This window comes from Cricetulus griseus (genome assembly GCF_003668045.3).
Source record: "Cricetulus griseus strain 17A/GY chromosome 1 unlocalized genomic scaffold, alternate assembly CriGri-PICRH-1.0 chr1_0, whole genome shotgun sequence".
NCBI lineage: Eukaryota > Metazoa > Chordata > Mammalia > Rodentia > Cricetidae > Cricetulus > Cricetulus griseus.
In genome coordinates, this window is record NW_023276806.1 from 113,383,970 (window position 1) to 113,438,911 (window position 54,942).

Genomic DNA, 54,942 nt, shown 5'->3' on the forward strand with positions numbered 1-54,942 from the left:
TTTTATCCTGGTTTTTCTTCTAAGTACTTTATGTATTTTGGATGGTTTGGATTTTTTTCAATCCACTTTGAGTTAATTTCTCATATGATGATCTATATGATTTCATTTTATTTTATATGGGTGTATCCAGCTATCCCAAGATCATGTGATAAAAATGCTGCCCCTCCTCTGTTAAATGGTCTTGACATCCCTGACAAAATTCACTTTAATATATATATATAAAATAGAGCCTATATACATATATACATATATGTGTTTAATTATTTCCATTCCATTTGTCTCTATCTGTATTTGTGACTATGTTTTGATTGTAATAATTTTGTAATAAATTTAAAAATAAGAAAATGTCAAATATCCAACTTTGTTGTTATCCATGGGATTATTTTTGGCTTCAAGAGCCTTTGGAATTGTATGCTAATTTTTATTTGTGCTTACATGTTCATATTGGTGCAGGTGTGCATGTGCACACCTTTTTCCCATTTATAAACCAAATATTATTAGTGTCAGCTATAGGAACAAGGGGCCAGATTTATGATACATCAGGATTTTCTATATTTTACTGGCCTAACTAAATCTTTTTCACAATAAGAAAGGGAAATGTGATGCCAGTAGAGTCACTTGAAATCCTGCCCCTCTGCTACTGCCAAATTCAAATGTGACTTTTATATTCCAATGTTGTGTAGCAATTTCTCCTGAATTGAAATATTGTCTCCTGGAGGAAGAACAGAGGCACATGAGACTCAGGAAGTAAACAAAGTAGCAAGTGATGGTGGGGAGCTAAAACTTAGAAGATTCACAGGCCCCTCTCTCCCCAAAGATATATAAGCAGTAAGAACCACCGAGGGAGAGATCTCCATCCTGACCCATCCTGCTGACCGAAAGGGGTGCAGGGAGAAGTGTGGCTTTTCAGTGATTCAGCTGCACGCCCAGAAGCTGTCGGCACCTGTAAAAGAACCCCCCACTCAGACTCCTGTAAGGGACCGGGATAAACTCACCGGTTCACCAAATTAGACTTTGGTGGCATCTTTTCTTTGGTCTGTCACTGGTTTCCGATGTGGAGGGAAAAATGGTTTGTTCTCGGCCCCTCGGGAAAAGGACCACAAATCCCGGTACTATACAACACCTTGGAGGCATGTTTAATTTGAAAATAAGTTATTAAGGTAGTCTCTTAGGCTACAGGCTTCCTTTTTTGAAGTAACATCATCTGAATATTCTATTTTTAATATGAATCCTTTTAAGGGATTAATTTTTTATTATTTTTGGAAAGTTAGTGAGCTTAAAATTCTTATTCAAGTATTTAAACCTACAGAAAGGCCTTTTTGTTCTAGCATTTGGGCAATTTTGATAAAAAATACTGTGAATATTGTTGTTGGAGATTGGTTGTTTTCCTATAATTTGTATAAAAAGAGTCCTCTGTAGAATCAAACTTAATCCAAGGAGGCAGAAGTCTGACTGCTTTGTAGGAATTTCCTGAGTCTTTTCAGCCTGATGGTAGTACCTCACTCTCATAGGATCCTCCCCCGTCTTTCCATGTTCTTAATTTGCTCAGGGGATGGTGACCCTTTCGCCTTCTCCAGGGACAAAGTTTGTCTCTTTTAGGGTCTTCCTTGTTTACTAGTTTCTCTGGCAGTATGGATTGTAGGATGGTATCCCCCTTACTCTATGTCTAAAATCCACATATGAGTGAGTACATATCATGTTTGTCTTTTTGTGATTGGGTTAACTCACTCAGAATGGTTTCTTGGAATTCCATCCATTTTCCTGCAAATTTCAAGATTCCATTGTTTTTTTCTGCTGAGTAATACTCCATTGTGTAAATGTACCACATTTTCTCCATCCATTCTTTGGTTGAGGGGGATCTAGGCTGCTTCCAGTTTCTGGCTATTACAGATAGTGCTGCTATGAACATCGTTGAACAGATGTCTTTGTTGTATGAATGTACTTCTTTTGGGTATATGCCTAGGAGTGGAATTGCTGGATCTTGTGGTAGACTCATTCCCATTTTTTTGAGGAGTCGAAATACTGATTTCCACAGTGGCTGTACAAGTTGGCACTCCCACCAGCAGTGGAGGAGTGTTCCTCTTTCTCCACATCCTCTCCAGCATAAACTGTCATTGGTGTTTTTGATTTTAGCCATTCTGACAGGAGTAAGATGGTATCTCAGAGTTGTTTTGATTTGCATTTCCCTGATGGCTAAGGATGTTGAACATCTTGAGTTCTTTGTATATTTTGGAGGTCAGCCCTCTGTCAGATGTGGGGTTGGTGAATATCTTTTCCTAGTCTGTGGGCTGTCATTTTGTCTTGTTGACTGTGTCCTTTGCCTTACAGAAGCTTCTCAGTTTCAGGAGGTCCCATTTATTTATTGTCCATCTCAGTGTCTGTGCTACTGGTGTTATGCTCAGGAATCGGTCTCCTGTACCGATTAATTCAAGGGTATTTCCCATTTTATCTTCTAGTAGGTTCAGTGTGGCTGGGTTTATGTTGAGGTCTTTGATCCGTTTTGACTTAAGTTTTGTGCAGGGCGAAAGGCTTGGGTCTATTTGTAGTCATCTACATGTTTGCATCCAGTTATGCCAGCACCATTTGTTGAAGATGCTCTCTTTGTTCCAGTGTATATATTTGGATTGTTTGTCAAAAATCAGGTGTTCGTAGGTGTGTGGGTTAATTTCAGGGTTTTCAACTCTATTCCATTGGTCTACCTGTCTATTTTTGTGCCAATACCAACCTGTTTTCAGGACTATAGCTCTGTAATAGAGCCTAAAGTTAGGGATGGTGATGCCTCCAGAAGTTCCTCTATTGTACAGGGTTGTTTTGGCTATCCTGGGTCTTTTGTTTCTCCATATAAAGTTGAGAATTGTTCTTTCAAGGTCTGGGAAGAATTGTGTTGGGATTTTGATGGGGATTGCATTGAATCTGTAGATTGCTTTTGACAAGATTGCCATTTTTACTATGTTGATCCTACCTGTCCAAGAGCATGGGAGATCTTTCCATTTTCTGGTATCTTCTTTAATTTCTTTCTTTAGAGACTCAAAATTCTGATGGTACAGGTCTTTCACATTTTTGGTTAGTGTTACCCCAAGGTATTTTATGTTATTTGTGGCAATTGTAAAGGGTGATGCTTCTCTGATTTCATTCTCCACCAATGTGTCATCTGTATATAGTAGGGCTACAGATTTTTTTGAGTTAATTTTGTATCCTGCTACTTTGCTGAAGGTGTTTATCAAGTGTAGGAGTTCCCTAGTAGAGTTTTTTGGGTCACTTATGTAGACTATCATATCATCTGTAAAAAGTGAGAGTTTGACTTCTTCCTTTCTGATTTGTATCCCCTTGATCTCTTTTTCTTGTCCTATTGATCTAGCTAGAACTTCAAGTACAATATTGAAGAGATATGGAGAGAGTGGACAGCCTTGTCTTGTTCCTGATTTTAGAGGAATCACTTTGAGTTTTCTCCATTTAGCTTGAAGTTGGCTGTTGGTTTGGTGTATATTGCTTTTAACATGTTTAGATATGTTCCTGTTATTCCTGTTCTCTCCAAGATCTTTATCATGAAGGGATGTTGGATTTTTTCAAAGGCTTTTTCAGCATCTAGTGAGATGATCATGTGGTTTTTATTTTTCAGTTTGTTTATATGGTGGATTACATTGATGGATTTTCATATGCTGAACCATCCTTGCATCCCTGGGATGAAGCCTACTTGGTCATGGTGGATGATTTTTCTGATGTGTTCTTGGATTCAATTTGCCAACATTTTGTTGAGTATTTTTGCACCGATGTTCATGAGGGATATTGGTCTGTAGTTCTCTTTTTTAGTTGTATCTTTGTGTGGCTTGGGTATCAATGTGATTGTAGCCTCGTAAAAAGAGTTTGGTAATGTCCCTTCTGCTTCTATTGTGTGGGACAATTTGAGGAGTGCTGGTATTAGCTCTTGTTTGAATTTCTGGTAGAAATCTGCAGTGAAGGCATCTGGGCCTGGGCTTTTTTTGGTTGGAAGGCTTTTGATGACTGCCTCTATTTCATTAGGGGCTATAGGTCGAGTTAAACTGCTTATCTGTTCTTGGTTTAATTTTGGTAAGTGATATCTATCCAGAAAATTGTCCGTTTCCTTTGGATATTCGAATTTTGTGGAGACAGGTTTTCAAAGTATGACCTGATGATTCTCTGGATGTCCTCAGTGTCTGTTGTTATATCCCGCTTTTCATTTCTGATTTTGTTAATTAGTGTGCTCTCTCTCTTGCTTTTGGATAGTTTGGATAGAGGTTTGTCTATCTTGCTGATCTTCTCAAAGAACTAAATCTTTTTTTCATTGATTCTTTGTAATGTTTTCCTAGCTTCTACTTTATTGATTTCAGCCTTCAATTTGAGTATTTCCTAGCATCTACTCCTCTGTGATTAGTTTGCTTCTTTTTGCTCTAAAGCTTTCAGTTGTTCTGTCAATTCTCTAATGTGACTATTATCCAGTTTCTTCATGTGGGCAGTTAATGCTATGAATGTTCCTCTTAGCACTGCTTTCAGAGTGTCCCCTAAGTTTGGGTATGTTGTGTCTACATTCTCATTAAATTCTAGGAAGTCTTTAATTTCTTTGTTTGTTTCTTCCTCAACCCAGGAATGGTGCAATTGGGTGTTATTCAATTTCCACAAATATGTAGGTTTTCTGCAATTTGTATTGCTGTTGAATTCTAACTTTAAAGCATGGTGATCTGATAAGATACAGGGGGTTATTTCATTTTTTTTGTATCTGTGGAGGTTTGCTATGTTGCCAAGTGTGTGGGTCAATTTTAGAGAAGGTTCCATGTGGCGCTGAGAAGAAGGTATATTCTTTCCTGTTTGGATGGAATTTTCTGTAGATATCTGTTAAACCATGTTGGGTCATAACTTCTGTTAGATCCTTTGTTTCTTTATTAAGTTTCTGTCTGGTGGTCCTGTATAGTGGTGAAAGCGGGGTGTTGAAGTCTCCTACTATAAGTGTATAGGGTTTTACGTGTGGTTTGAGCTTTAGTAATGTTTCTTTTACAAATATGGGTGCCTTCTTATTTGGGGCATAGATGTTCAAGATTGAGACTTCATCTTGATGGACTTTTCCTGTGATGAGTATGAAATGTCCTTCTTCATCTCTTTTGATTGATTTTAGTTTGAAGTCTAATTTTCTAGATATTATGATTGCTATGCCAGCTTGTTTCTTGGGTCCATTTGATTGGAAAATCTTTTCCCGACCCTTTACTCTGAGATAACACCTGTCTTTGAAGTTGAGGTATGTTTCTTGTATATAGCAGAATGATGGATTCTATCTTTGCATCCATTCTATTAGCCTGTATCTTTTTATAGACCATTGACATTGAGGGATATTAATGTCCATTGATTGTTGGTTCTTGTTTGTTTTGGATTTATTGTTGCTAGTGTCATTGTGTGTGGATTTTGCCCTCCTGTTTCTTTTCGTGTTTGGTAAAGTTGGTTTGTCTAATGCCTATGCTTTTGTGAGTGTAGTCATCTTTGTTGGGTTTGAGTATTCCTTCCAGAACTTTCTGTAGTGCTGGATTTGTGGATATATATTGTTTAAGTCTGGTTTTGTCATGGAATATCTTGTTTTCTCCATCTATGGTGATTGAAAGCTTTGATGGGTACAGTAATCTGGGTTGGCATCCATGCTCCCTCAGTGTTTGTAGGATATCTATCCAGGACCTTCTGGCTCTCAAAGTTTCCATTGAGAAGTTGGGTGTGATTCTGATAGATCTGCCTTTATATGTTACTTGGCCTTTTTCCTTTGTTGCTCTTAATATTTTCTCTTTATTCAGTAGGTTTGGTGTTTTGATTATTATGTGTCAAGGGGACTTCTTTTTTTATAAAGGAAAACATTTATAAAATATTATAAACAGTTATAAGACATTATAAACATCCTATAAAGGAAAACATTTAATTGTGGTGGCTTGCTTACAGTGCAGAGACTTAGTGCATTTTTGTCATGGCAGCAGGCAAGGCAGCATGCAGGCAGCCATAATGCTGTAGCTGAGAGACATTTTGATCCAAAGGTAAAAGGAAGCAGACATGGATTGAGCATTGTATGAAAGGTCAAAGCCTGCCTCTACAATGACACACTTCTTCCAACAATACCACACCTACTCCAACAAAGCCGTACGTGCTAAAAGTGCTGCTCCCTTTGGGGGGCATTTTCTTTCAAACCACCACACTAAGCCTTCAAATATATGAGGGTATCAGGGCCCTTTGTATTCAAACTACCACTATGCTATGATGTGAGCTCAGGTTCTCAGTGCTTGGGTATCAAATGTTCCTACTTATTTTTTTTATCATTTTTTATTGGAATTACAAACAAGATTGAATTACATGACAATCCCAGTTCCCTTGAGGGGACTTCTTTTTGTGGACCAGTCTGTTTGGTGTTCTGTAACCTTCTTGTACTTTCAAAGGCATATCCTTCTGTAGGTTGGGGAAGTTTTCTTCTGTAATTTTGTTGAATATGTTTTCTGTACCTTTGAGCTGTATTTCTTCACCTTCTTCTATACCTATTATTCTTAGGTTCAGCCTTTTCACGGTGTCCCATATTTCCTAGTTATTTTATGTTAGGGATTTGTTGGACTTGAGATTTTTTTTGGTAGATGACTGTATATCCTCTAGTGAGTCTTCAACAAGTGAGAGTCTCTCTTCCATCTCTTGTATACTATTGGTTATACTCACATCTTTAGTTCTTTATCATTTAACCAGACTTTCTATTTCCAGCATCCCCTCATTCTGTGTTTTCTTTATTGTTTCTATTTCAGCTTTCATGCCTTGAACTGTTTCCAGTGCTTCCTTCACTTGTTTGGTTGTTTTTTTCTTGGCTTTCTTTAGATTCTTTAAGAGATTTGTTTATTTCTTGAATAATTGGTTTGTCTTTTCCTCCATTTCATATAATTTTTGCCTGTTTTTTCTTCTATTTCTTTAAGGGATTTTCTTGTTTCCTCTTTAAAGATCTCTATCATCTTCCTAAGGTAATTTTTAAGGTCCATCTCTTCTTCATCCTCTGTGTTGGGCTTTTCAGATCTTGCTGGTGTGGAGTCCCTAGATTCTGGTGGTGTCATATTGGTCTTTCTGTTGTTGGGTGTGTTCTTATTCTGTATTCTTTCCATCTCTTCTTCCAGTGGGTGCTGGTGGGATATCTCTATCTCCTCTTGTCATCTGGTGGTGTGTGAGGGCCAAGACTTCAATGTCTGCAGCTCTGGATGGTCTTGCCTCTTCTGGTAGTCTCCTCACTCAGTAGAGGTCGGGCCAGCAGAGGGGGAAGGAAGAGTGAGGTATTTCCAGACTCAGGAGCTCCTCCCTGTCTAGGTGGGTCCACTCTATGCAGGTGCAGGCCCAGTGTGATGGGGGGGGGTGATGGGGACGTTGGGCAGGAGTAGGGCAGAAGCAGAGGTTACGCTCACCTCGGTAGTGTAAAATAATGTGTGTGAGTGTTTGTCTGCATGTGTGTATGTGCTTTGGGTGCATGCAGTGCTCTCAGAGGCCAGGCCAGGACACAAAACCCCCCAGAGTCACAAACAGGCATGAACTGCCACGTCCATGCCAGGAACTGAACCCAGTCCTCTCCAAGAGCAGCCCATGTTCTCAACCTCTGAGCCATCTCTCCAGCCTGTACAATTAGCACAGTTATCTAGTTGGCTGCACCCAGGTAATATATTTTTAGTGGAAGTTATATTGGTTTTGGGCTCTAGGAATTTAGATCTAAGACAAAGAAAGGTACTCCACGAGTGGAGTTCCTTATGAAGATTTAAAACAACACTCTGCCAGTCCAAATTCTGGAAATTTTTTTCTCTAAAATATACTGAATAATAAGATACCTTTTAATTTAATAAGATACTTTAATGAGAGCCGTAAAAAGGGGGAATCGTTCTAATCCTGATGCCCCGGTTTCAGGAAAGTAGAAGGTCTGCATGAATAGTCATAACTAAAGCATAATTGATGTCATTGGCTCAGTCATTAGGAGCTCTGGCTGTTCTTGCAGAAGACCTGACTTTGGATCCCAGCACCCACATGGTGGCTCACAGCAATTCATAGCTCCAGGTCCACGGGATCTGATGCCCTTTTACTGACCTCCTCAGGAACTGCACACACAACATGCACATACAAACATGAGACAAGACATTCATACCTGCTAAAGGAAGGAAGGAAGGAAGGAAGGAAAGAAGGAAGGAAGGAAGGAAAGAAGGAGTAAAATAAAAATGAAAGATTTAAAGCATGATTAGTGAGAGGTCACAATGTTACCCCCAATGCAGTTTGGATTGGTAGGAACTAGTATTCTCTTAGGAATGTGCTTTAAAGGTTTCATTTCATGGTCACAGTATGATAAACCAGACAATGGTGGGCAATGAGGTCCAGAAATATCTCAAGATACTTACCTGTGGGTCAGGAACATTCCAACTCTCTACAATCATAAATCTAGTCACTCATTCAGTCTTATATAATTTTTAATATCAGTGTCCTGGCTAGTTTTATGTTAATTTCACATAAGCTAGAGTCATTTGATAGGCGGGAACCTCAGTTGAGAAAATGCCTCCATAAGATCCCCATGTAGGGCATTTTTTTAGTGATCAATGTGGGAGAACCCGGCCCATGGTGGGTGATGCCATCTCTAGGCTGATGGTCCTGAGTTCTTTAAGAAAGCAGGCTGAGCAAGCCTTGGGAAGCAAGCCAGTAAGCAGCTCCCCTCCGTGGCCTCTGTATCAGCGTTTGCCTCTAGGATCCTGCCTCATTTCAGTTCCTGTCCTGACTTCCTTCGATGATGAGCAGAGATGTGGAAGTATAAGCCAAATAAAAACTTTTCTCCCAAACTTGCTTTTTTGTCACAGCGTTTCATTGCAGCCAATAAAAACCCTAAGTAAGACAACCAGGATTGTTTTTGTTATTCCTTGAAAATTTTAGCTGACATTTTTCTGGATCACTTAGGTAGGTATAGGATTGGGTTTTCAGCTATACTACTGTTCTTCCTTGATCCCAATACAAGGACCAAAGAAAGAGAAGCACGTCCTTCTACCTCCATGCTTCCTCTGTCATTTGACAGCTGGTCTTTCAGACCCAAACCTTCCATTCCAAGCAAAGAACTGAGGTCACAGATGTGAGTCATCACTCATGTAAGGGAGCAAGGTTGGGCTGTGACCATGAGGGCTTCAGCTTCCTTCAGAATTTTTTAAATAATAAAAAGATAATTCCCACATGAGACATTTGCTTTATAATAGCATATGAGTAGCTGTAGGGGCCAGATATAAATCCATTTCTATACAGTATGAGGGTGTCAGAAATAGATTTCAGAATATTAAATTTCCATGCATAAATAATATTACATTTATAGTTTCCAACTGGTATATTGTCTTGAAAGTAAATAAAATCAAGATATATGGGTCTATAGGATCCCTATTAACCAAAGAAGGGATTGGAGCAAAGTTATATGTTATTATATGTAGATATGTTAGTGTGCTTGGACAGCCATAACAAAATGCTGTTCTGGATGGGTTAGACAATAGACACTTACTTTCTCATCTGCATCTCAAGAAGGATGCCCGATTAAAGTCAGAGAGACTTATCAGGAAAGGGATTATCAAGAAGGAACATCAGTAAAAAGAAAGACCAGGAAAAAGAGCAACACATGAGTAAACACACTAGATTTTGCTTCTGCCATTCCTGGATTATCTTTAACAGTTTAAGATAAAGTTAAAACAATAATCATTATTATTCTAAGTGCAGAGGCAGTATTTAAGATAATAAATTTAGACAAGATTAAGGGGACATAAAAATAAGATGTCTATACTTGACTCAACTTGGTAAATATTGGCACCAGTGGATGGTGGTAAGTTATATACAGATATGTAACTGTATATGCCTAGAGACCTCAGTCCAAAGGGTATGTAAATAAACACACAATGTAAATAAGCTACTAAAGATAAACCAAAATGTGTTGTTACAATGTTTATATAGCTCTAAGGAAAATGGGGGAAAGAAAATATATAAATTAATACCAGAACAAAGGGAAAACAAATAATATAATGAAATCTTAACTTATCAGTAGTTACATTAAATGTAAATATATTATTAAAAGACAGAGATTCACAGGCTGGAATAAAAATAAATAAAACAATCATTACCCAAAGGTATGCTATGTATCAGAAACTCAATTTATTTATCTATCTATTTTTTGTTTTTACATCAGGACCAAAATTTCTCCTCCCTCCTCTTCTCTTTCCTCCTAGTCCCTCCCCACTTTCCCTCCTCCCCCCAAAACAAACAAACAAACAAACAATCAAACAAAAACTACCACCAATGCACTTAAAATGTATTTCTCTTATATCCACATTTGATTTTCTGAGTGTGTATACACTTTTTATTTAATAAATGCAAGCTTCATTTAAAAAAAAAAAAAGAGCCAGGCATTGGTGGCACATGCCTTTAATCCCAGCACTTGGGAGGCAGGGACAGGCATATCTCTGTGAGTTCGAGACCAGCCTGGTCTACAAAAGCTAGTTCCAGGACAGGCTCCAAAGCCACAGAGAAACCCTGTCTTGAAAAAAAAAAGAAAGAAACAAAGAAACGCACTTAAAGCTATAGCAATAATTTATGTTAGAAGTAACAGGTGGAAAGGACATGCCAGGAAAGCACTAATCAAAATAAGTCAGAACACCTTTATCATTATTTGGAGAGTGACCCTTAAATCACTCATTGACACAGAGAGGCAACACACAATGATGATTACTTTAATATGTGTCTTCATAAGGCAAAAACTATAGGGTATATGGAATAAATGCCAACTGAATTGAAAGTAGATCTCCAAGTATAGGTGAATACCCCAATATTAGTAGCAGTTTGATGGATGAATGAAAATAAAAAGACAGGTCCTCTAACTTACAGATCTAGGGACTGAAGTTGCTTCCATAGCTCACTTGGGAGACACCCTCATGGAAGGTGTTGGGGAGCATTGAGGAGGACTGTCATTTTAGGTAAGAGTGTTAAGTGAGCTCAAAGTCTTTACTGGAACAACAAGACAAGAAAAAGAAACAAAAGGGATGCAAATGAGAAGTTAGAAGTCCAAGTAGCTCTTTCTGTAGATGGCAGGATCCTTAAAAGAGTCTAACAACTTCACTAGAAAGGCCCTAATCTGATACACACCTTCAGTAAAGTAGCAGGATACAGAACAGACCTACATAAATCAGCAGCCTTTCGTGTACTAAAAAGGAACTCACAAAGAAAGAAATTAAGTGGAGAAAAACAAAACAAAAACCTCCAGGAATTGGAACCAACCTAAAGGATCATCAATAGATGGTGAATGGATAAGGAAAAATGTATTCTCTGCTGGAGAAAATACAAATACACAAATGGAGTTTTTCGGACTGTAAAGAGAAAAGAAAATGAAATTTTTAGGAAAATGATCAGAACAGGAGACCTTGCTAAACAAAATAAACCAGACTTAGAAATACTGAATGGTTCCCTCAATTCACAGGAGTGTGTGTGTTTGTGTGTGTGTGTGTGTGTGTGTGTGTGTGTGTGTGTCATTAAAGTAGAAAGCCAAGAAACAAGAGAGGCCTTCAGAGTGGGGGCGGGGAAAGAAGCTAAGGAATGCGTGTGACAGGTAGGCAGAAGAGGATCTCTTTGTGGACACGAAGAAATATGTAAGAGGGAGTGACAGATGTGAGAAGGCAATGATGGAGGGGAGTGAATTAGAAAAAAATATAAAGACATATGTTTATGAAAATGCCACAATGAAACCTATTACTTGATATGCCAAATTTAAAGTTAATCAACAAGAAAACAAAAAACAAAATAAAGAACTAGGTATAGACTGCAAAAGTCAAAGCAAAATCAATGCAATCAAAATTTAAAGTTTTATTCTGGGTGATACTGGTAAAAAACAATTAAGCAGCAAACTATAAGAAAATATTTGCAAACCACCTTCTTGGAAAGAACTTGAGTCTAGAATGTAAATGAGCCCCTGAACATATATAAAGTAAATAGCTCAGTTAGAATATGGGCAAATCTTGTGGAAACATTCACTGGAGGAGACACTAGGCTTAGGGGAGCAATACAAGAGAACTCAGTGTCACTGGGTCCTTAGAAAGTGCAAATGAGCCCACTGACATCACTACACATCTACTGGCACAGCTAGAATTTTAGCTAGACACATTGATGGGCCTGAGGAGGCAGCTGCGTGGATAAGAAAGCTTGCTCTGCCATCATGAGGGCCAGAGTCTAAAATCATAGCATCTACATAAGAAGCTGGGCACCCCACACCCATGCCGTAGTTGCAGGCATATAAGCCCTCCTTGGAATCCCAAGAGCTTTGTCAGCCTGCCTACCCAACAGAGACACCTTAGAGGACAGTGAGAGACCCTATTTCAAGTCATTAAGTCAAAGAGTGGTAGGGAAACCGGTAACTTTTGCTTTGGCCTCCTTGTACAAGCACAGTCACATGCAGGAACCACACACACACAAGCACACAGTGGGGGGGGGGGTGTTCCTGGGTCTGTATTGTAGCATATTAAGACACAATGGAGTCAAGTGAAGTGAAGGATACAAGGGACCACTCCACTATCATTGCAGCTTCCTCTTGCATAATTTTGTTTTCAATTGAGTTGGGTAGATGTGGCTAAACATATTTCTCATGAGGAGACTGGATGAGAAGTGGAGAACTCAAGTCTCCAATTTCAATCTAACATGACCAAGGGCTAAGAGGATCTGAGAGCAGGTGGATGGCAGGCTCCGCCCATCCTCACCAGCCCTAAGCGGCTCTCCAGACCTGAGGATGCAATACTGACTACCTGCTACCCGGTGTCAAGACACCGCAGAGTCAGGGGCACCGGGCTTAGACATTACCACCGGTCGGTCGCAGAACTTTTGTGAACTTCAAAACCCTCCTTGGATGAGATCTCCTGGCCCCGCCTCCTGCTCCCGCTGGCATGTTATGTCTGGGCGCCGCCTCACTCCTCCTGAGCTCTGTCCTGGCGACTGAGATTTAGCCTTGGATCAGCCAGAGCAGAAGGCCAGCAGCTCAGGCTCAGCATGCGGGCACTCAACATCACCGCGGAGCAGTTCTCCAGGCTGCTGAGTGCGCACAACCTGACTAGGGAGCAATTCATTCATCGCTATGGGCTGAGGCCGCTGGTCTACACTCCCGAGCTGCCTGAGCGCGCTAAACTGGCCTTTGCGCTGGCGGGAGCACTCATTTTTGCCCTGGCGCTCTTTGGCAACTCTCTGGTGGTCTACGTGGTGACCCGCAGCAAAGCTATGCGCACCGTCACCAACATCTTCATCTGTTCCCTGGCGCTCAGTGATCTGCTCATCGCCTTCTTCTGCATCCCCGTCACGATGCTCCAGAACATCTCCGACAAGTGGCTGGGTGGTAAGACAGTGCTCACACCTGTGCACGCGTGAACACACACACACACACACACACACACACACACACACACACACACACACACACACACACACACACACACACCACTACGTTCACACTTTCTCTGCCAAATTGAATCCTGTGTCTTTCTTGGAAATGTCTTTGTAACCTTGTAGAAAAAAAGGTGGGGTGGGAGGTTGTCTATATGGTTCAGTCCAGACATGGGTTGAAATGAGAGGAACAGTTGGGGAACCTGTGCCCCCACTTACTTCAACCATTTTCCATAATTACATAGTGAGAGTTCCTCTATCCTTTTAAATAAAATAATTTTTAAATCACCTTTAAAAACCTCTTCTCTTTTTCAGCAAAAACTATCCTGAACAAGTCCTTTGTAGAAATTGTACTAATAGAATCTTGTTGGAGAGTTGTAGAAAGCATATCCCCTGTTGACTTCTAACAGGAAGATGAGATTCCCCCTAGTTAGAAGAGGAGCAAAAACACAAAGAACCTGCTGAGTGGGGCACTGATCTTGGAACAGTACGTGGGCGCTGAAAAAAATAAGAAACTAGAGTTTCTAGTCTTGCCATAGACACACAGCAGTGTCTGTGGATTTGGTCTGCATTTGTGTGCTGTGTTCTTCCTACTGCTGTGTTGCATCTCGAGAGGTGTACTGCCTCTACCCACTTTCATAAATGTGTCCTTTCGACTATATAAAAATGCCTAGAAAGTGATTTGAAGTAAGAGAGATGGCTCATTATGCCTTGACACTACCATTTCCACCCTTTGCTGTTGTCTTTCTAATGCATGAGTAGTGTTTTTCACCCCACCATTGGCCACTGGAGATCTCCTACTTATTTCTTTGCCACTACCGTTTTCCACTAGTTTGTACTGTGTTTATTTCAGCAGGTGGGAATGCTAAGTTGTTGGCTCTCACCTCATCTATCATGTGTTTCTAAAACATCATTAACTGTTAAGCATGCAGCATTGGCTTAACAGTGATGATGTAAAAGGTCGTAAACTGGTCCACAGAACATACACTTTCTCACACTGTCTAGTGAACTTATTGTGTTTGGACATTTAATATTTACCACTAAAACTGGCTCCAACAAATTCCTGAAGGAATTCTGGATGCTCACACAGGACTTCTAGAGGAAGCATCTTAAGTTACTACTTCTAAGTGTTTAAGCACAGATTTAGAAAGCAATTACACTCCCCTTGAAAAGGAACATAAGCAATATGGGATCATTTAATAGTAGTCTAAAGACTAGATTGTCCCTTAGCTCTAATACAAGCTAAATGGGCCTAATGGGACTCCAGTTTTTCAATAGAGTATTGAGGAGTAGAGAACTTTGCATGTGGAGTAGAGCAAATTGTTAGCCCCCAGCCAGAGTGAGCTGTGGCTCCCAGGATGGGCCAGTACTTCTTCCATGCAGAGGATGCAGGGAGGAACAACCATGGTTAACCTCATGCTTCTGTTTCCTTTGCTTCCAGCTTTATGGGGGACATTTCACTTTAGCTCTAAATGCTGAAAAGGCGGTAATATGTTGCATATTTGTGTTGTAGGGTTAGTATGAGAAAGCATAAATGTGCTTTGAAAACACTGGTCCTGTTAGGCATGGTTACATACCTGTAATCTAGCACTTGGGGGGAGGTAGTAGCAGGAGGATTGCAAGTTTTTGGCAAGCCTGCGCTACATAGTGCATTTACATAGGAGAGCCTGGATCACAAAAACAAAGGAGAGAGAGAGAGAGAGAGAGAGAGAGAGAGAGAGAGAGAGAGAGAGAAATCATGCTGTGAAAGTATATGATTAATCCTATTAAGAACTGCTTAGTTGGAGGTTGCTTATATTTATACAGCACTAGATAAATAATGGTCTATAAGTTGAATATACAACAGAGAAACTACAGTTCAGATGAGAAGAAAAAGCCTGAAGAAGACCTGCAGACAGGTATGGAGAAAATTAACTTGCATGCCATAGATAGGATAATAATTGCAAAGCTGCCATGATACTTTATTAAAGGAGAGTTCACAAGAATGGAAAAGATGAAAACTAATGCATAAGTTATTTGAAAAATATACTAAAAAACTCCTATATGACAAACTATCACCTTGAGAACACAAAAGTAAATAAAGTCTGCAGTCCATTTGGGGTCTCAGGGAATGCAAGAGGCCCCAAAGCAAGCAAAGTTAAAATGTAATAGATGAAGATTCACTCTGTTGTTGAAACTGTCCCCAAAGAAGTGGTTTCTGAACAGAGAAGGATGTCTGGGAGCACTTGTAGCCCTGCAGTTTGGGAGAGAACAAATGCTGTGTTTTAAGAAGGCTGTGTAAGGCATTTCAGGAAAACTTATCAAATGGGAAATGATGGAAATACACAGAAAGCAACCAGGGAAGGAAATGTGTTGTGTAAAAGCCCAAAATATGAAGACCTGTCATAGGAGGTGGTAGAAAAAGCAAAGTATCTATGTGGGGTGCACCAGGAGGGAATGATAGCAAAAAGTAGCTGCTTCCAGGAAGGGCAGGGTGGCTGCCTGGTATTGTCACATCCTCTTCTGTTTTAACTGTTACTTCTGTCCCCCCTCTTCCAAGTGACTTCAGAGATGGATTTTATGACTTCGACATGTAACTCAAATTAAAAAGCAAAACGATCATAAATAATTCACACTTGTAGTTAGTGAGTTCTCTAACAAGCCACTCTCCCAAACATTCCAGACAGCAGTGGGCGAGCAACTGCTTTTTCTTGCAGTCCACTATGTCCCTCGAGAGGGACCAGCAGCACCTACTGAGTCAGCACCTGCATTTTAACAAGATCCCCAGGTGATGAGTAATGCAAATTAAAGTTTGGTAAGCACTGGTTCTCAGACCCACCAGCACAGAAAATCTCCCAGAGGGCTCTTAGAAATTGCCTTAGTCATCCTGGAGTCCAGTGACAGGACTCTCAGGAACTAGAGGCCACCTGGAGCTGCCAGGTGGAGCCCAAGGTCCCCCATCCTATTCGGGGCCTGCTTTAGGGATGTCGTGCTACCACTGGCTTGTAATCAGTCCTAGGAGGCACACAACAGAAATCAACAACTACAATTGATGGCCGAGAAACAAACAGCTCGATTTGTCTTTCCAGAACAGGATAGAACAAAGACATTGAGTTTCTTTACTTCTTTCCTTCTTTCCTTCTTTCTTTCTTTCTTTCTTTCTTTCTTTCTTTCTTTCTTTCTTTCTTTCTTCCTTTCTGATGTCTTAGTTACTTTTCTATTGCTGTGATAAAACACAGTGATCAAAGCAACCTATAAAAGAAAGCATTTAATTTGGCTTTTGGTTTCAGAGGGTTAGAGTTCCTGATGCTGAAGTGAAGGAAAAGTTGAGAGGTCACATGTTGAGACACAGCCACGAGGCAGAGAACATACTGGTAATCCCATAAGTCTCACCAAATCCTAAAGCCCACCCTCAGTGGCACACCTCCTACAACAGGACCACGCCTCCCAATCCTTCCCAAACAGTCCCATCAACTGGAGTCCCATCAACTGGAGATCAGGCATTCAAATATATGAGCCTACAGGGCCATTTTCATTAAAACCACCACACTTGCCTTCCTTTGGTCAGCTTTCCTTTTCTTTAACATTTTACTTTTTATTCATTTTTAGCTAGCATACAAAATAGCAGGTTTCAGATGGGTAGTGGTGTCACACTCAGAAGGCAGAGGCAAGTGGATCTCTGTGAGTTCAAGGCCAGCTTTGTCTACAGAGTGAATTCCAGGACAGGCTGCAAAGCAATACAGAGAAACCCTGTCTCCAAAAACAAAAAAAGCAAACAAACAAACAACAAAAAAAAAACAGATTTCATTTTGACATTTTTTACTCAGATATAACTTTGTAATTTGCTCATGCTCACTCCTGATATCCTTTCTCTTCTCTCCCCCTCCTTGTGCTGGACCCTTTTCTTCTCCCAAATAGTCCATGGTCTGTTTTCATGTCTCATTTTACATATATTCCACATTGGGAAAACATACAATATTTTATCTCTTTCTTCCAATTAGCCTTTCTTCTTGTTCCCATTCCCTCTCTCTAAATTCCTTCTCTCTCCTTCAGGACCCATTTTAGAGAAAATATGAAATGTATGTCTTTCTTATTTGTCTCCCTAAGTCTGGATTATTTTCTCTAATACAACCATTTTTGATCCCATCTACTTTCTTGCAAATAACAATTTTATTCTTCTCTATGACTGAATTAATCTCCATTGTATGTATGTTGCACATTTTTTTATGAACTTACCTATTGATGAACAGCTAGGTTAATTCCATATTTTAGCTGTTGTGATCAGTGTAGCATTAAACATAGATGTGTAAATGGCTCTGTGGTTTGCTGACTTTGAATCCTTCAGTTACAGACTCAAGCGTAGTTCCAGTGGATCATGTAGTCACTGTATGGTTAGTTTTTTTGAAGTTCCTGACTTCCATGGTGGTTATGTACCAGTTTGCATCCCATTAGAAATGTATGATGATCTCTCTTTCCCCACATCCCTTGCCTGGGCTGGGATGCAGAATCAAAGCACTTTCAATATGCATTTCCTGATGGTTAAGACTATTGACGTTTTATTTTTCCAGGTATTTATTAGCCATTGCTGTTTCGGCTTTTCTTTGACTCACCACTCTCTAGGAATTCTCCCAAAAGGAGGGGCAGGCATGGAGGTTCTCTCTGTAAGCAACATGCACATGTGGATTTTCTTTATACTGACACAAGTATGGAACTGTGTCACCCACAGCTTTCTGGAATGGGGCCGGGAAACTCTGTGTCTGCCCACCCTCTGATTTATTTGGCCAGTTGTCAGCACTGAATTGCCTTTCATTCTCCTCCTGCAGCCATCAAATTTAGCCCTCCTTCATTTTGCCCCTTTCTTCCTTCTCTTTTTATCTGTTCATGCTGTCTGAAGGACTCCTCTGAATTCCCTGCCTATGCTGTTTCCAGATAATTCAGAACAACTGGTCTTTCTTGGACCAGCACTGAAGATCAGTGTCCCCTTCTCAGCATCTCTTTTTCTTCACGTTCCTTTTTACATTCTCTTCCCCCAGTGGTTCTCAACTCCCTCTCACTTTGCAAAGTCTTCCCTTTCGTTGTCCATTTCTGCAGAGAGAACATTGTGGGGGCTTCATGCTTGGTGGATGACTCTGAATTTTAATCACAGTATGAAGACACAGTCTTTCACCTGACCGGAAGACTGGTCATCATAATGTGGTAACTTCTCTTAGTTTTCTATTACACCTCAGGCGTTTCCATACAGAAAAACTGATGTGAAATCTTTTCAACACACACTGTTCTCTCACATCTTGCCGTCTGCCCCAGAAGGTTTAGACCAATAGCACCATTGGTCTAAACGATGACCAATGGTACTATCATGGTACATTCATGATTGTACTAAAAATTTCCTGGATAATTTCTCTGGGGTATTGAGATGCAGTAGGTGTTGAGAAAGTTGTATCCTTGTGGAATAGCTGAATTCAGTTACATCAAGAAGAGGAAGGAAGTATGCAGCAAAAAGCTGAAGAGTACAGGGAGAATTTGTAACTACAGGGGGTTCCACAACGTCCATGCAATGATGAAGAGCCTGAGTGTGGATGTTCAGAGCCTGGTGGCTTTGAGCTGGGGTGGGGATCTAAAAGACAGTGGAGCTTGGATGACTAAAATAAAAGGAAGCTTAGGGCATAGGAGGATTAACTCTGAAGATCCAGAAGGAGGTAGAAAACCAGTTCTAATCCTATCCTCCTTTATGATTCTATAACTATACAGTAAGATGGGAGTGTTCAAAGCAGTGGCTCTCAACCTTCCTGATGTGACCCTTTAGTACAGTTCCTCAACCACACCCCCAACCACAAAATTATTTCCACTGCTACTTCATAACTGTAATTTTGCTATTGTTAGGAATCATAATGTGTTTTCCAATGGTCTTAGGCAGCCCCTGTGAAAGGGTCCTTCGACCTCAAGGTCTGGACCCACAGGTTCAGACACTAGTTTAAAGGCAGGTGCAAGCAGCAGCCTTACTAGAAAACCTCCAAGGTCTGTGCCGGTTCATCCTACGATGAGTTCAGCCGGAGGTGCTCCCAGAGAAGTACATGTTCAGTGAAGGAGGGTGAAGGAGAGTGCGAACGGGGAGGACAATCCCCAGATGCTCCCAGGTCTGTGGCCCTTCCAAAGTCTTGTGATAGACAGTGAAAAGAATGTTCTTTTTTTTTTTTGAAAAAAAAATGCTTTAATGGTGGCTGGCAAACTGACTGAAAGCAATTCCAAGAAAAAGCTCCCAAAATATCCCAAGTAATAGCAGTGTCATCAAGAGAGGAGCTCTTCTACATAAGCTCACTACTCTCAAAAAACACTTGCTCCAGTAAGAAAATGTAGAAAATTAATTTTTCAGTTGTTGATATAAGAGTTTACCCCAGGGTCCCTAGGTGAACCTTCCTTCCATCAGGCTCCCAGCTTGGAGTGCCTGTCTTCCTCATAGACATTACACCTACTTCAGCCTTCGCCTTCTTATCCCCACCAGGAGTGATGAGTCAGGAGGGCTGGAGCTAGGCTGGATGGACCCTGCAATCTATCTAAGACCCTCGGAGAAGGTCTGGGATGGGGCCATGGGTTGGGCCAGGCTCAGAAGTGTTGGGGAATTCCTTATGTCCCCGGCCATGAGTTCTGTGGAGGGATGGTATACTATGGACCTCAGGTTGGAGTGGGCCTAACGCCCACAACAATCTGGAGAGTTTCCAAGCCAGAGGCTAGGCAGGAGCTGCAGGGTAAAGCAGCTAGGATGGAGGCCTCCCCTGAGCCCAGCGCGATGAAAGCAGAACCAAGTCCTGAGAAATCCCAGGCCCTGCAGGCCCTGCAGAAAGAACTAGGGCAAATTGCCAAGCTGCTGAAGCAGAATGATCCCCTAGAGTATCCTCAGGCCGACATAGGGTTTATCCTGGCTTCTTATCGTAGGAAAGGTTCAGCCAGATGACCATTTTCCTCTTTGAGGACCTGCAGCCCAGTCAAGAATGCGCACGAGCACGTGTGTGTGCTGCTACAGAAATGGGTAGAGGATGGTGACAACAACCTTCAGAAGCAGAAACCCTGCAGCAGGCCTGTTAGAAAACGCGGAGGAGATTGAGAACGGTTGAGAGGAGCCTGGGGAACATGTCTCTGCAGTGCCCGAAGCCCACCCTGCTGCAGATCAGCATCATTGCCGAGCAGTTTGGGCCAGAAAAGGATGTGGCTCCAGTAGGGTTTTACAACCAGCGCTGAAAGGGCAAACAGTTAAGTGTTGACTGTTCCCAAAAAGAGGAATATGAGGTTGCAGCTCTCCTTTCCCTGGGCTCGCTGTGTCCTTTCCTCTGCCCCCAGGACCTCATTTTGGTGCACCAGGCTACATGAGCCCCTACTTCACACTGTACTATTCAGGCCCTTTTCCCGGGGGTGAAGCCTTTCCCTCTGTTTCTGTCACTGCTCTGGTCTCTCCAATGTGGTCAAATGTGACCGAGGATGGGGGAGAACCCAGAGCTTTGGAATTGAGTTCTTCAGTTACTGAGAAAGGATCATAAACACAAAAGATGGGCGCCAGGAGGGGAGAAGTGATGGAGGAAAGATGAAGTTCAGTGATGCCATTTATTGTGATCCCTTCATTCATCATTTTGCAGACTTGGATACAAAAGGAGGGAGAGAGGGAAAGAAGGAAAGGAGGAAGGGAGGGAGGGAGGGAAGGAAGGAGGGAGGGAGGGAGAAGAGGACTTTCGTCTGAGCAATGAGTCTGTCTTGGAACACACAGAATCACGTCTCAGGGGGGTTTAAGGAACACTTGGTCCCACACTAACAGATTCTGACTTTATAGGTTCAAGTGTAATAACTTGTTTCACATTTTCAAAAGTTCCACACATTAGGATTGTAATTTTGAGGCAAAGCTGAAAACCACTTCGTGGCACGAACGCTGACAGTACTCAGGCTTAGCTTGTTACAAAGGCTAAAATTTTAAAAAATGACTGAGGCAGTTTTAAAAAGCATAGTGTCTTACACAACCTCGATGATGCGTAATGTTTTTTTTAAAATATGAAAAGGAGTCAGAAATGTTTATGAGATGCAATGGAAGGTTGTACAAAACACAGTCGGGCAAGGACTCTGGGCAGCTGATGCTGTGACTTTATTGAGGCCCTTGGCCTTTCTGGAGTCATTCAAGATAAATTTGTAAAGAAGTAAAAAACATTTTTTTAAATGTTGGACTATGAAACATACAAGGATTATTCTCTTTTGAAAAATACAGCTCTAGCTATGAATTAGCACACTTTACAGAGGTTGCCTGTCTGTTTGCCAGAGCTTCAAGGACTGGTTTGTGTGGATGAAGGAGGAGGTGTGACTCTCAGGTTTTATCAGAACAGCATCTGTCACTCTTTTTTTATAACAAATATAACTTTGCCTATGATTTTACATAAAAGATAACAACTTACTTCACTGAGGGGATGAGAGAGAGGCGGGAGGAAGGAAACCAAAGGCTACGTCTTGTGTGCTGCTGAAACAGTTGGTGAATTCTTAGAGACTACAAACTAGTAAGTTGATAAATAGGTTAAAGGAAGTTGTTGAACTTTATTTTATTGAAAAGGTATTAATTTGTGAGAGCAGTTCAGATCAGAGGGCTTATCTTGGAACTTCAGTTTTTTAATCAATTAGTGATGAAACTATAGCAATCATGTCTGTTTCAGTAATTTTCCTTTGTCTTTTACACTTCAGAAATTTCCATATGGCCAAATTGATGTGAAATCAAGGGTGATTTCACCATGTGATAATTTAAAAATTCTGTTAATAGTAATGATGACAACTATTAACTAGTCTTTTAGGAGGAGGAAGGAGAAGTACTTTTTAAAAAGAAAAATAATCATCAGGTAGGTAGCAACATTAAGTTTGGAAGCAAACTCAGAAATAGTGTTATAGGGTCAATCTGAGTGTGCTTTCTCAAATTAGCTCCATACACATTTTGAGACAAAAACTAGTGTCTTTCTTGTTGCTACAGTTTAAGAAAAACACTAAATTGGCATAAAAAAGTAAAAGAGGAGAGTAGCAGCCACAAGATTTAATGTAGAAGATCTTCTCTATGTAGGACCACAATCAGAATAGTGACAGAAAAGGATCTATATTAAAAATTGATCTCTACCTCAGAAGATTAAAAACAGATACTTCTTGCTATCTCTGGAAAGTTCTAGAAGGGTTCCAGCCAACTGAACCCCACTCTTTCTTGTGAAATCTGATATTGTGAATGAAGCTATGGAATCCTCTGCTCAGGACTTAGTCATGCCCTACAGTGGTGATGCCTGGATTGACAGGTTGGGAGGTTATGGTCGCTCCTACTTGAATGGTTTGTGTAGAGTAGATTTGCTCAGATGATTTGGGATCAACTTCACATGATTCTCTGTTAGCCTTGCATGTTTCCAGTGAGGCCATACAGGCAAAATTTTTACTGCCACCTGAGCTGATTCTTGGCAGGATGCCTGTAGATACCTCATAAAGCAAAATGCCACTGAAAGGTTGTTTGTTATCCTTGTCTTGTGGGAGATCATTTCTCATCTATCTCCTATGTTTGGTTCCAGTTGAGCTCAGAACTTCTCACTTCACCACAGGCTGCAGCATCTGAGAGTTCCTTTGTAGCTTGTCTCCACCCTAATAGAAGGAGACATTTGTTCATGCTGTTAGTCATTTTCTTTCTGTGGGACTGGAGGTATAGGAGCTGATACTTTGTTTATCTGTTCCATGTTGTCTAAGTAATAAACTTCCTGAATTTGTGTCGATTCCCAAGGGCTCACAGGTATGAATGGGAACATTGATTCCTTGCTTGGTAAATGTATGAAACTATAACCAGCCAAGCCTATGGTGCAGCAATGACAGTGATCCTGTTAGCCACCGAGGTCCTCCAGAATGTGTGGCCCCTGAAAAGGAGCTCCGAAGGAGGGCGTGAATCGCAGGGTTGGCCATGCGTGTCTGTGCAACCAAGTCCATCTAATAGCCAGTAAGCTCCATGACAGACATCTTGGATTCTTTGACATCCTCCTCTGTGGCCTAATCCCTGCATGAGGCTTTGAGGTGGAGCTCAGTCAGCATTGTGAAGCTGTTCCATGTCCACCTCTCCTGGTCTGGGTGGGGCAACCTGAAGAGACATACAAGCTTTTCAAGAAACTACAAGACTCACGACTGTCCCACTAGCATCATCACCTCCACCGTATCCACCACAGGGAATGCATCAATTGTTTCTGGAATTCATGGAAACAACCATTCCGCCTATCCCTTCAAGTGCACACATTTTGTGGCAGACCAACTTCTATGTTTCTGGTTTCCCAATCGATGTCTCCCTCTGCTGAGGAATCACAAACTGTTCATCAAGCAAAGCTGGGGAACTTTCCTTGCCAGCTCCCTCCCTAGCCTGAGGCACTGAGAAAGAGTTAGCAGAAGTTGTGTTTGTTTCCCTTTCTGTCTGAAAATGATGGGTTCCTAATGATTTATCCTGTAACAGCTAGGGGATTTTTTTTCTGTTTTTATCCGACTTCATGAAATTAAAACTAAATGCATTCATTTCTTTCCACGTCTGTGTTTATAGTGAGCCAGCACAGATCACAGAAACCTTAAAGGACAGCTTGCTCTCGTTTCCTGAGAGGAAGTAGACAGTAAGGATGCAGTAAGGATGGGCTTGTGCAGTGTCCCAGCATTTATGAGTTGCTTTGTGATAGCTAGGTCATATATTATATTGCCTGGCATTATTAGAGCAAGCAGAGCAGCTTAAAAATAATGTCTGATGCTGCCATCTGGTGGCGTATAAGATGCAGGAACTATTACAACAATGTAAGCTTTACATCTTGTTTTTTGTTTGTTTGTTTTCTTTTTTATTTAAATTGGAAACAATCTTATTTTACATATCAATCGCAGTTCCCTCTACAACTTATTTTTTAAACACCCCCCATCAACATGTTATGTTTATACCCATAGACAGATACTATTCCCAGCCTTACCCAAAGCAACTTCCTTTGCAATATGTAATAGTGAATGCAGACACTCATAGCTTCCCAAAGCAAAAAATTGTATGTTCAACCCTAAAGATAGTACCTATGCCACCCCTTCTAAGGTTCAAGAAACATGGTCAAAGAGGAGAGAGAAAGAATGTAAGGCCTAACTATAGGTCCGAGAAGAGATCTGGAACTAGAAAGATCTCCAGAGACCTATAAGGATGACACGATCTGACAGTCCGGGCAGTGGAGGAGAGGATGGCCTAGAAGCCCCTCCCCTAAAATGAGAGTGATGACTACTCTCTATGCTATCCTAGAGTCCTCATCCAGTGGCTGATGGAAGCAGAGACAGACATACACAGAAATACACTAAGCTGAATTCTGGAACCTAGTTGAAGAGAGGGAGGAATGAAGAATGAAGGGGTCTGTACCAGGTTGGAGAAACCCACATAAACAGTTGGCCTGAAAAAGGGAAAGCATATCGACCCCAGACGCTCTTTGGGAGGCCAGTATAGGACTAATCCAGCCCCCTGATCATGGATGCCATCGGGGAGGCCTCTGCACTCCTGGGAGCCTCCGGAGGTGGACTGGCTTTTTGCCCTGGTGTATGTGGGGGACTTCGAGAGCCCATCCCACATGAAGGGATGCACTCTGTCTCTGGACACATGGGGAGGGACCCAGGCCCAGCACAGGAAGATTTGGTGGACTTGGTGGAGCCCCAGTTGGGGGCCCTACCCTTCCTGGGGAGTGGTGGGTGGATGGGGTGGGGGGTAGGTTGGAGGTGGGGGAGAAGGAATGGGGGTAAGGGGAGGGAAAGGGAGAGGGAGAGGGGAATTACATGTGAAACAAGCCTGTTCCCTAACTTGAATTAATAATAATAAAAAGAGAGAAAAAAAAGAATGTAAGGCCTAGAAGATAGAGAAAGGGGCTACCAAATGCTGTGTTCTAAGCATGACACAGCTATTGTAGTCATAATCTCACAGAAATTACAGCTACCTTCACTGACTAGGCCTGTACAACACAGGGCCTGCCATCAGTGAAGACTAGAGAAAGATTCGTGGAACTGTATCCCATTCTGATAAAATACTGGTCACTGGTGTCATAAGTGTCGTAACCCATGCTTGGGGCCCCACATTGTGGGGGTATCTGTTGGGCACATACTTGAGAAGGGGAGTGTGGATTGAGAAAAGAAATGGGCAAAAAAACAAGAGATAGACTTGGGATGGCATCCTAGTGAATACTAGGATCTGCCCCAAGTTTATTATTCAAAGATTTTATATACCCCAATCGAAAGGGGGAAGGCAAAAGACTTCCTTACCAAGATACAAAGAACAAGCAAGCGTAATTGCCTTCTCAATACCCAAAACATCTGGTAGGTAAACATTACCTTAAATTAAATATCCTTTTGTCAAGATGAGACATCCTTTAGCTACACTTTAGGTCAGATAACCTGTTGTTAAGGCAAGACACACAATAGCCACACCTTATGTCAAATAGTATGTTGTTTAACCTTGAAAGGGCAATAGTGGGTTGGAACTCTCTGACCTTAAGTCAAGATGAAGCAGAGCCATTTCTATGGGCCCCAACAATTGGTAGACTTTGAGGAAAAGCAGGCATTGTCTTCACTTGTATATTTACAGGTGAGCCTATGACTAGTTCAAAAGGCTGTGTAAGTTTGTGTGTAGAATGGGTTTGTCCAATAAGTCTGATTAAATGCTAAAACAAACCAACAGTGCACTGTTATTAATATCTCAAGTATATACAATATGAATTTATACAAAATAGTGGTAGTCATATGAATTTGTAGCCTATTTGTGTTCAATATTGAACAATTTACATGAAGTTATTTCTGTACTTAAATCATAAGGGTTCACATTGTTTTCATTTACTGACAAAGCAGCAACACATCCTAGAGGAGGTACCATGGTGGTGAGGACAGGGCTGCGGCTGCTGCAGCACAGCAGCTCCTTGCAAGGCTTATGAGCATTCCGAGGCCACCCCACTTTGTAGCACAATGTTACTGCATCAACATCCTCACACAGAGATGCTACTAGGCTCTGTCCCTGCCTGGAATTTAAGACAACGCCATGTGGCAAACTTGCCATCCCTCACCCTGAACCTCTCTCAGTGTCACAATGGGCTTGATTCAAGAAAGGATTTTCATAGGAGGCTCTGAGAAACACTGGTAACACACAGCAAAAAATAGCTGGAAGCTGTCTTTAAAAACACAGAGACCAAGCCTTAACAAATTAAGCCAGGACTTAGTGAAATAAAACAAAATAGAGTAAGATGTGGGTTTTATTGGCAGTTTCAATTACCCACAACAGAATTATTAAGTGTAATGTGTTTGCAAGATGGCAAACCCACTGGTTAATGCAGTGAAGAAATTATTCAAAATTTAAGTCACATTCAAATTGGATTTTCATTATTGAAGAAATAAGTTGTCTGAATTTTGTAACTAAAGGCATGATTTTTTAAAATCCAACACTCATTTTGGTTTTTTTAAAGTTGGACAGATTTCTTTTTTAATTAATTAGTTAATTTTGTGTGCATTGATGTTTGGCCTGTATGTGCATCTGTGTGAGGGAGCTGGATCCTCTAGAACTGGAGTTACAGACAGTTGTGAGCTGCCATGTGGGTGCTGGGAATTGAACCCCAGGTCTTCTGGAAGAGCAACCTCTTACCCATTGAGCCATCTCTCCAGCTTCCTCGTTTTGTTTTTTAGCATATAGAAAGCTGTCCATATCAGATAGGAAATTCTATAAAAATGTTTTGAATGAATCAATGAGTGGCATCTTGTTACCATAATGGTATTTGGCACTTTTTAGAATTAGCTGTATTTGGTTTTATGTGTGCATAAGAATGAGATTGCATCCCATCTTTCTTATTTTTCTATTGCTGTAACGAGACACTATGACCAAGGCAACTTACGGAAGAAAGCTCTAAAGAGGACCTATAGTTTCAGAGGGCGAGTGCATGATCAGCATGGCAACAGGAAAGTAGGCAGGTGTATTCGGGAGCAGCAGCTGAGAGCTTCCATCTTAAAACACAACCACGAGGCAGGAAAAAAGCTAAGAGTCACACACCTCTTTCAACAATGCCACACCTCCCAATCCTTCCCACATAGTTCTATGAACTGGAGGCCAAGCATTCAAATCTATGCACCTATGAGGGCCATTCTCATTCAAACAACCATATTCCACACTTGCTCCTGTTGGCTTATGGCCAACATAAGAAAGCAAAGTGCATTTCGTCCAATTCCAAAAGTCCTCTTAGTCTTTCAGTCTCACAATCTAAAAGCACTACTTAATTTTAATCTCCCTGTGAAATAAAAAGTCAAATTATAGACATTCAATGAATGTAAATTCAATTCCAACATACAATGGCACAAATCTACATTACCATTCCAAAAGGGAAGAATAGAGAACAGTGAGGAAACGCTAGGCCAAACCAAGACCAAAACTCCCAAACTCCAAATCCTGTAGCTCTATGACCAATACCAAAGGGCTGAGATGGCCCCACCCCTCCAGCTTTGCTGACTACAATGCTTCTCTCTCTCATGCTGTGATTAGTCAGGGTTCTCTAGAGAACAGAACTGATTTTGTGTGTGTGTGTGTGTGTGTGTGTGTGTGTGTGTGTGTGTGTGTGTACAGCAAATGGATTTATTTCATCATAGATTTATGATGTGACTTTATTTTCCAGACTTTAGTCTTTCTAGGTCTCTGATCTGAAATGCTGTCTCATTGGTTAATCCCATCACAGTGTTTATTGCAAAAAATCTTCAGCTATTCTAAATATTGCATAGAAGTTTCCCACTCATTTGGGCATCTTTCCCAGAGTTGATTTAGTTATATAAGGGGAATTTTATTTTACTGTACTCATTAAAACTAAAATTTTTAACTTTTTAACAAATCTGCTTGGTATTTTGACTGATGCTGCCCTAAATTTATATGTTGCTTTGGGGGAAAGTGACAACTTTGCAGCATCACTGTAAAATGTTAAATGGCTGTGCTGATAGGGTTTTTTCAAGACAGAATTTTTCTGAGTAGCCCTGGCTGGCCTCGAACTCACAGAGATGCCCCTGCCTCTGCCTCCCAAAGATAATGATTCTTTAAAGACTTCCACTTCTCAATTGCTACAACCTGTGACTATGCTGCCTTCCAATGTATAAGAGACTTTGCCAATAGGATTAAGTCAAGGACCTAGCAGTGAGGAGGTTGCGCTGGATCTTCTAGAGAGTAACTTACATATACCACCATGAGAGGGAGACAGGAGGACCAGAAGTAGGCAAAGAGATGTGAAAATTGTCTCAGAAGACAGGTTGATGCTGGACCACAAACCAAGAATGTAGACAATATCTAGAAATTGAAACGGCCCTGGGGATGACTTCTCTCCTAGAGCCTCGAAAAGGAAGGCAGCTCTATTGACCCAGTTCAAACTTCTGACTGCCATAACTTAGTAACAAATTAGTGTTGACTCAGGGATAAGGAGGGGTGAGTATGGCATGGTCATCTACATACCACATGCTTGTTTCACGTTATTCTTCACTAACAGAGGAATAAATGTTTAGAAATTGGGTAGGCATGTTTGTCCAAAGAGACGAGGATTCTTATTTGGCCTAGGAAGTTGATTTTATGAAGTTAATTTTTAAAATTGAATTTCCCTTGTCAATGATTTTAAAACAAGTGTACAATCAGTTCTGAGTATTGGGTCTGAACTCTATACTTGTATGAAGGGTGCTGTGGCTTGAATGTGACATGTCCCCACAGGCTCGTGTGCTTGAACACTTAGTCCTCAGTTAGTGGCACTATCTGGGCATGTTTATTATGAAAAGCTTCACTGGATAAAATGAGTCAGCCATGGGTGGCTTCAGGTTATAGGCTGGCCCAGCTGTCTGCTGACCTGATTCCTGGCTGCACAGACACCCAGGTCGGCCACCCACTCCTACTGCAACACCTTACCATCATGATGGATTGTCTGTCCTCAAACTGTAAACCAAAATAAACCCGTTCCTTGCCTTTAATCCCAGCACTTGGGAGGCAGAGGCAGGCGGATCTCTGTGAGTTCAAGGCCAGCTGGTCTCCAGCGCGAGTGCCAGGATAGGCTCCAAAACTACACAGAGAAACCCTGTCAAGAAAAACAATAAATAAATAAATAAATAAATAAATAAATAAATAAATAAATAAATCCGGTCCTTCCTTACATGGCTTCTTCTTAGGCATTTTGTTACAGCAACAAGAAACATAATTTAAAGGGCTTGAGAAAAATACTTTCTCTACTCTTTGTGGTCTTTGACTAGGTTTGAGGCATGAACTTTGGAGATAATACAGTCACCATATTTATACAAAGGAACATCCAAGCACAAAAGCAAAACCACACTGAAGGTACAAAGTAGATTAAAGGGACAAAAGAGAGCCCAGATCTACAGTAAAACACTTCATCTAGTGGATGTTACCCACTCTCTAACATTCTGTCTCTGGAATTCGTTAATGTTGGAATAATACATCTCCTTTATTATTTAACCCAGTGGGGTTGTATCTTCTATTTCTTGTAGTGTATATTCTCTATACTAAAGTTCTATTTTTAACTCATATATATGTTTATTTACAGTTAGTATATAGAAAAATAAATGCAAAGAGAGCATATATTATTCCAACAGTCAGGAAGAGCTATGACAACCCTCTCATTTTATTAATTTTTAGTCTTCTTCTAAAAATAGAACTCTGTGTATACTGCTTTGGGATTTTGTAACACCTTCTTTGCAGTTATAGTTAGCTTATACACTGGAGTCCAGCACACACATTTACAGATAGCTTGTACACTGGAGTCCAACAGACACAGTTATAGTTAGCTTGTACACTGGAGTCCAGCACACACAGTTACAGTTAGCTTGTACACTGGAGTCTGGCACACACAGTTACAGTTTGCTTGTACACTGGAGTCCAACAGACACAGTTACAGTTTGCTTGTACACTGGAGTACAGCAGACACAGTTACAGTTAGCTTGTACACTGGAGTCCAGCACACACAGTTACAGTTAGCTTGTACACTGGAGTCCAGCAGACACAGTTACAGTTAGCTTGTACACTGGAGTACAGCAGACACAGTTACAGTTTGCTTGTACACTGGAGTACAGCAGACACAGTTACAGTTTGCTTGTACACTGGAGTCCAACAAATGAAGCTCAGTACAGTGAAAAACTGCTGCTGTTGAAGCAGGACCAGAGTGAGGATCTGACTCACACTTCACACTGGTCTATAATACCTGAAAGGATGATCCTCAGGATAGAGATGCAACACTTAGAGTCTGGGTGGTCCTAAGAGAATTTTCTAATGGAGTCATTTAGTTTGGGTCTCCTGTGGGTCTCTGCCATACTTCATAACAACTCTATCTTTTGCCGGGGTCCGGCCTATATAAGTCCCATGCTACAAAGGCCATCTAGTCGGGACTGATGTCTTTGGGGCTGTAATCGGAACCATCCGAACAGCCCTGGGTCCATCCCTGAGTGGGAGAATGTGGACCTGGAGAAGCTAATTACCCAACAGCATGAAGGACGAGACACAGACATCTTGTCATTTCAGGAGGGCTCTCAGTCCATGCTGGAATCTGGAGTTCACTGTTCATTCAAGCATCCTCTTAAATAGCTTCTCAACCATGGGGGTGATATCAGAAGACATCTATTGTCATGTATAAAGCTGATATCAAATATTTCCTTTAATCCTAGAGGCACCCCTAAAACTGCATGTCCTCACCAGCCTCTCGCCAGTCCCTAGGCGCATATACAAGCCCTCAGAATAGGTGTGGGCCCACCCAGGGCCTAGGTCTGTTGTTAAGCAAACTTAGGAGACATTCTCCACTGAGGCCAAGCCATCTGGTGGTAACCAGCTACCATCTAAAAGACAATGTGAGATTCAAGCTCCTGGGACAGAGCTTGAGGCTTGTACCCCAAAACATCATCATCGATATTTTTTGGGCCCCGACAATCTTTGACTATGTTTGATTTTCTCTCCATTCTCTTTCTAATGGATATTGAAAGGGATGAAATGGAGTTCACAACTGGCAAATTAGTACATAAATGATACTCACTGGTAGCAACCTAAGAGCCATGTTAGATAAGATTAGCAATTTATGGGCTATAGGCAGACAAAGGTTTGAATGCAGCTTGCTTGTGTGGTATGGTAAATTAACCACACACCTACTTGCATTAAGATCTGTCAGCCTATTGTTTTTAATAGTGGAGTTGTGAAGCCCTGCTTTCCTTGGTAAACTGCACATGTCTGTTCATGTTGTTTTCTACTAGCAAAAAAAGGGAATTTATTGCTGAGCCATTATCGCCATCAGTTGTTTCTTCCAATTATTGTTTTTCAGTTATTAGAGCAATGTTTTTAATCTTCTGTACAAATGAATAGTCTTGAAATCCTTGCCCTTTGCACATGTGTCCTTTTTGAAGTCATTGCTACACTACAATGAATGCAAATTATTTTTGATTTTCAAACATTATGTTTTCAAATAAGGTGGTTTCTATTTCAGTCATTGAGGATGCTGTGTGTGGTGGATCAAGAGGCAGGATGAGAAGGTAGGATGCTGATGCTATTCCCATTGAGAATACGAAATTCATGCTTTGGGAAATAAGCGTATAGACGAGCAAAGTTTGGAATGGGAAGGAATGGATAATAAAGCAAAGCATGTCTTCCTTAACCAGGAGGCTGTGTGAACCATTGTACAATCTATACAAGAGTCAGGCACTGTGGAGGTGAAACGGGGGTGAGGTCAAACTGCAGCAGTAGGCTATGGATTACCTTGGTGTTGACAGGACAGAGAAGGGACAGCCACTTCGAGTGCTACATTCCAGGAAGTCTACTTTCAGAGGGAAAACATAATGAGTAACTTTACTTGTTTACAAGCAACAAGTTGACAAGTAAGTAGCTAAGAGAATCTAATAGGTGGCTACTGGAGGCCCATGGGCTCAGTTTGAAGCTGGAAGTTGCCATTAGGAGAAATGCAATGGGTGCTGGATAGTCAAGAGAGGAGACATATCCATTATAGACAGGCTTTAAGAAGAAACTCTGATACTAAAATCAGACAGTCATGAAATAGTGCCCAATAGAAGGAGTCTGAAGTTATCCTAGTTTGAAATAGCTATTTACTACCCCAGCCAGGAAGTTGGATAGTCTAACAGCAAACTGTCCCCTCTCATTCTGCCCCTCCAAATAGAATACTCTACTCTCACCCACAGGTCTGCAACAGAACACCTGCTGCAGCCCCCAGCCCCTTCTCTAGTGGATCCCACAGATCTTCTCCTCCCAACGCCCCCATGGTTGCTTTATCCCAGCCCCCACTAGGGTAAAGGTTAACAGTTGAACTGTCACTTATACCTGCTGGGAGAGGAAAAATCACTTTTCTTCAATAGAGTGATACTGGATATATCTACCACTCTGGCATGTTCAGGAGTAGTTGACCAACATAAAATGGACTCCATAGATTTTGTATGTGTGTGCTTTTATTTGTTACAATTTTGTTGTTGTTTTGGGGAGCATGGTTTTGTTTTGTTTTCTTGGTTCGGGGGAGTTTTAATGTAGAATTTTGTTTTTGTTTGTTTTTGAGAAAGAACTTAAAGTTGGGTGGGTAAGGAGAAGGAGAGGACCTGGAAGGACTTGGAGGAGGGGGGAGAATATGAAATAAAAATGTAATAAAGCATATTAAACAAATAATTTCCTATTTTTTAAAAAAGGAAATAGTCATTTATAATAAGAAATGTTATGAGACACATTCTAGAAAAGTATGCATTGGAGAGGATAGGGCAGAGAAACAGAAGAGCCTCAAACCTCAGGGACTATCAGATCAAGGAAATGAATCACGTAGGGAAGGTTGGTGACAGAGGCTTAAGGAAGGGGGAGAGAAAAATGAAATTCTTTTTTCTTTTCTTTGGGGTGTGGAAGATGAACACAGAGATTTGCTCACACCATACAAGCAGTCTACCACTAAGCTACAAGCCCAGATCACCAAAAGTATTGTCTATTTTGTTTCAGTCTTACAGACTTTGCAAAATAAACTTTCAATGTAAAAAGTCAAGGTAACTGAGTAGTAGGCAAGGAAAAGATACTCCCTACAAAGTAATTCACAGTTACATTCTATCAAACTAACACCCACAGCACTGAAGCAATTTGTCCATGTGACCAAGGAGCCACTCTTAAGAACTTTTACAAAGTTCATGGGACAGTGTCGGGAGTTGAGACAGTGTGTCCTGGATTTATTAAAAGGCCACAGTAACAGTCACAGTACTGAAGCTGGGTGCAAAATTCTCCAGTTGGTTATCAAAGAGTTGGCATGTGAGAGTTGTAGAATAGAAAACTGTCACATAGCTTGACCACCCAAAAGTGAGTGACGTCTCACTCTGTCCTTAAGTAGCCATGTAGACATGACATGTTGTTTGAATCTTCTGAATTACAGTATCTTTCTCTGGGAAATGAGGCTGTCAACTTATATCTTCTTTTATAGTTTAGCCAAAAAGAATATAGCAGCCCCAAGTGTACCATAGGTACCTCAGTTCTTTCAATTTTGCTGCCCCTGAGTGAAAAAGCTGCCATTCATTAAGTAAATCAGGGAAATACTGGACCTCTGATGGGGAATATTAACAATCCTTTTTTATCAGCAGTCCAACTGAGGCTCAGAGTCTCAAGTTGATTCATTAAACACGGATCAGGGTGCATTCTGAAGTCAGGAATTCAGGCGATGCTTGCCCCATCAGATCATGGTGGACAAAATGAACATATTTATAGTAAGGTAGCACTGCAGTGAATACTGCAACAAAGGTTGGCTAACTTTTCGGTAGTTAAACCGTATTGATGGGCCTGCACGATGACTCAGCTGTTAAAGCACTTGCTGCATAAGCCTGATTACCTGAATTGGTCCCTGAAATACATGTATAAAAGCCAGATTCTGCCAGATGTGGTGGTACACACCTTTAATTCTGGCACTCTGGAGGCAGAAGCAGGTAGAACTCCTCCAAGTTCATAGCCAGCGTGGTCTGCAGAGTAAGTTCCAGGACAGCCAGGGCTCAAAAAAGAGAGAGAGAGAGAGAGAGAGAGAGAGAGAGAGAGAGAGAGAGAGAGAGAGAGAGAGAGAGAGAGAAAGAGAGAGAGAGAGAGAAAGAAAGAAAGAAAGAAAGAAAGAAAGAAAGAAAGAAAGAAAGAAAGAAGAGAAAAAGAAAGGAAAGGAAAGACAAAGGGACAGAGAGAGAGAGGAAGGGAAGAGAGGGAGGAGGAAAAAGAAAGAAAGCAGGCAAAGGTATGGTGCACATCTGTGACCCCAGCGCTCCTACTGTGAGATGGAAGATGGAGACAAGAGGATCATCGAGAAGCTCACGGCCAGCTACTGTGAAGTATGAAACATGACAGAAACACCAAAACTCCCTCAGCAAGGTGGAAGGAGAGAAGCAACACCCAAAAGTTATCCTCTGACTGCATGTATACCATGTCACATATGCACACACAGAGATAATAATAATAAGACAATAGCAAATAGTAATGAAAGACAGGATTCTAAAATTGTATTGATGATGCACTTAGGTTTTTTCGTTAAAAGTTTCTTCTGGTATTCCTTTGACCTTGGACTGTGCAACAGTGCATAAACAAACTCACTAAAGGGACAGAAAATAGTTTTGACTAAATTTTCAATAAAACTCTAAGGAATAGTAGTAATATTTTACTCAAATATCAATTTATTAAATGTCACATCCCATATAAGATGTGAGGTAGCCGAATCCCTGCAGGTAGCCGAATAATAAGTATTCATACTGTGAAATGGATAAAGACTGATGTTAATTCTTGGTACAGCTGCAAAAGAGAGCGACCAGATTTAGGGAAGCAATAGAGTCCTAGTGTCTGACTTGGCCGGCCTGGAATGTCAGTGTGGTCCAGGGAACTGAAGGTGGGAAAAGCCTATCAAATGAAAAGCTGTGGCAATCGAACAAGAAAAGCCGTAGGGATGGCAAACACATGAAGAGTGAAATGACATTTAGCTAGTGGACTAGCTAAATAATGACGGGTTTTCAATCTTGTAGCCACTCTGGAGTTCTAGGTCAGATATCATTTGGTCCCAGAGCCAAGCCGTGCTGAGGTGGGTTGGTAGGCAGTTGGGCTGCCAAGATGACTGGCTCTGAGAGTTCCTAACTGGGATTCTGGGTTGGGATTCACTCAGTCCCAGAGCTGAATAAATGGGTGGTGGCTGATGTGGGGCAGGAGGACTGGCTCTGGAGGTTCCAACCTGCGATCCCAGCTTGAAATTCAGAGTTCCGTGATGACATGGTGGTTTGAGCAGCTGATAGGCAGGCACATCACAGGCTCTCTGGGTTCCCAGCTGATCTGCAAGTGGTCTGTAACAAGTGGTGGGTGGGATGCCTGATAGGTAGATGGGTAGAGGGATTAGGGGTCTCTAACTGGGGTGGGTTCCAGACCAACTTCTACATTGTTCCAGAGCAGAGCATTGGCTGGAATGGCTGATAAGCAGTTCTTATTAATTTTTAGTGTATAAATAAAATGAGACCTTTTTGTTGCTATCCATCATTTTGAGATCTTTACATTAGAAAAGTAAAGAAAGTCAAAATTGTAATGCATGCCCAGAAATAGATGGCCAACACAAAATGAACTCAATGGCATCATCTTTTGACAGTCTTGTCTCATAATATTGAGTCAGGGATTTTTTTTTTTAATCTTAAAGGTCCTCTGTATATATATTATAGTTTCTGATTTTGTGTTTTTAATGGATTCCTATGTGTGTAAACATATGTGTTTCTGCATCTATATGTGTTTCTTGTGCTTTTTCTTCAACTTTTTTTCTTCTGTTTATTTATTTTGTCCTATTCTGATTTGTTTGGGTTTTTATTTACCTTATTTTATTTTATTATTATTCCTTAGATTCCTCTTTGTTTTCTAATATGAGACAGAAAGGGGGTGGAGCCAGATGAAACAGGAGGAACTGGGAGGACTAGGGGGAGGAGAAACTCTAATCAGAATACATTGCATGAAAAAAATCAATTTTCAATTAAAGAAAGACAACCTGTATAGAACTAAAAGAAATTATAATGGTTAAAGGTTTAATATCATGTCAAGATGGATAGGCACTCTAAGAGGAAATCTGAGTCTTGGCTAGGGAGAGGGCTCCGTGGGTAGCATACTTACTGCACAAGTGTGAGGCCCTTAGTTTGAATCCCCACAAACAAGGATTCAGTGACATTGTTTGTGATTCTGTTGCTCCAATGGGAAGATGAGAGGCAGCAAGAAAAAAATCCCAGGAGCTTGCATGCCAGGTAGAATAGCATAAAGAGCGGGGAACACCGTGGAGGTCAAAGGCTGCACCCAAGGTTGTCTTCTGACATTCATGTGGGCTGCATGACATATGCGCATCTACATTCACACGCATGAAAACATACACACACACACACACACCAATATGCTGAACTTTGATGGGACTTACTCCTTTGTTATGATTTCACAGAGAGCCAACTGGGAAGAAAACTTAAAGAATTCTCTCCACTCTCCTGCCTCAGTCTCAAATGTGTTGGGATTAGGGGTGTGTGCCACCTTACTCTGCCACTCACATAGACTGTAGTCTTGTCCTGCCCGTTATCAACAGCTAAATACTGATTTGTGTCTCCCATTGTCTTATTATACACAGTGACATAGCCCTTAGAAACTTAAAAGTCTACTCAGAGATACAATATGAGCCAAGGCAGGCCTTCTTCATTGGTTTGCATCTATGGCATAGTTATAATCATGAAATTTCTGAGTAGAGACTAATTTTACAAAATAGTTTTTTATGACACTTCTGTTTCCTTGATGCAGGTGCCTTCATCTGTAAGATGGTGCCATTTGTCCAGTCCACCGCCGTTGTGTCAGAAATCCTCACTATGACTTGCATTGCGGTTGAGAGACACCAAGGACTTGTCCATCCTTTTAAAATGAAGTGGCAGTACACCAACCGAAGGGCTTTCACAATCTTGGGTATGTGAGTCACTTTTTGTCACTTGTCAAAATATCTGATATTAGTAACTTAGAAGTAGAAGGATTTGCTTTTGCAATATGTCTTCAGAGATTCCAGCCCATGGCCACTTGACTGTTACTTCTGGGCCTTTGAACAGTAAAATAGAATAGCATGACGTGAACATGTGGCGGAGCAGTGTGGTTCACCTCATAGCAGACCACAAGTACGCAGACAGAAACAATCTGGGACAAGTTACATGCCAGCAACCGACTTCTTTAATCAGGCCCTACTTCCTAGTAGTCCACTCATCTAGGAGTTCATCAGTAGATTTACCCACTCATAAAGTTAGTACCTTCATGATCCAATAATCTCTCCCAAAGTCCATTAGCTAGCAGTCAAGTCCTTTGAGACTTTGGAGGACATTTAATACTTAAATTGTACCATTAGGTAGGGCCACCAGTGTGCCAGCTACAGTATTAATGCCATTCTTCATTATAGAATAATATCATATTTGTACAGTTGAAGGTTTTCTCCTTTATGTGTAAGCATTCCTGTATAATTTGAGGGGTTTGGTACTCTCTGCATTTACCCCACACCATCTCTCCTTCAGGACTATCCTAATATTGAAATATATTATTGTGGATATATTTCTTTGGTTTTAAGTCTTCGACTTTCAGGCATTCCATTTGGCTAATGAGTGATAGCCATCAGTGGCGTTCCCACATTAACCTTCATCTGACGAGAGATGAGAAAGCTCTGAGTGTATAGGAGGAAAAGATTTCAATACGGAACAGGAAATGTGCTTTGAGAGAAGCAGGGAACAGGGGAGTACAGAGATGGCTCCCAAACAGTTCACATAGAGGTTGCAAGTGCCTGAAAATGGAGTAGAGTCCTTCAGATGCCCAACAAAGATGCATCCCACTCTCTTCATTGCACTTCAGGCAACTCTAGGTTCTTAGCTTGCTGTAACTGTCCCTGACTCAGTAAGACATGAAAACAACAAATCTCACAAAAATGCTGAGTTTGAAACAATGGCCTAAAAAAAAGTCTAGTGTGGTAATAGATGAATTTTCCTTCTTAACCATTATCATTGAGTGCTTAAAATCTTCAGGTGTTTTATAATGGTCTGAACTTACAATAATCAGATGCATAGTGTACAGCTACAGGATCATTCACGAAAGGTAACAAATTTAACTAATGTATCACATGAAATAAATAAGCGAACGGTGTTTCTGTCATAAAAATTTAGCTGCTATTGTATCATAAGGAACACTGAAGATGGAGAGCCTATGCAGTTTACCACATTACGATGATTATCACTTTTTTACAGGTGTGGTCTGGTTGGTGGCCATCATCGTAGGATCACCCATGTGGCACGTACAACGACTTGAGGTAGATTCGGGGATGAATTACTATTTATACTACTGAAATACTTCTCCACATCTCTCATCTATAGCCATTACCATCTCAAGAGCATTTCAGCAAGTCTACACTACTTCAGTTCCTTCACTGGAAATCTTTCTAATGAAATAAAATCATTTTTTTCTGTTTTATTTAATTCTTCTAGATATTGTATTGGCAAGACACTGATGCTTAACATTTTAAAAAATGTTTCAAGGTCACTTTCTCCATTTTCCTACAAATTGAACATGTTTTTCCTAAAATGCTCCAATATCTTAATATAACTGAGAATCCAACGAGTGTTCTATATTTTCTTTTATTGAAAAATAGATTTTTTACACACAATATATTCTGATTACAGTTTTCCCTCTTCTATTCCTGCCAGTTAACCCCTCTACTCCTCCTCCCATCTGTATCCACCCCCTTTCTGTCTCTCATTAGAAAGCAAATAGGCATCTAAGAAATAATAATAAAATATAATGAGATAGACCAAAAACAAATTGAAATATGACAAAACAAACAAACAGAAGGAAAAGAGCCCAAGAAAAGGCATAAGAAACAGACATAGATGCAGAGCCCCACTTGTTTGCAAACTCGGGAATCCCATAAAATCACAAAATCAGAAGCCATGATATATACATAAAATCTGTAGGGTAAAAAAAGTAAATAAATTAACTAAAAATAAATTTTTAAAAACTCTGACAAATATGCTCCAAATATGCTGTTGTATTAGTTTTCTGTTGGTCAACTCCTGCTGGCCACGCCATCTACCCTTAAAAGTAGCTTGTTTCCCCAGGGAGACCACCTTGGAGAGAAATAATTTTACTTTTATAAGCAGTTATCTATTTGGGATAGCTTCTGGCTTAGGGATGAGGTGTGTGTCCACTTCTTTCAGCTCTGGGACCCCATCTGGTGCAGACCCACGCAGGCCCTGTGCATGCTCTCTGTGAGTTCATATGTGTGTTGGTCACTCTAAGCCTAGAAGGCCTTGTTTCTTTGGTGTTCTCTATTCCTTCTGGCTCTTACATTTTTTCTGCCTCCTCTTCCACAGGGTTCTCTGAGCCCAGAGGGCAAGAATTTGATAAAGGCATTCTGTTTACAGCTGAGTGTTCTGAGATCTCTCATTCTCTGTATAATGTCTGGCTGTGGGTTTCTGTATTTGTTCACATCTGCTACAGGAGGAAGCTTCTCTGATGATGGCTAAGCAAGGCACTGATCTATGACTATAGCAGAATATCATTAAGAGTCACTTTATTGCTGTGCTTCTTTTGTAGAACAGTAGCATTTGGCTTTCTCCTAGGTCCCTGGGCGATCTGGTCTCAGAGTCTTGGTTACCCAAGTAGCATTGAGTATGGGTTCTATCTCATGAAGTGTGCTCTTAGTCAAAGCAGACATTGGTTGGTTACTCCTAGAAGCTTTGTGCCACCATTGCTCTAGTGTACCTTGCAGGCAGCCCACCATTGCAGATCAAAGAGCTTGTAAATAGGTTGGAATTTCTGTTTCTTCTTTGGCAGTGTGGAGAGTATCTTCTGGTACCAAGAGCACTGGCCAGAAAGGGTGAAGGCTGTAGGCAGTCACTAGCTCAACTTCTCCATGTTCAGTGAACTGTGTGTGTGTGTGTGCATGTGTGTGTGTGCGTGTGTGTGTGTGTGTGTGTGTGTGTGTGTGTGTGTGTGTGTGTGTATTTGCAGTAATACAGTCTTGCTGTCAAATTGTGGAGAGAAATCTATAGCCTTTTGGACAGCCTGGGTTCTTTGAGGCACTCCTTTGGCCAACAGCACAATTAGATGTAACCCCTTTCTTGGTGCTGGAAGGTCCATTTGGTGATGAAAGATGTTAATTAGGGGCTTTCTCCCCTGCTGTTTGGTGATTTCATTTAGATTACCTTCATATATGTATGTAATTTAAGAAGATTCTACTGTATTGTTTCCATACAATTCTTCAAGTGGCCTTTAATTTTCACTGTCCCTCCCCATAGTCCTTCCCTCATCCTCTCTTCCCTCCCACTACTCATTTGTCCATCCATAACTGTCTATTTCAGTGGTTCTCAACCTTCCTAATGCTGCAACCCTTTAATACAGTTCCGCATATTGGGGTGACCCTAATCATAAAATTATTGATTTGCAACCTCATAACTGTAATTTTGCTACTGTTATGAATCATAATGTAAATATCTGATATGCAGCCCCTGTTGGGGTCACAACCCACAGATTGAGAACTACTGATCTATATCCCCTCCCTCCCCTATATTTCCTTTAATTGTTAACTCATGCAAAAATGTAAAGATTAGTTGGTTCTCCTTTGTTGGTCCTTCATAAGGCCTTTCTTGCCTGCTTCATCTTCATTGGTAAATTGAAATTTGAGTAGGACACACACTCAGAGAGCATCTTACCCAATGACTCCCCTTCTCATGCCTTTGTCTGGTGGATTCAGCCATGTGTGAGGATTCACAGTAAAAGTTGGGTGTTTGTTTGGCCCAACCTGTCCATTGGTGTGAACTTGAACATTTCTTGTCATTTAAAACAGACATCAATCTTCAAAGACATTGTTCACATAGTGCCTAACAAAACTTATAAAATGATATGTTCTTATCTACTTCTTAAAACAGAAAGGCAAATATGGAATTTTACTAGGCATGCCACACCCCTCAGTAAGGATATCAAGTGAGACATAAGGTAAAAGCAGAATGTAAAAATAGTCTGGTATTTGTTCTATGACTTGAGTATTGAGTGAACTGAACTGTGTGAGACTAGGGAGCAACTTTATTCTAAGTTACCACTTATGAAATGATACCCAAGGATGTCCCAACCTGTCACATCACTTCTGCTGCAATTCAGTTAGTTAAAGTTCACCACAGAAACCGTGTAACATCTTTTATAAAATGCCCAGTCCACTGCCTTAGTCAGGTAAGTTCATACAATCAACCCCTCGGCTTTAATTGACATTGGACATATGCCTTCTGGGTGTCTCTGCCCCTCTGTGTCCACTGAGTCTCTGTCTCCAACAAGATGGTGAGGAGAATGGGTAGAAGAAGGAAAAGATGTGGTCTGGGTGTGACTGTGACCTACAAATGATGCTTTTCTTCTGGGTTTTCCCAAAGACATGCAAGCCTTCTGGCTGCTTCTTCACTCCTCAGCCCTTCTACACACTGCAAACATGGTTTTTGTGCTGAGGCTACCTTCCCCCCTGGCAGGGTATAGAGCAATGGGATCATTCACAAATGCCACATTCCAATCATGAAATCTACTTCTGGACCACAGAAAACAAGTAGATATGGTAATATTTTTTAAAAAATTGCTTCATGGCATACTTTAAACATACCTTAAATACTTGACTCGCTTAGTTGGCATAAAATGTATATTGTACAATATAATTGACAAAACTATGCTCACTATCACATCATCCAAGTCACATTTGCTTCTTGTCTTGTATTAGCATGAATCCCATGGTCATCTCATTCCTAAATGCTATTTACTACTCTAGTAAGAATGAGTGCAAGCACATAGAAGCCTTAATTCCTCACTCGGATGATGGAACACTGTGTCATTGGTGTTTCTCACCAAGCTCTTGCAACCCAGTTCTCTCAGGTGTAGTTTATGTCTCTGTTTTCAGGGACTGGAGTAAAGAAGTAACTAAATGAACACTGTTGCCACTCATGTCCCCTCCTAGCACTTGTCAAAATACAATTTCCCCCCACTATCAGGCTTTACACTAAATACAAATATATTTAACACTTGGCAAAGCAGAAGACCTCTCCATGGGTTGGTGCCACCTAATCAAGGGAGGGCTTCACTATTATCAGTAATAAATTGTCTCTTTTCTTGATGCTCATGGTAAGATTTGCGTTGGGGACAGATGCCATTCATAAATTAGAATGAGGATGATGGTGAAAATAGAAGTGGGACTACAGACCAAAAATAGCTCCTCAACCCCAAAAGGTATCTTAAACAGTAAAACTTTAGAAAAATGCTTGTTTAGAAATGGAGACTATAGGGCTGGGAATGTAGCACACACATGAGAGGTAGAAGAGTGAATATCTGAATTAGAGTGCATGCAGAGATGTTCATGTCCCTAGAGTTATGAGAGCCCATCAGAGACTAGTATGGAGCTTTAGGCTTTGCTACACCATGATTATGTCATTGCAGGGTCCACTTCTATAGTGTCAGGATAGGTTATGCTTTTACCTCCATTCATGAGAAGTTCAGATCTCGAAATAATTTTTCAATGATTTATATCATTCCAGTTATGTTTGTCAGTAGCACCTAGAGCAGAACTTGAATTTTCTTGCTTTTTCAATTGCTACTGAAGATTGTGAAGAAGTTTTGCATATAAACATAAGCAAAACTACGTCTCAAACCTACATATCCACCCGAAAAGGCCAAGCGTGCCTAGAGGAGAGCATCCCTGATAAATGCTCACATTTCCATCCCTGCTACCTAGAGATGTGGCTTCTGAATATGCTCAAAGGGTTCAGTTCAGTCTAGAAATGAGCCACACCACTTCCTGTTGTTAATGGTGTCTGACCTTAAAGATGAGTCTGCCAGAACTAGTTTGAATAAATCAGCTAACAAAGACCACTTGAATTATTTTGGGTTGGCAGTAGTTTGAATCTCATTTTTCCAGTTGCCTTTTCAATGCCTATTTTAGCATCTCTTACTTTAAGGAAGTCTGGTGACTCTCCAAGTCTGTTTCTTCAACAAGTGAAAAAGCAAAATCTATTAGTTTAATTAATACCAAAGCAAACAGCAGACAGTGGGATAAGTATATTCTTTTAGCTCTCTGAATAGTGGTGAGAAACAGAAATCAAAGTTGAGAAAGGCAAGAAATGAAAGAAACATACACAGACCTCAATGCCATTTTAAATCTAAAAGCACAAAATTCTCAAAAACCTAAGCAGGTTAAGTAGAAAAACTGTATTTTTATTACAAAATAACAATGAAACAGTAATTTACATTTGCAAAAGTATCAGTGACAAATTTGAAGTCTTTAAAATGATGTTCTGCCCTGATACTTGGCTGCTTCTGATGTTGGTTCTTTCAACTGAACTATTCTTACTCTAAAGATTAAGTATGACTTCCTATATGAAAAAGATCACGTCTGCTGCTTGGAAGAATGGGCCAGCCCCATGCACCAGAAAATCTACACCACCTTCATCCTTGTCATCCTCTTCCTCCTGCCTCTGGTGGTGATGCTCGCCCTCTACAGTAAGATCGGCTATGAACTCTGGATCAAGAAGAGAGTTGGAGACAGCTCCGTGCTTCAAACTATTCATGGAAAAGAAATGTCCAAAATAGCCAGGTCTGTCTGATTAAATGCTCACCTCTGTTTAAAATGTTCAATTAGTTGTGCTAGAAGGGACAGTTACCATGGATGCTAGAACTCTTGAGTAATTTAGCCAAAGTAATCTAAGTTGAGAGTATTTAAACCCCTGAAACTTTGTGCGATTTAATGTGTTTCAAAAAGATGGATCAAAATTATTAGTTCTTAAATCAAGTGAAGTAGGAAGTGTGGAGGAGAATTTACAGCATGGTTACGTTTACATCTGAATATAAATATGATTTGCAGAAAGAGCTATGAACTGGTATCAGGGCTCTCTAGTCCTGGAGGCCTCTGCTTTCTGTCACCTTGCTGTCCATGTGACACATATTTGCATTTTTTGCCCCCCTCCTCCATTTCCTCATATACACAACGTTGTATAATAACATCTGTCCTTACCTCCTACCACTCAAAGATGGTGATACCATACATGAGATGGAGTGTATAAAAATGTTCAAACCACAGCATTATACTTACATTAAATGGTTAGTGTTAAAATTTGATTTCAACATAAAAGCTTTCTTACCTTATTCATTAGTATCCATTTTAAAACACTGTGATGCTGCGTACATTACATCTATACTGAATGAGCATTCAAATGAAAACGAGTGATGCCTCTGGTGCAGACTTTAGGGTTTTGACGGGATGTAGTTAAATCTTGGTGTGCAGTGTCCTCTAGTGCCCAGTTTGTATAAAGACAGGCCTCTCTGAATATAGGAGGGTCCCACAACTTCATCACCTTGGGAATTTTTATTGAATTAATTATACACTTTCCTCAGAAGAAAGGGATACTGGAGTTGAAAAGAGAGGTGCAAGTACAAACTTCTAAAATATAAAGCAGATATATAGTTCTAGTGCAGATATAAATCTATCTTGTAAGAAAAACAAAGAAGAAATGAGTTTGAATTCCTAGTAAGCCAGGGTTTTAATTCTATCCTTGTAGTTTACTATATTTTGCAAATATTGATGTTTTTCTATCAAAGACAAGAATGATTTTCAATACACAGTTTATTAAACCTCACTCACTGAACCTTACATTCCTAAATCCAAACCCAAAGCACACCAGTTACTAGCCATCTGACTGCAAATCAGGAAGCTTCAGTGTGTGGAAGCTTCTGGATTGGCCCATTGATTTCCTTGAACATTAATGATATAATCCATGCCAGTAACCTAGCAGAATGGCAGGTCCACAGTGAGCACTCATCCTAAGCATGTTTATTACATAAAGACCATGAAGACAAGAGTGAAACAAACAGGAAAGGCAATAATCTCCCTACAGTTGTGTTTGAGTGGCCTAAGATCAACTTTTATTTCAGTCTTGCTGTTTTAACACATTTTCCACAGAAGAGTGAACCAGCACAATGCTTTCTTGTGGGTCTAGGAAGAAGAAGCGGGCTGTGGTTATGATGGTGACCGTGGTGGCTCTCTTTGCTGCGTGCTGGGCACCTTTCCATGTTGTTCACATGATGGTTGAATACAGTGAGTACTTAGCATTCTCATTTGATGACTCCCCGGTCTATTTCCTGCTAGAACAGACAGGAATGACTGTAAAACTGTTGCTGTTCACTGGCTTAATCAAATCCCAAGCCTTGCCTCTGGTTCTTTCCTATCACAAGAGCTCTAGCTCCCTGCGTGGTGGGTGACGATGTGTGACAAAGGCACTTTAGGAAGTGCACTTTAGTAGCTGTTCACAATAAAGAAAAGCTTCCAGATTCATACATTACTCCTAAGGGGAGTGATGTGGTGTCTTATGAACCATCTCTTTTTACAGTCTCCACTCACACTGTATTGATTTAACAATACTTGGGATTTTAGCCAGCACCTCAAGGTAGTCTGCCTGATAAGCAGGAATTCACAGGGCTTTCAGAGTGACTATGTTTCTGCAGTGCAAGTGAATATTTGAAGGGCATGCTTCTAGTTTGCATTACACTTGAATTATTTAGTGGAAGCGCTGTGAGCCCAGTAGCATGTGCTGGACGCCAGCCTGTGTGTGTTAAGAATGCTCATCACGAAGGCCATTTGTTCCCAGATAATCTGATTCTTCTCCCACAGTGGGCTTCAGAAATGTGCATGCCTTTTGTCTCTGACAAAATCAGATGGTAGTTTTTAATTTTCTTGATAAAGTCATTTCACATTCTAAAGTATTATTCTATTTCAGGTGATTTTGAAACAGAGTACGATGATGTCACAATCAAGATGTTTTTTGCTGTAGTACAAATAATTGGGTTTTTCAACTCCATCTGTAATCCCATTGTGTACGCATTTATGAACGAAAACTTCAAAAAGAATTTTTTGTCTGCAGTATGTTATTGCATAATAAAAGAAAGGTTTTCTCCAGTGCAGAAGCGCAGAAATTCAGGAATGTGGATGACACAGAAGAGAACCACGTTATCTCGACAACAGTGTCCAGGAGAGGAAACCAAGGGAGATGCATTCAGTGATTCCAACATCGAAGTCAAACTGTGTGAGCAGCCCGGAGGGAAAAGGCAGCTCAAGCGACAGCTTGCTTTCTTTAGTTCTGAACTTTCTGAAAATTCAATTTTAGGCAGTGGACATGAATTGTAATGATATCTTCATAATTAATATTATTTGTATGGAAAGTTATTTTGAGCAAAGGTCAAAGACTGTTTTTTAAATGATGACAAGAAGGGAAATAAGGCATGTTTTCCATTTAAAACATGGTAAATGGAACTATAACTTTGAAAAATTACTAAAGCAGCTTTGTGGATTATTAGATTTATTAAAGACATCATACATAAAGCAATGGTCTCAGCAGGAGTTTTTATGCATGTAGTCAATGTAATGTGACTTTCTGTGTATTGCTAAACTGGATGGAAATTATTAAAATTGTATCATCATCTTTGCCTATTAACCAACTGAACACCATAATGTAATTTATAGCATACTGTTGAAGTTAGGGTAAAAACCTTTGCAATTGACATTTGCGCCTTAATAATAGTCAAAGAAGATGAAGAATCAGGCAAATAACAATAAAACTTAAAAGACAAATGCCACATTCCTATAAGCCGCCATCTTTGTGATGACAAGTCACTTCGTCTTCTCACATCTCTACCTGCTCCTGTATGAATGGAGAGTCACCCCTTGCTTACTTGGTGGAGCAGAAATGACACAAACTGACTGCAAAGGAAGGAACTTTTCACTCTACATGATGAAATCCGAGTCCTGGCCCTGCCCCTCCTGTCTCTAGCTCTAATTTTCTTCTCTGCTTTCCTTTCTGAGATTTATTCCAGCTCTGCTTCTCATCAAAAGAAAGGCTGGGTAGCCTCACTTATTGACTAGATAGATAGATAGATAGATAGATAGATAGATAGATAGATAGATAGATAGACAAATAGATAGGTAGATTTGGCACTTTATCCTCTCTCACTAGTGAGATGAAGGATTTTTTTGTTATATATTAAGAGACTTTCTCAGTAGGAGACTAATGATGAAGGCTTGAGACATTCCCAAGCCTGGGAAATATTGCTATGTCCAAAGCCAGCCTCCAAGTGTCTGGTCAGGAAGACCAAAGCCCCACCCCCAACTAGTTCAGCCCCTCACTCCTGTGTCCCATGTGTCAAAACTCCAACTGCCACTGTCAGCACTCAGTTGTCTTCCCAACAGATAAGATACTCAAAGCCCGACCACAGCCTCGCTGCCTAAATGTTTCTTCTGCCTCTGGTTTTCAATTACGCATTTTCCATCTGAAGAACTCAGAATATTTTATGATCTAAGCTTAAAATTTGGAAACCAAAGAGCGCAAATGTCTTGGGTTTTCTTAGCTGCAGGCATTTTATTTCATGTGTGTCAATGATGGGCTATTGAAAAGGAGAGAGGTGAAACAGAGTGTAGGATAAGGAAGACAAATCACATGACACAGGAAAATTAGCAAATAAAGAAAAGGAAACTTATTATTTGTTTTTTATGGATCACTTTTGCAAACTGTCATAATTCTTTTTGTCTAGTTACACTGTAATAAAACAGTGATCACTACACTGATAAATCCTTTAAAATGAACCTAATGTGCTGATTTTTGTTATCTTTACTTAACTGCTAAATATTCATATGACTTCACCTATGACAAGGAAAAGTTGTATTATTATATATTTATCATCCATAAATAAATAATAAATTCAAAGTGGAAAGCCAGCCCTGATGACTCCCAACCGAAGAATAATCAAATGGACAATGCTACATCAATGAGCTCTATATTCTCAAGGAGCACTGATGGCTATATGTGATGGGTTAAGTAATTTTAGTAACAGGAAACCACACATTCAAGAAATTTGTGTGTGTGTGTGTGTGTGTGTGTGTGTGTGTGTGTGTGTGTGTGTGTGTTGGGGTTTGGCAGCATGTCTGTGTACTGTGTGCATGCCTGGTGTCCATAGAAGCTGGAAGAGAACATCAGATCTCCTGAAACAGGAATACAGAGAGTTATGAGCTGCCATGTGGATGCTGGGAATAGAACTGCTATATGGGTGCTGGGAATAGTACCTGGATCCTCTGGAAGAGCAGCCAGTACTTTTTGATCACTGAGTCATTGTTTCTAATGCTTAATTTGATCTTTAAGACTGACAAGCCTATAAAATTCATTTATTTGACATTCCATTAAGAGTTATTTTTGCATTCTAAATTTACAAAATTAATCTTCCAAAAGTTTTGTTTTATTGCCCAAAGTTTAACATGTAGCCATTTAACCCCACTACTGTAAGAATAGCAGATTCTTTAAATAAAATGGGGAAAGTTATTGCTGTGAGTAAAAATGGAGGGGAATGGGTTACTGTTTTTCAGGTGTAGTATTCGGTGTTTTATAGAGTATGTTTAAAAAGGACAATGTATCCAGCTATTATTATTTTTTAATTTTGTTTTTTAGATTATAATACAGTTGCAGCATCTCTCCCTTCCCTTTCTTCCCTCCAAGCCCTGTCCTCCCATATGCCCCTTCCTGCTCTCCATCAAATCCATGGCTGCTTTTTTCACTAAGTGTTATTGTATATATGTATATGTATACAATGTATATATGTATATGCATATACACAGATATTCCTAAATATAACCTGCTCAGACTGTATAATGCTGCTTATGTGTATGTTTTCAGGACTGTTTGGCACTAAGTAACCAATTTGTGTTCTCTTCCTTGGGGAGGACTGCCTCTCCCACCCCCATATTTCTTCAGTTGCCTGTAGTTCTTTGTGTAGGGATGCGAATTCATGGGCTTTCCCCATCCACTTTGCCATGTCCACTGGTGTCCTTGTTCAGCTCATGATTGGGAAATCATGTTGGTTTACAGGTAAAGTTTTATAGGCAAAGCTTCTTACATTGCCAGGAGACACAATCTCACAGCAAACTCCCTGATCCTCCAGCTCTTACTATCTTTCTGCCCTCTTGCAATATTCCCTGAGCCTAAGGTGTGAGTGTCTAACCATCATTTTTGAAGCTCCTGCAATGTGTCAGACCTAGACACCTTCCCCTTCCCAAATTGAGAACACTTTCCTCTCTAAACCAGAAAAATCTGACTGACGGCCTTTAAGTTGACTGGTCAATGAAATAACAGAGAAAACTCAGTTTTAAAAATAATCAGGTAAATCCAAAAGTTTTAGACTTGAACATAGCTCTATCAACTTAGACATCAGGCATGAGGCATGTTTTTCTCTTATTTGATGAAAATCTTATATTCCAAACTTGTGAAGATGGAGGTTTCTGACTTTTTATTATCTAAACCAATTAAGAACTCCATTTACAAGTTAGATCTGAGGTAAAACTTGGGGATCTATCTATGTGCTTGATACATCATTCCAAGAATTGGTATGTTTTGGAAAGACAATTTGTAGAGAAAGAAGAAGAAAATTGATGCTAGTAGCAGAAAGAACCTGGAAAATAACACATTTATAGGTCTTATAATTAAATTTTATAAGCACCTACTTAACATTATTGGAAATGAATGAAAGAATGGACATAGATAGAAGTGGAGATTGAATTCAAAACTATAGAATCCACGGCTGGAGAGATGGCTCAGTAGTTGAGAGCACCATACCACTCTAGTGGATGCCCCAGGTTTGGCTCCCCGCACCCACATCAGTCAGCTGACAAGTGCCTATAACTCCAATTCCAGGAGTCTAACTTCATCAGCTACCCGTGTGTATGTGGTGCACCCAAACTCACACAGGTGCATGCACACACATTGATAATAAAAAAAAAAACTGCTACAGAATTTAAAGCCCTTTATTATTGACTTCTGGTGGAAATATAAGTAATACTCCTGTCTCTATCACAAAGTTTCTGTCATCAAATCATGAGAGTAGTGTCAAGCTTACACACTGATGACATTTGGCAGGGGAGCCAGGTATACTTTTGGCAAAATGAAATGATTTTTTGTGCTAGCTTGATTCTTATGAACTTCAAAGAATAAATAAACTTCACCAAAGGGACTGAGCAGAGATGACTCAGGTTTGAATATCAGTGGACTGAGTGCTGAAGTGGGGGTTGCCTAGTCCATAGAGTGTATCTGATAAGGTCAACAAGTTCAAAGCCAAGAAAGTGACGAATGGCGCTTCTGTGTGTGATGCTTCACCTGTTTTTAGATACAGTGGCATGGTGGCCAGGTCTCCAGACCTGAGAAGCAGGGTGCACCTCAGTTGTCAGCAACATTCAGTCTGACCATGCCTGAGGAACCAGGTAAAGAGGACAAATGTGGACTGCACTGTTGCTCAACACTCCATACCAAATTTTATCTTCAACTCAACAAAAATCCCCAGGGTTCCCTGGAGAATTCTCAGAGAAGAATCAATGGCTTCTTAGCCCTGTCTGAATAGTGTGGGTGGCAGCCACTTGCATTCTAGTAAGCACTAAGTGTATTTGCTCCTCGTGGATGTGAGTTAAGCACCTGGAGACTTCACACGGGGAGGTCTCTTTAGAGAGCATGCTCCATGGCTGACCCCAACCACACTTGTACAAGGCAACCTCCTCTACCAGTGAAGTGTGTTACTCAAGTATGGGGAGCTCTCTGACAGTTTTGTGGTTATAGGACATCCTCCCTGGTTGGCAAGGCAGCAAGCCTGGCTAGGAATGCCCTAAACACCACAGGGCATTGTCTTGAAACAAGTATTTTACTGAGCTCATGTTTGCTTTGTTCTCTTATTTTATTCAATTGACTGCATATATTGCCATCCGTCCATGTCACTGAACAGACATTCATGCCAGCTTTTCATTCCTAGACCAATAATTTATTATGAGATTGTGTAATCAACAGCTTTGTTCCTATTGTTTTCATTTGTCTGTTTAAAAAGCAACATTGTCTTGGACATTCCTGACCTCTGCCCTTTTCTCTTGACCTGTTTATGTCTTTACAAAAAATTTCTGGATAGCTGAATTTCTTGGTCAGTGGGGGCACCCTAAAGGGATTCTGAGAATCTGTGACAGACCTCAGCTCACCTGCCTTCCTGGCTGATGCAGAAAAATTGTGTATGGCCTAGGCGGAATCAGACATTGGGCCTTGGCCCTGCTGTCGGCAGCTGTCAACCTTGTCTGTGATGATTTTCTTACCACAAGACCTTCCATCTTGCAGGTCACAATAATAGTCACACTTGGGAAATGTGAAGAGAGGGACTAAGGGGGAAGATCTTTATGGAGAGAGGAGAAAGGTATTTGGGGGAGTAGCAAAGGGAACTTGTCCCTGGTGATCTAGAATCTGAAGGCCTTTGTACCACCATCTTGGGCTCAGTAGAGCCCTGGAAATCCTCAGGCCCAGAAGAAGAGGCAGAGGAGGAAACCCTGGCCTCCTAGCAGCCTCAAGTCAGAGCATGTGCTGTCAGTAGCATGAGTAGGGTGGGGGACAACTGCCTGCCACAGGAACTGCCAACCTAGCACTTCCAAATGCAGAGTAGCAACAGAGACAACTATACATTAGGCCAGCTGCTCTCAACCTGTGGGTCATGACCTTTTTGCCAATCAATCCTCTATAACTGAAAATATTTACATTACAATTCATAACAGTGACAAAATGACAGTTATGAAGTAGCAATGAAAATAATTCCACGCCTGGGGGTCACCACAACATGAGGAACTGTTATTTAAAGGGTCACAGCATTAGGGAGCATGAGAACCACTGCTTCAGGCTGTTACAGGGGGAATTACCACTCAGCCCATCTGGGACGGCCCAACCTTGACTTTGAGTCTTTCCAATGTCCAGCAAGGATTTGATAGCTGGTAAAAAGATGACTATGCCTCAGCATCTGTAACTGAAGTGGCTTGTACCAACAGATCTCTCATCTCCATTCAGAGGGTTTCCTATGTGTTTCTCTCTCTGAATGCTCCTTTTAAAAATGACATATTTGGGGCTGGTGAGATAGCTCAGTGGTTAAGAGCTCTTGGATGCTCTTCCAGAGGACCTAAGTTCAATTCCCAGCACTTACATGAAGCCTCACAACCACCTATAACTCCAGTTCCAGAGGATCTGACACCTTCTGGCCTCTGTGGGCACCAGGCATGCACACAGTACATATACATACATGCAGGCAAAACACTCATACACATAAAATAAAGACAAATACATATTGTTAAAAATTACATATTTATTTAGTTTTGCAAGGCAGAATACAACTTGTGAGAGTCAGTTCTTACCTTCCACCCTATTGAACTCAAATTGTTAGGCTTGGCAGCAGGCCCTTTACTCACTGAGCCATCTGTTGGCACATTTTTCAAGGACACAGGCTATGTAGAACTTCCTCTATAACCTTTGCACATTTTCCATTTATATAATGAACAATATTGTAGTGACTTTTGTGTAATTCATAAAGTTTATGTCTACTTTCATATTTCCATTTGGATTCAACATGGTTCATGTTTTCTATAGTTATTTATTTCCTATCTTTATTCTGTAGCCACTTGTGGAACAAACCATTCTCTCCATTAAACTGAGTTTGTTCCTTTTATGAATTCTCTGGGTATGCAGGTTGGTGCCTTTCAGTGACAAAAGGACTGATGGTATTTTACTCCTGTGATGATCTTTGTGATGCTAGCCCTAGAGCCAGAAGGAGTTCATGAGCTGGCTGAGGTTGTTCCTTCTCTCAGCCTTGCTCTTTCTGTCCCTGAATACTCAGTACAGAAGTTGGCAAGCTTTCTACTGGTGTGTCTTATACATGGACCCCTTTCAATGCCTTACACTGTTCATCCTTCTCCCAAGCAACAAATGAGTCTTGCTCCAGCCTATGGCTCAGGTTTGATTTCCACATTACAGGACACTGCATTTCTGACTATTTAAATAAATTATTTATTAACTTTAAGTTATTTAAAATATTTCTATTTCTTAATGTAGGCATTTATTGTTATAAATTTCCTTCATTGTGGCTTTGGCTGTATACCACAGATTTGGGTATGTTGTGTTCCCAGATTTTTTTTAAAGAAAAATTTCAACTTCTTTTTTGATTTCTGAATAACCCAGTTCGAAAAAAAAAAAGTTCCCTAATCTCAATATATTTCACACTCTTTAAAATTTCTGTTTTAGTTAAGTTTTCTATTCCTGCAATAGAACACCACAACCAAAAGCAACTGGGGGAAGAAGGGTTTTATTTCATCTTATAACTCTCAGGTCACAGTCCATCACTGAACAAAGTCAGGGCAGCAACTCCAGGCAGGAGCCTGAGGAGCTGGTGCAAAGCCCATGAAGGAGTGCTACTGACTGGCTTGACCCCTGAGGCTTGCTCAAGCTTCTTCCTTATATCACCCAGGACCACCTGCTCAGGGGTGGCACCACCCACAGTGATCTGAGTCCTCCCATATTAATCAAGAAAATGCCCTGAAGACTTGCCCACAGGCCAATCTGTGGGAAATTTTGTCAATTAAGGTTCCCTCTTCTCAAACGACTCCAGCTGATGTCAAATTGACAAAAAAACTAAACAGAACAACTTAACACACAAAAACATTACTGTTTAATCATCACCTTTCCTTATTGCTCCTCCCAAGACCTATTTTAATGAATATCACAATTGAAAACATTCCAATTTTAAGTCCCTCTGTGTTTAAAAACATTTCACACACTTTAAAAGTTCATTCTCTCAAATTCCCAGGCCTCGCTAAAACAGCCATTTTCCCTAAAAGTCCAAGTCTCTCTAGAACATTAAAGTTCCTATAAATTTCCAAAGTTTCTGTAAGATATCTAAGGTCTCATAGCTGTCAGTTCCTGTAGTTTTAAAAAATGAGTTAAATACGTTATTACTCCAAGAGGGAAGAACCAGGACACAGTCACAATCAGATCAAAGCCAACCCAAAGTCCAACAGTTCAGTCCTTGATGTCTGGGACCCATTCATGATCTCCTGGGCACGACCCTCTGGCTCCAGCATTGGCAGTACACACAGCTTGTCTCTTAGGTTCAGACTGTCCTTGGCAGTTATTCCATAGTACTGGCATTTCCAAAATGTTGGAGTTTTCTATTTCAACTAAGCTGAACCTTCACCAATAGCTTTTCCTGGGCTCTCTCCAGGAACTCTAACCTTATATATGGTGCCAAGCCTCAGCTGTTCTCTATGCCCCACTTTATGCTTCAAAACCAGGACCGTGTGGGTAACTCTTAACCATTACCAAGTTCAGGTGACAACATGAGATGTAGCCTTGGCCCCCTCTGGCCCACAGTGTGTGTGTGTGCTGACCTTGAGGAAACACTCCCAGGTTTATGATCCTCAATGATGCTGGCCTCTCTTTTTTCAATTCTTCTCTCATGTATTACATCCCAACTGTAGTTTTTCCTCCATCCTCTCCTCCAAGCCTCATCCCCTACATTTCCCCTCTCCCCCAGATCCAATCCTCCTCTGTTTCCTTTTATAAAAGGGTAAGTCTCCCAGGGACATCAACCAAACATTGCATAACAGTTACAATAAGACTAGGGACACA

At 40.7% G+C, this 54,942-nt stretch overlaps 1 protein-coding gene across 1 annotated transcript; it reads left to right on the forward strand.

Moving 5' to 3' along the window:
- Window positions 1-13,029: 13,029 nt before the first annotated feature.
- Window positions 13,030-46,622, forward strand: LOC100771812 (pyroglutamylated RF-amide peptide receptor). Its single transcript, XM_027391984.2, has 6 exons — window positions 13,030-13,369; window positions 37,202-37,360; window positions 38,671-38,732; window positions 43,804-44,039; window positions 45,439-45,536; window positions 46,216-46,622. Exons 1-6 carry the CDS (start codon window positions 13,030-13,032, stop codon window positions 46,620-46,622), a joined length of 1,302 nt encoding a protein of 433 aa, XP_027247785.1.
- Window positions 46,623-54,942: the final 8,320 nt, after the last annotated feature.

Coding starts and splice junctions, on each gene's coding strand:
- LOC100771812 (XM_027391984.2), top strand. CDS start 13,030: ATGCGGGCACTCAACATCACCGCGGAGCAGTTCTCCAGGCTGCTGAGT. Junction 37,361..38,670: donor AAGGGCTTTCACAATCTTGG/GTATGTGAGTCA, acceptor ACTTTTTTACAG/GTGTGGTCTGGTTGGTGGCC. Junction 38,733..43,803: donor GGCACGTACAACGACTTGAG/GTAGATTCGGGG, acceptor CTTACTCTAAAG/ATTAAGTATGACTTCCTATA.